Source organism: Cladophialophora carrionii (assembly GCF_000365165.1).
Source record: "Cladophialophora carrionii CBS 160.54 unplaced genomic scaffold supercont1.1, whole genome shotgun sequence".
Lineage (NCBI taxonomy): Eukaryota > Fungi > Ascomycota > Eurotiomycetes > Chaetothyriales > Herpotrichiellaceae > Cladophialophora > Cladophialophora carrionii.
This window is the reverse complement of record NW_008481816.1, coordinates 3,887,931-3,954,831: the sequence shown is the minus strand read 5'-3', so window position 1 is coordinate 3,954,831 and position 66,901 is coordinate 3,887,931. Positions and strand designations below refer to the sequence as shown.

General features: G+C 54.8%; 21 protein-coding genes across 21 annotated transcripts in view; 9 read left to right on the top strand and 12 right to left on the bottom strand.

The window, feature by feature from the left end:
- Positions 1–2,036, top strand: part of G647_01407 (uncharacterized protein) — a gene marked incomplete at both ends in the record, with an annotated part of 3,078 nt that extends 1,042 nt beyond the window's left edge. The window contains one exon of the mRNA XM_008724807.1: positions 1–2,036. This exon is cut by the window's left edge and continues 1,042 nt beyond it. Within this exon, the coding sequence (XP_008723029.1) occupies positions 1–2,036 (2,036 nt within the window).
- Positions 2,037–8,341: 6,305 nt separating this feature from the next.
- Positions 8,342–9,938, bottom strand: G647_01406 (uncharacterized protein; the record flags this gene model as incomplete). The annotated part of the gene is made up of 4 exons (XM_008724806.1): positions 8,342–8,457; positions 8,512–9,558; positions 9,604–9,718; positions 9,765–9,938. The coding sequence occupies 4 exons, from the start codon at positions 9,936–9,938 to the stop codon at positions 8,342–8,344; spliced, it is 1,452 nt and encodes a 483-aa protein (XP_008723028.1).
- Positions 9,939–12,188: 2,250 nt separating this feature from the next.
- G647_01405 (uncharacterized protein) lies at positions 12,189–12,971 on the bottom strand (the record flags this gene model as incomplete). Its single annotated transcript, XM_008724805.1, has 3 exons — positions 12,189–12,626; positions 12,674–12,769; positions 12,825–12,971. The coding sequence occupies 3 exons, from the start codon at positions 12,969–12,971 to the stop codon at positions 12,189–12,191; spliced, it is 681 nt and encodes a 226-aa protein (XP_008723027.1).
- Positions 12,972–13,539: 568 nt separating this feature from the next.
- Positions 13,540–14,204, bottom strand: G647_01404 (uncharacterized protein; the record flags this gene model as incomplete). The annotated part of the gene is made up of 4 exons (XM_008724804.1): positions 13,540–13,883; positions 13,929–14,034; positions 14,085–14,139; positions 14,191–14,204. The coding sequence occupies 4 exons, from the start codon at positions 14,202–14,204 to the stop codon at positions 13,540–13,542; spliced, it is 519 nt and encodes a 172-aa protein (XP_008723026.1).
- A 399-nt stretch (positions 14,205–14,603) lies between these two features.
- On the top strand, positions 14,604–15,469 carry G647_01403 (40S ribosomal protein S2; the record flags this gene model as incomplete). The annotated part of the gene is made up of 2 exons (XM_008724803.1): positions 14,604–14,873; positions 14,954–15,469. 2 exons carry the CDS (start codon positions 14,604–14,606, stop codon positions 15,467–15,469), a joined length of 786 nt encoding a protein of 261 aa, XP_008723025.1.
- A 433-nt stretch (positions 15,470–15,902) lies between these two features.
- G647_01402 (uncharacterized protein) lies at positions 15,903–16,166 on the bottom strand (the record flags this gene model as incomplete). Its single annotated transcript, XM_008724802.1, has 1 exon — positions 15,903–16,166. The coding sequence occupies one exon, from the start codon at positions 16,164–16,166 to the stop codon at positions 15,903–15,905; it is 264 nt and encodes an 87-aa protein (XP_008723024.1).
- Positions 16,167–17,704: 1,538 nt separating this feature from the next.
- G647_01401 (uncharacterized protein) lies at positions 17,705–18,928 on the top strand (the record flags this gene model as incomplete). The annotated part of the gene is made up of 1 exon (XM_008724801.1): positions 17,705–18,928. One exon carries the CDS (start codon positions 17,705–17,707, stop codon positions 18,926–18,928), a length of 1,224 nt encoding a protein of 407 aa, XP_008723023.1.
- A 445-nt stretch (positions 18,929–19,373) lies between these two features.
- Positions 19,374–20,435, top strand: G647_01400 (uncharacterized protein; the record flags this gene model as incomplete). The annotated part of the gene is made up of 1 exon (XM_008724800.1): positions 19,374–20,435. The coding sequence occupies one exon, from the start codon at positions 19,374–19,376 to the stop codon at positions 20,433–20,435; it is 1,062 nt and encodes a 353-aa protein (XP_008723022.1).
- Positions 20,436–23,127: 2,692 nt separating this feature from the next.
- G647_01399 (uncharacterized protein) lies at positions 23,128–25,318 on the top strand (the record flags this gene model as incomplete). The annotated part of the gene is made up of 2 exons (XM_008724799.1): positions 23,128–23,176; positions 23,226–25,318. The coding sequence occupies 2 exons, from the start codon at positions 23,128–23,130 to the stop codon at positions 25,316–25,318; spliced, it is 2,142 nt and encodes a 713-aa protein (XP_008723021.1).
- A 2,247-nt stretch (positions 25,319–27,565) lies between these two features.
- On the top strand, positions 27,566–29,317 carry G647_01398 (uncharacterized protein; the record flags this gene model as incomplete). Its single annotated transcript, XM_008724798.1, has 3 exons — positions 27,566–28,284; positions 28,343–29,105; positions 29,183–29,317. The coding sequence occupies 3 exons, from the start codon at positions 27,566–27,568 to the stop codon at positions 29,315–29,317; spliced, it is 1,617 nt and encodes a 538-aa protein (XP_008723020.1).
- Positions 29,318–30,341: 1,024 nt separating this feature from the next.
- Positions 30,342–31,265, bottom strand: G647_01397 (uncharacterized protein; the record flags this gene model as incomplete). Its single annotated transcript, XM_008724797.1, has 1 exon — positions 30,342–31,265. One exon carries the CDS (start codon positions 31,263–31,265, stop codon positions 30,342–30,344), a length of 924 nt encoding a protein of 307 aa, XP_008723019.1.
- A 1,459-nt stretch (positions 31,266–32,724) lies between these two features.
- Positions 32,725–32,931, bottom strand: G647_01396 (uncharacterized protein; the record flags this gene model as incomplete). Its single annotated transcript, XM_008724796.1, has 1 exon — positions 32,725–32,931. A coding segment is annotated over one exon (207 nt), but the record flags the coding sequence as incomplete, so codon positions are not given.
- A 1,538-nt stretch (positions 32,932–34,469) lies between these two features.
- G647_01395 (uncharacterized protein) lies at positions 34,470–36,247 on the bottom strand (the record flags this gene model as incomplete). Its single annotated transcript, XM_008724795.1, has 7 exons — positions 34,470–34,634; positions 34,694–34,781; positions 34,839–35,396; positions 35,444–35,523; positions 35,572–35,772; positions 35,887–35,914; positions 35,970–36,247. 7 exons carry the CDS (start codon positions 36,245–36,247, stop codon positions 34,470–34,472), a joined length of 1,398 nt encoding a protein of 465 aa, XP_008723017.1.
- A 1,253-nt stretch (positions 36,248–37,500) lies between these two features.
- On the bottom strand, positions 37,501–38,825 carry G647_01394 (uncharacterized protein; the record flags this gene model as incomplete). The annotated part of the gene is made up of 2 exons (XM_008724794.1): positions 37,501–38,657; positions 38,708–38,825. 2 exons carry the CDS (start codon positions 38,823–38,825, stop codon positions 37,501–37,503), a joined length of 1,275 nt encoding a protein of 424 aa, XP_008723016.1.
- Positions 38,826–39,383: 558 nt separating this feature from the next.
- Positions 39,384–40,976, bottom strand: G647_01393 (uncharacterized protein; the record flags this gene model as incomplete). Its single annotated transcript, XM_008724793.1, has 2 exons — positions 39,384–40,864; positions 40,913–40,976. 2 exons carry the CDS (start codon positions 40,974–40,976, stop codon positions 39,384–39,386), a joined length of 1,545 nt encoding a protein of 514 aa, XP_008723015.1.
- A 396-nt stretch (positions 40,977–41,372) lies between these two features.
- G647_01392 (uncharacterized protein) lies at positions 41,373–45,033 on the top strand (the record flags this gene model as incomplete). The annotated part of the gene is made up of 2 exons (XM_008724792.1): positions 41,373–43,949; positions 44,002–45,033. The coding sequence occupies 2 exons, from the start codon at positions 41,373–41,375 to the stop codon at positions 45,031–45,033; spliced, it is 3,609 nt and encodes a 1,202-aa protein (XP_008723014.1).
- A 1,027-nt stretch (positions 45,034–46,060) lies between these two features.
- G647_01391 (uncharacterized protein) lies at positions 46,061–49,780 on the top strand (the record flags this gene model as incomplete). Its single annotated transcript, XM_008724791.1, has 5 exons — positions 46,061–46,165; positions 46,218–46,445; positions 46,501–46,628; positions 46,686–47,053; positions 47,112–49,780. 5 exons carry the CDS (start codon positions 46,061–46,063, stop codon positions 49,778–49,780), a joined length of 3,498 nt encoding a protein of 1,165 aa, XP_008723013.1.
- Positions 49,781–51,133: 1,353 nt separating this feature from the next.
- G647_01390 (uncharacterized protein) lies at positions 51,134–53,848 on the bottom strand (the record flags this gene model as incomplete). The annotated part of the gene is made up of 2 exons (XM_008724790.1): positions 51,134–52,900; positions 52,958–53,848. The coding sequence occupies 2 exons, from the start codon at positions 53,846–53,848 to the stop codon at positions 51,134–51,136; spliced, it is 2,658 nt and encodes an 885-aa protein (XP_008723012.1).
- Positions 53,849–54,547: 699 nt separating this feature from the next.
- G647_01389 (uncharacterized protein) lies at positions 54,548–55,438 on the bottom strand (the record flags this gene model as incomplete). The annotated part of the gene is made up of 1 exon (XM_008724789.1): positions 54,548–55,438. The coding sequence occupies one exon, from the start codon at positions 55,436–55,438 to the stop codon at positions 54,548–54,550; it is 891 nt and encodes a 296-aa protein (XP_008723011.1).
- Positions 55,439–56,499: 1,061 nt separating this feature from the next.
- Positions 56,500–58,395, bottom strand: G647_01388 (uncharacterized protein; the record flags this gene model as incomplete). Its single annotated transcript, XM_008724788.1, has 7 exons — positions 56,500–56,846; positions 56,912–57,428; positions 57,483–57,605; positions 57,669–57,781; positions 57,840–58,028; positions 58,084–58,117; positions 58,192–58,395. The coding sequence occupies 7 exons, from the start codon at positions 58,393–58,395 to the stop codon at positions 56,500–56,502; spliced, it is 1,527 nt and encodes a 508-aa protein (XP_008723010.1).
- An 803-nt stretch (positions 58,396–59,198) lies between these two features.
- Positions 59,199–60,647, top strand: G647_01387 (uncharacterized protein; the record flags this gene model as incomplete). Its single annotated transcript, XM_008724787.1, has 2 exons — positions 59,199–60,508; positions 60,575–60,647. The coding sequence occupies 2 exons, from the start codon at positions 59,199–59,201 to the stop codon at positions 60,645–60,647; spliced, it is 1,383 nt and encodes a 460-aa protein (XP_008723009.1).
- Positions 60,648–66,901: the final 6,254 nt, after the last annotated feature.

Genomic DNA, 66,901 nt, shown 5'->3' with positions numbered 1-66,901 from the left:
TCAAAATGCAGGCATTGGAGCTGGTGTCAGGCATGGTCAACAGCGACAACATTCAAGCTGTCGTTAATCGACTTATGAAACAACTTGCAGGGTCGGCAACAGCCACTGGTTCCGCTAATGGCCACGCGGAGGAAGAGCAGACAGACATGGAGCAAAGGCTTGTGCCAGATAAACGAGGATCCGAAAACATTCCCTTGCCGGACGAATATCGCCATGAAATCATCAGCAGGATTCTCGACATGTGTTCTCACAATACCTACGCCAACATCACCGACTTTGAGTGGTATATTGAGATTCTAGTGCATCTTGTCAGACATCTTCCGGCCCACCAAGACTCGGCTTCGACACGGTCTCCGCTTGATGACGAGACCTCGGTCGGAGCTCGTGTTGGAGGTCAACTTCGCGATATTGCGGTCAGAGTCAAAGAACTACGGCCCGAGACAACCAAGGCAGCCGAGACGCTGGTTCTATTGTCCAACCGAACCATTGCTTATCCGAAACACGGCACGGGACAAGGTCCAGTCATCAAGTCCGCAGCCTGGATATGCGGAGAGTTTGCTATGTACCTGTCTAATCCTTACGAGGTTCTCAACTCACTGATACACGAGTCTTCAACGAACTTTGTGTGGTCAACTTTGGCGATAGTCGTGCAAGCAATCCCCAAAATCATCGCACAAATTGCCACAGCGGCCGGTCAGGAATGGAATCTTTCCAGGGGCAGCACCATGTCGCTCCTACTTGCAAGGACCACGGAGTTCTTGGAGAAGTTGTCGTCACACCCCAACCTCGAGGTGCAGGAAAGAAGCGTCGAGTTCCTCGAACTGCTCCGACTTGCTTCGGAGGCGCTGTCTGCACAAGCTGGGGACAGCAGCCAAGCGCCACTGCTCCTCACCTCAGCGATCCCCAATCTCTTCGCAAACATGGACTTGAACCCGGTGGCAGCAGCGGCGCAGAGGAAGGTTCCTCCACCCGAAGATCTCGACCTCGATGAACCCATCAACCCCGATCTATCGTCTATTTTGCAAGCTTCTCAGATCGCGGATGACGAGGATGACGATGACGACGCCTTCTATTCATTCTACCACGAGCGTGAACCCGTGCAGGCCATCACATCACTACAACCTCAAACAGCCGCCTCGTACATTGACACGGCGGCTGCCGAGAAAGAACCGCTCTCGTACCAATCTGCTCCTGAGTCACCTGCAACCAAAGCGCGACGTCGAGCAGAACGAATGGCGCGCAACAAGGACGACCCCTTCTATATCGCTCCTCCGGACGACGCAGACTCCCATTTCCACGACGTCATCAGCAAATCTAATGCGGGTGACGAACTCGACGTCGATTCCATTCCCATCATCGACCTCCGAATCGACCCCTCCCAAACCACAGCTGCCCTCCCTGGAGCTGAGACGGAAGACCGCAAACCGCGCAAAAAGAAGCCGGTCCGACGCTTCGTCGTCGCTGCGGATGAGACCCTCGACACCAGCACACCCACGTCCCAGTCCTTCTCAAACACACCCACCCTATCCGTGCTCAATCAAACGCAACGGCCTCGCTCTCTCAGCCCATCTACCCATCTTCGCGACCAAACCCAAAGCCAATCTCGGTCGACAAGCCGTCCCACTCGCTCCCTTCTCACTGTCGACTCTTCCACGCTCGAGAATCTAAGTCTCGAAGCCGGCGGGACAGCCGACACTGAGAGTGAGATCCTCCGTCGAGAAGCGGAAGAACTGGAAATGCAAATGGCCTTGAGGGAAGTGGAGAAGAAACGGCTCGAGATGCAGCGCGAGCAGGAACGGCAGCGGACGGTGATGGGTGAGGGCGTGGATATGGAAGGCACGGTAGTCAAACGGAAGAAAAAGAGAACGAAAGCCAAGGCAGAGGTCGAGGCCGGTGTCGAGGCCGAGGTCGGGAATGAAGAGCGTGCCGGCGGAGATGAAGAGGCCGTGAAGAAGAAGAAAAAGAAGAGGAAGAAGAGAAGTGTGCAGCCCGTAGAAGAGTTGCCTGGCCCTGAAGCTGGTGAGGCAGCCGCTTAGGTCGAGTGGCTATTGGTAGAAATGTGCTGAAAGTCACCGTGGGCGAGCGAGGGAGGAAGACAAGCCAGAACCCACTTGCGGCAGCTTGCATATATACTGTAGCGATTCAGAGCCTGAGATCCAGCGACCCTTTTGGAACCGCGCAACCCTGCTCGCCTGAAAGAGAGTACAGAGCATGAGAGCCCAGCCAAAATAACGCTGAAGCACGCTTGTCGTGGGTAGATAGGCCCTCGTGAGATATCGTCGCCTCGCCCAGGGCGGTCGATGGGTGTCTATATTTGTCCAGACAGTGTATATGTCCTGGAGCGCTGTTCCAGGCAATCCTATACGTCAGTAGGCTCACTTTTCGAGTCTCATAGAGCAGAGCAGAGCAGAGCAGAGCAGAGCAGAGCAGAGCAGAGCAGAGCAGAGCAGAGCAGAGCAGAGCAGAGCAGAATACAGTCCTTGCCTCCGCGCGTGGCTGGTCGGAGTCTACGGCTAAAATAAAAGGAGGTTTCGTTTATAGTACTGTGCACATGTGTGTAGCCACAGGACAATACGACGGTTTGGAATCGAATAATTGTCCGAGTGAGTAATGGACTGTTTGAGACCCTGATACAGCACTCACAGCACTCACAGCACTCACAGCAAGTCGCTCCGGGGCGTACCTACGTCTCTGTGAGGAAGTGCTGATGTACCCCGCGAGCCGGTCAGTCTGCTGTCAGTCTTCAGTCCATCCGAGTTCCTCGTATTGACTACGAGGGTGAGGTCAAGGATGTATTGGGGTAGGTTTCTGTGCTTCACTTTCAGTGTGGCGGATGAGGCCAAGGTAGGAGGAGACAGGCAAGACGAGTCAGAGGCCATTTGTCCATTTGTCCATCCATCGATGAACCCACCAGATTCTGTACTGTATCCATCCGTCCTTGGAGATACGGAATACGAGGCGGACAGAATTTGACAGATTCCCCCTGTGTTCATGCTCGTATCTAGGGATGGTAAGCAGGGCAGCAGGCGTGGGCGGCAGGGAGCGAGCCAGAAGAGCGGGGATGTATTGTATCAGCAGAGCAGTCGTAGGGCCCCGATGTCCATCTCTGCGCCTCGTTGGGCTTCCTTGCCTGGACCGTGTACAGTAGTTCTCGTATGCTCCGGGTACGAATGCAGCGGTGCTCACGACTACGTATTCCAGCCTCTGCAGTGTACTCGGGCGTCACAGCATCGTGACCATTCCTGGAGATCTAGTCCCGGCGTCCAACACATGACCCATGACCTCAGACCGGAGCGAGCCTCAAAGCCACGAGCCCCGCAGTCTGATTGCTGGGTGCAAGGAACACCATCCAAGAAGTCTAAGCGGGGAGGCTCTGCTCTTCAGGCTCCCAGGCATGGGCGCATCTGAGGTACATTCATGCAGTCCAAGTGCCCTGGATCTTTTCTCCCGGGGAACGACTGTCCCAAAGTAAGTTCCAGGAGCCTCTCGCCGCCATTTGTTGATTGATCGCTTCACTTCAAACGTCCGGGCGTTATCGGCTGGTGGTGGTGGACCGCTGCTGGTAATCCCTGCTACAGAGTTCCGCATTGCGTCCGCAGCACCTCTGACTAGTCTGGCCTCCTATTCTACCAGTCCGCATCCTGTAGGACACAGCAAGGTTGTGTGGCTGATGTTGGTGCCCTTTGAAACGCTGAGCCGTTGGACCCCGTTCGTTTCACACACTCCTTTCTCACTTGGGCAGGGTTCTGGAAGCCGGGGTGGAATCATGCTGGGCGATTGTCACACACTGCCACGGCTGCATACATGGCACTGCGGACCCATGATCCAGGACCCAGGACGGGCGCCGAATCCACAATCTCATACCCTCGTGATATGTACGGAGTACACTCACGATATCGCATCGGCAACATTCACACGGATCCCTCGGCTTCTCTTCAGCAAGTCCAGCCGAAGGTGGAGAAGGAGAAGACGGCGCTGCGTACGCACCTCATAGCACGAGCTACAGGGCTGATAGTTACCGACTCCTCTCACTTAGCTTGCACGAACCCCAACCGCCCAAGCCTAAACACCCTGGCAGCGTTCAAGGATACCTATAGTATTATTGCGCGTGACAACGTGAGGAACCCGAGATCGTCTACCCAGAGCTGGCCTATGTACTTCAACCCGTTCCTCTGCGTGCTCCCTGCATGGCTAACGATCGTAGTCCTTCACGGTTTACCACTCTCCGTTCATCCTCGTCTCATTGTTCGCGCCATTATCACCACGACTCGTCCCCGCAGTAGCGTAACTACTGGCTACCACAAGTATTTCGTACTTCGTAGTCGCGACCGACGAGACGATCACTCCTCTTGTCGGTTTAAAGGCAGATCAAAAGCTCAACCACGTGGTCCATTGAGTCATCGCATCGACCATCTATCTGGTGCCATCCATCTATCGATCGTCATACTGCACGTCTTCATCTCCCACCGTCACCCCCTTCGCCGGGCAACACTTTCGAATGCCGTCTGGTGCCGTCTTTCCACAACGTACCGCCCATCTAACCTACTTACTGTACGCACGAGTCCCTGCCTAGGTAATTATCTCGTCGCCTTTCGTCATGTCGTGTAGCCGTTGTACCTCGGCTGCGATCTGACTCTCCAGCGGGCCCTCGTCCCTGCACCCGATAGCCCTACGTATGTTATGCGGCCGACGACGCCCTGCTGGTTCGATCCTGCGTGTTCCCTCAGTCTCTACGCGCACGAGTGGCACATTAAGTCCCGTGCATATGAGCGAGCTACATACACACCATGGTCATCTGACGACTGACGACCGACTACTCGTACCGATCGACCCCTTTGAGCACCCAGCCGGTCCTTCTTGGCTACATCCAGTACTTGTAATTATTGTGCCGTCTCGCTGTGTACTGTAGGTAGCAACCCCGACTAAAATTAGCTGCATACCGTACAGTAGCTGCGTGTTCAACGTTGTCCCACCCATTACCCCCCGTACGGAGTACTCGTACGCTCCTCGGGCTTTGCAACGGCAACACACACAACCTGCACACCCACACCGACACCCACTCCCGGCACACCCATGACAGATCTGTGACGCACCCTCCATTTCGCACACGCGCACGAGATCAAGGTAATCGTAAATAATAATCAATGCGTTTCTCTGATCCAGGCACGAGAGTCTCATTCGCCAGCCCCTGCTTGCTACCACGTCACGTCACACTGCGCCGCTGAGCCGTGAACTCGGACGCTGTCGCCCATGCAGATGGGTGGGCAGAGACGCAGAGAGACAGTAGTTCGTTAAGTCTTGTTTACGCAGTACAGTAGTTGCATTGGTGCCTCCCCCCCTGCCCACCACCCACAACACACAACCCCCCTGCCCCTGCTGCTGTGTCCATTACTTACAGCCCGAACCGCCATTCAGTGGGAGAATCTTTTGCTCTGCGCCCTTCTAGAAGGTTGCCCAATCTCGCTTAGCCACTGTGGACGCAGCATCACTACTCACTACTCCCGCAAGGTCACCACAAATGAGAGACACGGAAAGGCTGTACTAGGTATTCATCACTATCTGAATCAGCCCCCAAGCCGGTGACCCGTTCCCGTCTGGCACCCACCCAAGCCACCCCATCCCGTCACTCTCGGCGCCCACACATCGTGCAAGGACATCTCGAGAGTTCACGCTACTGTTAGCAGAGGTTACGGCTTTCCTGGAGGCATGCTTCCGGGAGAAACAGCCCCAGGATTGCCCTCGTCATTGCGTCGCCTCGCTTCGCTGTCAACAATCTTTCTGGAACCTTTAGCGCCCTTCTAGTGGATTTCCACAAAAGGTCACCTGAAAGTCTGACCTCACCGACCAGTTCGCGAACCACACTTAGGATCCTGATCAGCCTGATGACAGCCTAACAGGCACTCACTCGTCGGCCGTTGCCTTGAGTAGGCTTTCCTCCTCACCCATTGTCATGCTCGTGGCACTGGACGCGGGCTGTGCATTGTACCCGTCTGAGTGGCCGTGAGTCATGGCGAAAACAATGTTTCGTGTCGCTGTCGCTGGACCTCCATTCCCCAGCCTTGTCGCTCCAAGGTACTGTACCAATCAACGGTCCATTTTGACCGGCTGCATGGCGCAGTGCTCGCTGCGGTCGAGAGCCTTACCATTGTTTCCAATGCTCTGATACGTCCCAGGTCACTCGCCCCCTCCCTGTGTTTTGACCTGACATTGATTATCTCGAGTCTAGGCCACAACTTTGGAGCCTTGGAGCCTTGGAGCCTGGCGCTTAACCGCCTTCTGTCGTTGTTTGACAGCTTGAGCCTTCCTTTGACGGTATCCCTGTGGGTAGCGGCGCCCTCTTAGCCTCCGAGGCAATAGTTCCTGTCGCAACATTCCCCGGTCTGACGTCTGATCTTTCTGAGCCCACGCACTTTCATGCCTGACAATGTCGACTGCTTCACCTCGCCTTCCGTTCATGTTCAGTCTGATACCCAGCCTTGCCAATCCCGCACAAGCTAATCAAGCCCTATGTGTCGTCAAAGCCCCGATCAAATCTGCCCGGGTGCAATTGACACCATTTTCCTCCCGAGACTCAGGTCAACTTTTGCTTCAAATCTCTCTTTTTGCCCACAACCAACAATCCCTTCGCCATGTTTGCTGAATGCAATATTCCCCCCACCATTGACATTGTCAGACGCTTCCGCCATTGCCTACTGCTGCCTTCGGCGGGCTCGTCTTGCCTCTCAGATCACATGTGACGGTTCCGACTTGCTTACTTACCTGTTGGCGCCATCGTTGTCCAAGTTTCGCCACCGCGGGTTTGCCTGCCGCTGCCTTCGTCCCCGCTCTGTCATCCGGATTCTCAATGCTTGAACGGCTCTGCGATTGCGTAGACACAGGTCTCGGGTGGACCGAGATTTCGTCGTGCGCTGATGGCGGCACTGCCCCTGCTCCTTGCTCATGCCTCACTTCTGGCACAAGGTGGAATGCACTGGGTCATTGCCTCAGCACCGCGGCGCTCCTGACCCACCCTCATTGATGGACTGTCGATAAAATCTCCGCCTGCTTCCTCATCGGGTTTCGTCTCTTCGTCCTCGTCACCCGGCCCTTGCCCTTACGCATTTATATATCGTCTCGTCGCCACTCCCTTCAGGCCAACCCAGACATCACCTGCCGATAGCAAGACTTCGAACAATCACAACCACAAGCTCGACACCGACGCCACCACCGACCATATCCCAACGTACAAAGTTCAAGCAGCAACAACTCATCCAACATGTCGTCGCACACAAAGCCACCTCGGGACCCAAAGCCCGGAAAACCTACCGGCGGTATGTCCGCTCCGGGATCTTGTTGTCCACTGTCTAGCTAACATGTCGCAGGATGGAACGCGGTCAACGACAACTCACAAAAGAGACTTCCACCGGCTGGCAGACCAACACGCCCGAAGCCAAGCCCCGAGCAGCCCGGGAAACCCCATGGTACGGAGTAGATCCCCCGGCAATCTTCATGCCGATGGCAAGAGACTGACAAAATTGCAGGCTGGCATTGACATCGATCTGTGGCACGGAACAGTCGTGACAACAGGAGAAGTGGAAGCGGCGGAAGAGGTACAGGTCTCTTCTCTTATCAGTGACGAGCAAACCTACTAACGTCGACAATAGTGCTGCGGTTCCATCATCACTTGGTGTGACAACGTCGATCTCAATCGAGTTCACGCTCGCACATACCTTCTTTCACATCTGGCGACGGCGTTCGGGAGAGAACAGGGAGTTATTGGGGATACGGGTTACCAGCATGCTATGTATCGATAGACTTTGCAATAGACGGAAGGAACCATTGAGCCATGGATTGGTGTTTTGAAGAACGAGTGTAATGTCGGCATTCGAATTTGAGGGAGGCTGGTCCGGACAGTTCCTCACTGACGTCAGAGATTTGTAACACCAACACCAGGCATGAAGGCGGGGATCGGGAACACCTGGCTTTGATGCATTGGCGGCGTTCAATTGAGTACCTGAATTCATCCCATAGACCGAAGCGGAGCAATTGCCATGTTCGACAGTCAGTCCTTAATATGTAGAAGTCCCAACCAGGAAACAAGAATTATTGCTAAAGTGTGACATAGTCAAGGTGAAGTCCTGATGATAGGGAAGTGAAAGTTGTGGTGTGTTAAGGCCTGTGAGGCAAAGAGCATGCCCCAGAAAAGACGGGACCGCGGCTGCTGGAGCTGCGGGATTGGCGTCTCGCTAGGCGCCCAGAGGGGAAAGAGGGGCAACTAAGGACCCGAATGAGCACCGATGAGTTATGCTTGAAAGGCATTTGAACTTTGAGTCATCTGTCATGGCCTCTACCATCATATATGCTAACACGCATCCTCGACGTTCTTGAACACCAACCAACATAATCGACGCACATTCATGTATCGGAACGTATCAACGTGGAACCCACTAACCTTCAGACTAGCAGGCCGTTCGCACTCTGCGACTTGGTCAGACCAGAGTCGTGGGTTCGAGGAGCAAGCATCAAGCTTACCATAGTCCGCTTCTATCTCCTTGTGCAGTCGTTCGATCAGCCTGAATTCCCTCGCATGCCTCTCGAAGGCTGAATTGGCGTCGGTCGAGTTCATGGTTGACTTGGACGACTTTCTGTTCAATGTGTACTTGTGAAAGTCGACAAAGTAGTCGCTGACCTTGTCTTCCATGTCGCGGATTTTGGCTTCCATATCTGCCGCGGTGTAGAGCTCACCAAGCTCGGCGGCAGGGATCTGCGTGAGAAGGCGCAGAGCATTCTGAGTCCGTCCAAGGAAGATCATCAAGCTGAAGAGCATGCAGAGCGCTAGGTCGGCGTTCGCTGTCGATACTTTCTGACTCACAGCCATCTTGAACAGCAAGTCGTGGAGGCCCTTGGTCAGCTGCTCCGCGGCCTTTTCGGCCATGGGTAGGATGATGGCTTTCAGGAAGCGGTTGATGGTCTCCGGGATGACTTGGATATCTTTACGAGCTCCAACAGGTCGCGTGGATTCAAGATTAGCCTCAAGATGGCCCACGGCTTCGGGAGGAACGATGAACTTATTCAGGAGGAGATACTCGAACCACAGCAATTTCAGCGCCGTCTTGAGGATCGCGTGTTCTTTGATGTCCTTTCTGTAGTAGGCTCCAAGGAAGCCAAGGATGGTTGTCTGAAAGTCTTCTTCCTCCTCCTCGAAGTACTCTATCGTCCAAGCTTTGTACTTCACTGGATCATCCAGCACTTTGTCAAATATGTCGCAGATGTTCTTTTGCACGCGGATGCTCATCCCATCCGACTTGCCCCACCCAAGGAGCATGATGATAGGCGGATTCCAGTACCATTGCCGTCCGTAAGACCTTGTGCCGTTTGCGCTGGGCATAGTTTGGAACGCATGTCGCACCTCCAGAGCCGACTCAAGTGGGTAGAATTCTTTGACCAAAACTTTCATCGGTATCCCGATATGCAAATCCAGGGGAATCGTAAAATGGGGCCGATGCGAGAGCATGAACGAACAGCTAGCCAAGTGCTTGAGCAGCTTGTCGTTCCGTAAACGACACGCCAACTCGTCTTCTTTGTTAGCCGCATTCAAGCTGCTCAGCGTGGTGGTATACATACCCGGGAACAGACTAGTCCTGCGTGCACCCCAGTCGAAATCTTTGGGAATACAATTCCTCGGGCATTTTCGTCGTTCCTTAGTCTTGCACGTTGTACACGGGTAGTTGCAGTCACACTTGGAAAAAGTCAGCCATTGGCAGAGGGAACGGTGGACAATGTACCTTCTCCCTCATTATTGTACAGCGCAGGCAAGCTCCGCGCTTCCGGACATCACTGGCTTGTTGCCTCTGGACCAGACTCAGGGGTCCTATCCTTCCACCTCCCTTTTCGCGCCCTTGTGGTGAACGGGAAGACTCTTGAATGAATTCCATGGAAATGTGCGGGCCTTCTTCCATATTGATGTATTGATCCTCGCACCGCAAAGGATAGGTACTCCATGGTCCGGGCGTACCAGGATATCTCTGATATGCGGTCGGCGACGGATCCTGCGACGTGATGAATTGAGGATTCTGGTAGAGATGATGCGATGTTTCCTGCAATAGTGCACGGCTCTCGATGCCCAACAGGCCCTCTGTAGATTGAGTCAGTCTAGAGGCCAGCAGAACATTTGAAAGGGGAGGTGCCACCTGTCATCGGGTACTCAGGGGCCGATGAATCGTCGAGTCTGTAGCCTGCTGCGTACAAGAACTGGTCATTGGCGTGATCTGAACGGTGAGGACGTTGGTGCCGTGATACACTTGTTGTCGAGCTCGTGGGGGTAGCTGCCTCAGGTGACATATGACGGACATGTTCCAATGCTACGGTATAGCTCGAATTAGCCGAGGTCGAGCCCGGTGAAAGCGTTGCTCGGCTAGTCACGGGGCTGAGAGCCTCTGTCGTTGACGGAGTGTAGGTCGGCTCGACAACTGGGAACGCCCCGTCCTGAGAGGAAACCTGCGAAATCGGCTGACGAATGGGAATGGTAAACTGCGGTAATGGCGATTGTTGCTGTCTGGGCTGTGACGAGGACACACCACGTTGAACTTGATGCTGGTTGGGTATAATGGCAGGGGGTCGGAAAGTGCCAGCGAGGTAACCAGTCCGCCGACGAGGACGCCCCATCTGCGGTCAGGCGAAATATCGACTGCTGAATCTCGATTTCGAGCAGACTGCTTCGTCTCCTGGGCTGTCGAACTTGCACAGACCAAGAGGCAGAAGTATGCCTGGGAAGCCGCAAGTGAGGCAAGCTTGCAAGGTGATTTGGGCAGCTTTGCGGAGGCAGGAGGGAAAGGATGGAAGAGAACTAGGCAACTAGGCGATCTGAGGCAGGGTATATGAACAAACTCGAGAAAGATGCGACTCTTGACACTGACTGGCTCTACATGCATGCGATCCAGAAAGCAGCGTCCGTCTTGCTGCATGAACGGCACGAGCGTGCTATATCTCGCATTGGAGCGTTGGGTCGTTGACGGATTTCCTGGGTTTGCCGGGTAGGAAACAGGCGCGGTCGCATGATTTGTGCCAGCGCAGCAACCCTTGGGAGGAGGTGTGTGTTAGACACAGCCGATGGACACACCGTGTGCATTGAGATTGCACCATGGTTCGGGAATCTCGAACGCAGCTCATCGTCTGGGGAGCTTTCTAATGGAAAGAGAGGAAGGGAAGCGGGCTGTGCTCCAATCAGCTGAAATGGACGTCGGAAACCTGCCAGCAAGAGCAAGCAACACCATCCTGGTCACCGGTTGCGCTTTGGGCATGGTGGTTTCCATATCATCCAACCGTATTGCGCGCCTCGAGCCTCAAGCCACGCTAGAATCAAGCGTGCTTAAGGAAGATCCATGTCATGTGCTGCCCGAAGCTGGCCGAGATGTTGCTGTGTGTCAGCCCGGCAGGAGCCCTTTGGTAAACTTTTGTCCTTCGCTAACAAACAGGAACTTTTGGGCCTTCAGAACGCCCTGCGCGCTCAGTGCGACGTTTTCGGTGTTGTTTGATAAGGGACGAAGCCACCTGATCATTGGGAGAATGAATTCTTCGGAGGCATTGTCCCACTTGTCGGAACCCCATTACACGAGACACACTCGAGGACGGAAAGTGGAACCCGACGACGTGCATTGTGTGAAAGTGAAGCCAGGTGGCAGTGGACGTAGCTCTCCACGTAGTTTAGAGAGGGAAAAAACTTAGATAGAAGCGCGGAAGTCTGGGGAAAGGCAGGCTTAAGTACATAGAGTCGATCTGTTCGCCACCTGTACGTCGCAATCAGGAAGGCTGGGACTTGTCAAAGAGATAATTGGCTTAAGCATGAAATCAAGAATCAGAACAGGCTGCAGTAGGCTGTTGGAGCACGACTGAGTCTGGGTTTCAAGTATCATGGCTCTCTTTCTGTATTTTACAAGAGTGAATGACCGGATTGGTCCAGCCGTCACGAGTTATGGACCAGTAAAACTGTTGTTGAAGTATCGAAGCATGCTTGTATGTTCGAATACCTTCAGCGCCTGCTCCTCCGCAATGCACATGTCATCAATAAACATGCAGGGTATACTGTCTCGTATGATGACCGTTTTGCCTCCCGTGAAAAACGCCGTTGAGACCTCGTCTCTGATCAACCAGGCTTAAGGGATATGTCGTAACCACAAAGCTTCTTGACGCAACAGCGCAATATTCACTGCTTAGACAGTGTACTTCGTTTTGGCACGTGTGCTGCCTGCATGCGCTGCGTCGCTGTGGCCGCTGAACTCGACCTGGTCGTTGTCAGGAATCTGGAGAACTTGCTTGAATCTGGCACCAATCTTCTTAAGAACGTCCTGTGACTGAGCCCCCTTCCCTGTGGTGCGGGTCCATAGACCAATTCGGTAGAAGCTCTTTCTCACATTGACGACCACCCCCATAATCTCGTTGTCTCCCTCATCTTCAAGCGTCTCGCCTATCGCAGCCAACTGTGTATGCAGCCACAGCTCGTCGATGTTGACAGACTTCTTGTCCTTGAACGTGTATGACCACTTGCCACCATGCTTGTTCTGCGGATCTTCCCACTCGGGTCGTACGTTTCGCTTGAAAAGGTGGTAATCGGACTTGACTGCAAGATCAGAGGTCGCGGTAATGTTGTTCTGCGCGCCAATTAGACGTAGGAATGACAGTGGTACTGTGGACATACGTAGACACCCCAGAATTCTTCCACAGTGTCGAACGTGATGACTTCCTTCAGCAGGTCGTTCCAGTTGTCGCCTTTGGATGAGGGTGGCTTGGTGAACTGTAGCATCCTCAAGTCAGCGGGAGTCGATCTTGTAACGGTGTCATCCACTCACCCACAGACTCCAACTGTTCAGAAGAGGATGTTTGACATTAAAGTTGTTCACATCATGAAAGACCGTCTTGATCTCGTCAGAGGATGGTGCGGCGTTTTCATTTGAAACTGGACCGGGCACGGGCTGAGGGTTTTCGACTTCAGCCATTGTAGAGGTAATGCGGTGGGATTCTTGCTACTTCGCTTGACTTTGACCAGCGAAGGTAAAATGTGCTTGCGGTGGAGCAGAAAGGCGGGCTTGTTGGTGAGCAAGGGTAGAAGTCGAGATCGGTTTGTGAGAAGCCAGGTGTGGCAACCAAGGTCAAGCAGGCGCTTCCGACGGCGACGATGCTCTCGCGCTATTGCCCGAATTAAAATCTGCTGGGTAAAGTCCTAGTGGGATCAGGTCCTTGAGAGCCGGAAAGAAGACGAGCATAAAGTACAAACTTGAGATGATTTCCAGTTAATCGTTGTTTCTGGAGTTCGCTTTCCCGCAGTGAACAAAAATCCGGGGACCAAATCCGGTTAGCCTGGTATGGGATGTTCACTTTCGGTTCCCTTCGGCTCGACTCTACCTCTTGTTTGGTAGTTTCTCCTTCATTCACACATCGGGTGAAATGGACGTGTCTGCCTCGAGAACGCTTCGGCTCTGGTATCATGCTCTATCCTGGCCCAATCAAACATAACGAGTTGGCTGCAAATACTAGTGTTGAGCAATTCCCGTGCGCGCTCCCCAGTTACGAACTATTCAAGTAACTCAAAAAACAGTTCCAGCCCAAACTGACGATGTTGACGACCAGTACCCGATGTTCCAAGGGTACTAACTTGAAATTCACTGCCTGAACTGCGGGCCAGATCGCCCAGTTTGCTTTGAGCCCGGGGAGGTAACTCTTCGCAAGCTTCTCTCTGGGATCGGTCCCTTCCAATACCGACATTGTCGAAAGGAAAAATGCCAGATTGCACGTTGCAAACACCGTCTGGTCTGCCAGTACTCGCGCCGCGATTGTTGCATTATGTGACTTCAGATTGATGTTTTTCTGCAAGAAGCCGTACCACTTAGTCGCTGCTGGTCCAAACACCACTGCGACGGTCAACGTATATCTACAGCATCGATTCCATAACTTACAGCCACCATATGTGCACATGCGAGCTGTTCGGGCAAGGTCATGCTTTTCGAATCCTTTCTTCTCCACAGCCTGTTGGGCAAGCGTGTCGCCAGCGCCGAAAAGGACCTTCCCCAGTCAGTCAATACTCGTGAAGTTCCCGAGTTGCATCAAGTTACAGCGGTGGTGACAGCCTGAGTCAATAGAGGCCGCTTGGCCAGCTTCGCTTGGTACCTAATTGACAATCAGTTCGAGGGCCCAACACAAGAGCATGAAGTGGCATACCAGCGCAAAGCCATTTTCCCTTCCTCTTCCAAGATTAGTCTAGAGATCTTGATGTGATTAGGGAGCGAGCATAACAACCCAATGCTGAATCTGAACAACGGTTTAAAGTTATCTCGGTGTCGACAGAGATATCAATAACGTTGAAAACCAAGGGGACCCTTCCTCATCTACCTCGAGATTGACCACTGCGTCATTGGCTTGAGCCTTGTGCTGGTGGAGCGGAGAGGCTGCCACTTTCGAACCTAGACCGCATCTTCCGAATGAGGTATAGCCCACAAAATCCCCAAAATCCTTGGCAGTACCTCGCCCAAACTTTTGGCTGCGATTGACCGAACTTGTCAAATTAAGCAGACGTTCAACGAGCAGCTTGCGCACCACAACCTGACAATCCCTCATCCGCGCATCTACTCAAAATGGCTGACGCTCCTCGTGGACGCGGCGGCTTCGGCGACCGAGGTCGTGGAGACAGAGGACGAGGTGACCGTGGTCGAGGACGACGAGGACCCCGCCGTGGTGGCCCGAAATCAGACGAGAAGGAATGGCAACCCGTCACCAAGCTCGGCCGTCTCGTCAAGGCGGGCAAGATCCAGAGCATGGAACAGATCTACCTCCACTCTCTGCCCATCAAGGAATACCAGATCGTCGATTGGTTCTTGCCCAAGCTCAAGGACGAAGTCATGAAGGTGAGCTGAAATTATCTCCAGGATTCGCATAACAACGACCCTTGCATAGTTTATGTGGTCTAACAGAGATTTTTCTACAGATCAAACCTGTCCAGAAGCAGACTCGAGCCGGTCAACGCACCCGCTTCAAGGCTATCGTGGTCATCGGCGACAGCGAGGGACACGTCGGGCTCGGCATCAAGACCTCCAAGGAAGTCGCGACCGCAATTCGCGCGGCTATCATCATCGCCAAACTCTCCGTCCTTCCTATCCGACGAGGGTACTGGGGTACCAACCTTGGTGAACCACACTCGCTCCCGACCAAGGAATCTGGCAAGTGCGGCTCAGTCACAGTCCGCCTGATTCCTGCGCCTCGAGGCACTGGTCTCGTCGCCTCCCCTGCTGTCAAGAGATTGTTGCAATTGGCTGGCGTGCAGGATGCGTACACTTCATCAGCAGGAAGTACCAAGACCCTCGAGAACACACTGAAGGCGACGTTCGTGGCGGTCAGCAATTCCTACGGCTTCTTGACCCCGAATCTGTGGAAGGAGACGAAGCTCATCAGAAGTCCCCTCGAGGAGTACGGTGACGTTCTACGGGAGGGCAAGAGGTACTAAGCTGTCGAAGGCATGAAGTCGAAGATGACCTGGTGGTGATGGTTTGAAGATTGCATGGGCAAGCAAATGAAAAGCTTTGCATGGCGTACGGACAACCCGATGTGTCTGTACCAGATCGAGAGAATACCATTGACCCAAGAATTCTTCTCCGTGCCCGGCATCGGGCTGGTTTGAATGCTTCACTTTCTTTCGTACTCGTGTGCCGTGTGAACGCTTTCTACATGCCGGCAATGCGTGTTGCTTCTCTGTCACTTATCCCCAGCTTTTTTCGCCCCGTCAAGCCCAATCTCTCGAGGCTTTGTATCTCTTGAGCAGTACTCGTCTTCGATAGTCTAACGTGCATCACCCTAAAACCAGATGTATCCTGCTCATCACATTCGTGGTGCAAGTCCTCCAGCGCGACATGGTGGAACATTCTGCACCTTCCCTCCTCTCAATCCTCCATCGCCATCTCCTCCATCGCCTTGACCGCGTTCTCTAACTCCCGTATTCTTGACCCAACCCTGGTCTGGATCTCCTTTCCTACCTCGGGACTTGTCTCCTTCAACGCCTTCGCAAACGCCTCTTTCAGCATATTCAAGGCATCGGCCGCCGCTTCGCGATCATCGGCCGCGTAGACTGTTTTCTTCTCGGTTTCTTCGGCCGCGATCTCGAACTCGTCGCGCGCTGTGGAGTATAGCTCGTTGAGGTTTTCCATTAGTGCGTCGGCCGTGGGGGACTGAGCCGGACGGTTGGGAGACGTGTGGAAGGGCGATGATTGTAAAGATGCGACGGATCGGAGCCTAGTCGTTCTCCTTGAGCGAGATAGGCAAGCTATTGTTCTGCATGATGGGGAGGCCAGAGTGGGTCGGATGCGAGGCGTTGCCCTCTGAAGAGATCGCATGCAAGCTCTGGGAATCATGCTTGCGTTTGTACACAGAGAGACGCGCATGATTGTGAAAAATGGAAGTCAGGTCGCAAGTACGGAGTACTAGATAAATTGAGGCCCTGACGGCTCTACCTAGCGAGCCCAGTACAAACGGTAGCCTCATGTCACGTAACGGGGCGGTTTGGGGACAATGACGTCTTGCTGGTGTGCTCTAGGCACAGTAGGTGCTTGGCTCTTAGATGAGGAAAATTCCTCCAGTGGCCATTAATTCATTTTCATAAGGCTCCTGCTACGAATGTTTGTTGCATTGATAGAGCGCTTGAGAGGATGCAAGGATATGTCTGTTCTTGAGAGCCGGACTTCATCACGGCCACAATGTGCCAATGGAAGCTCCGTCCTTCTCGGCGGAGTCTGCTGTGCCATCCCGTGCAGCCTCAGGGACCCTTGCAGCTGTGGAGGTGAAAACTAGACAATAAGAAGGACGGGCCAGAGATCACCGACCTACAGTACAGCCAGTGGCCGAACGACCCCCTGGAGCTCAGTAACGGCCGGACGACGGTGCGCAATAACGGGGTACTCTTCTAGTCACAATGGAGTGGTGGCACGTACTGTGTCGACAGTTTTCCTGGCAGTCAGAGGCAGCAGTGAGGTGAGTTTCGAGCTGACTACTCCGTACAGTCCATAGCAATTCTCTTCGTATCAAAGATGGTTGATAACACTCTAATTCGACAGTGAGATTAGCCTGAGTCCGAGAAACCTTGAAGTTTGGTGAAGTTGCTTTTCGGGGAAGATAGGCGTCTCCAGGTCGACCACTCAGAGCCCCTCGCTTGTCCACGTAATCTGGGGAAGGGAAAGGTTGTCACGGTTGTCTGGTGGTGCCTGGTTCCTTGCATAAGTAGATAACTGACTTGCCATCGACTGACACCTTCTCTGCCTCCAGTAGCTAGTGCCCTGAAAACAACTGCGAAGAGACCTCGATTCGAAGTACGGAGTACTCGTGGGGCACTCCCACTGCGCGCCAAAAAAGGACTTAGGATCGGTGCTGCCGTTGCGAAACGCCGCCGTGACGTCCTTTTGTTTGAGGATGACGTCTTGTTTTCCTCTTCCCCAGGACCTGACGTCCCACCAATGGAATTCACGCGAGGAATATTTCTGGGAAGGATACGGGTGCTGCGTCATGTTGCCCCGGTTCACTTGAAGAGCTCCTCAGACGAAAGTGAAGGTTCCCAGCTGTTTATTTATTTTGCACTCACATTCACCTCAACGATCACCTTTACAAGTGGCTCTACAAACAATTGTGAGCTGCCTTGATACTTTGCCTATCCGCCCATCTGCCTTTGATTGCTTTTCCCGAGAACCTTGACATGATGCTCGCGAGAACACCCAGAGCAGCTCTACGCTCGACTCGGGTGGTGAAACCCTGTCAACCTTCCAGAGCCCTGCAACCTCGCAACGTCAGATTCCAGTCTACCGCTCCGGCCAACTCTAGCACAAACGCATCCTCTGGCTCAAGTCACGCCCTAGTAGGTGGACTGGCTGGCGGCGCCTTTGCCTTCCTGCTAGGTTACACCTGGTACTCCTTCTCGGGCGTAAAAACTGCCGTCAACAGCGTGCACTCGACAAAATCCTACGTCGAGAACGCATTCAAGAAGACTACGGAAAATGCACCAGAACCTAGTCAAGCGGTCCAATGGCTGAAAGAGACGGTGCAAAGCTACACAAGGCTGATCCCGGGAGCCAGCAAGTACGTCGATTCAGCTTTCCAGGATATCGAAAAGATCCAGGAGAACCATGGAGACGAGGTCAATCAGATCATCAACGACACCTACGGGAAACTCAAAGATACCACCAACAAAGGATTCAGCATGGAAGCAGCAGCGCAAGCTTGGGACATTCTACAAGATGCCTTCAAGCGCATCGGCAAGCTCGCAGGCAGTGCTGGGCAGGAAATCATTGACAACCATCCCCAGTTGAAAGAGCAGTTCGGCGGACGGTTCCAGCAGCTACAACAGATGGGCGAGCAGTACGGTCCTGAAGCCAAAAAGGTGGTTGACGACACGTGGAACCAAGCCCGTGACATTCTCGCCGGCGGTGTCAGCTTCTCGACAGCCCAAAAGCTTCAACAGTTGATACAAGAGAAGACTCAACAAGTGCAACAGTTTGGCGACCAGGCATGGCAGAAAGGTATGGAACAGGCCAAGCCATTGCTGGACAAGCAACCAGAGTTGAAGAAGCTATTTGAAGAGAACAAGGGGAAATTACTTCGAGGTGATCTGGGCCAGTTGTGGCAGAAGGTGCAAGAGGCGACACAATCAGGCAATTCGGAAGACCTTCAGAAATTCGTTCGAGACCAAGCACAGAAAGCTTCAGACGGCGCTGGCGGTGGCATCGAGCAGTTCTTGCAGATGATTCCCGGTGGGACGGAGATTGGACCCAAGTTGCAACAGCTGCAGGAACTCAGCGAGAAGCATGGTCAGGAAGCGGAGAGGCTCATCAAGAGTGCGATTGAGGATGTCAAGAAGGTTCTGTCCCAAAAGGTTGAGGAGGGACAGAAACTGAAGGAGAAGGCCAAGTCAGATGCTAAGTCATAGTAGTCGTCTTCAGCTCGCCCGGGAGCATGTGAGGCGTGGAGCCTTGAGAGCAGCGTGGGTTGAGGCCGGGGCTTGAGACAAAATTATGATCAACACCGAGCACGAGCAAGAGCAAGAGAAGCTCTTCTGTATCAGAGTGACTGACTACAGGTCAAGTTCAATGCCAGCGATCAATTGCAGTTCCAATTGAAAAGCGTCCGATACTCCACGCATCACAAATGGTGCAAGCGTAAACAAATTGACGTCATAAGTGAGGACTGCACCGGAATTCTGGCGCGCTCCATTTTGTCATCCACGAGTCGAATACTGACAATGTTGGTATATCCTCGCCGTCGCCTGGTATGTGTCCACCGATGGATGTACATTCATGAAACGCCTACAGTCGCTAGCGAAGAAGATCATCCCATCATCCAAACAGAAAATTCCACGGCAGATGTCGGTGACAATGGCCTCGACGAGTGCAATCGCCGCAGGTCGACCATCTCCAAGCACAGTAGCCGAGCATCTTGTCGGCTCTGCACAAGCGTGGCACGGCCAAATAACGCCGGACGGACCATTTCCTCCGCAAAGAGGCAGATATCATTTGTACATTGGGTTATTCTGCCCGTTTGCGCATCGGGCTAATCTGGTCCGACACCTGAAAGGTCTGACAGACATCATTGACATTTCCATCGTGAAACCCTACCCCAAGGGTGATGAGCATGGCTGGCCAGGCTGGCAGTTTCCGAGCTCGGATGACGAGTATCCTCACGCAACTGTCGACCACTTGTTCGGGAGCAAGTACCTCCACGACGTGTATTTCAAAGCCGACCCGGAGTACAAAGGACGATATTCCGTACCTGTACTCTGGGACCGCGAAGCCGGCACGATCGTCAACAACGAGAGCCCAGAACTGATGCGAAATCTGCAGGTCGCCTTCAACACGCTCTTACCGGAGGAATACGCTGCGGTAACGCTATATCCGGAGCATCTGAGGAACAAAATCGACGAGGTCAGCGAATGGATGCAAAGAGACCTCAACACTGGGGTGTACAAGGCCGGCTTTGCCCCCGACCAGGAAACATATGATCAAAATGTGCCTCGGGTCTTTGCCGCACTCAACAGAGTGGAGAAGATGCTGGCCAGCAACAGAGGGCCGTACATCCTCGGCAAGGAGCTGACGGAGGTGGACATCCGCGCATACGCGACGGTCGTCCGCTTCGATACCGTCTATGTGCAGCATTTTAAGTGCAACTTGGGGACCATCCGGCATGATTACCCCCAGCTGAACAACTGGTTGAAGAATCTGTACTGGAACGTCAAGGGGTTCAAAGAGACGACAGATTTTAGACACATCAAGGAGAATTATACCAAGAGTCATGGGGATATCAACCCCAAGGCTATCACACCGATGGGCCCTTATCCTGATGTCGAGGAGGAGCCATACGAGCCTGATCTCAGCATGGTCAGGATTGGGGGCGTGAGGATGCCGAAGGTGATGGAATTGGAAAGGCAGTTGCCGGGATGAGCAGTCGCCCATTTGGCATGCTGGTGCCGAAGTGGATTAAAGTCCGAAAGCAGGGCCCGAGCCCAGCAACGTTACATGAGCACAAAAGATGGCATGCAGCTTTCGCGGGAAGACTTGGCCGTGATGCCTCCGCAAGGACAGAATCCCAGACTGCAGGGTTGCAGCGGGAGTGAACTGCTGTCTGTTTGGTGATGGGAGACGTTGTTTCTTGCATGAATCGATTCTGGCAGACCGACGATCCCGTCACCGTCGATATTGCGGAGACAAACTAAATACTCCGTACGGACTAGTTAGTCCTGGTCAAGGAGGCCGAATAAAACCTATGCTGTTGTGAAAATGTGCGTTGGTTTCCACGAAGTACGACTCGATTGAACTGAGACCCTGCCGTACCGCGTACGTCCTTGTAAACTATGTCTCATTACCTCGTACCACTGGTACCTCGTATGCGGCGAGACTTCGCTAGACACCGTTGGCTCGGAAAATTGCAGATGGCGATGGGCCACTGCTGCTGTTCTCTACCCCAGTAATAGAAAGGTACGGAGTACGGAGTACGTATGCCAAATACAGGTCGGATGATACCATGCTCGATTCCGCAAGAATCGGCGTGGATGGTCGTGGATCTTACCATTTTCGATTGCGCCCAGAACGAATATGGAGGCCGTTGTTGTTATCACACAGTGGGAGATGAGCATGGATCTGTCGTTCGTGCACGGATGGAAGAAGATCAGCGGTGGAAGATGTCGACCACCGCGACGACCCCGGCCATCGAGTTGATTTCTACTGTAGCTCGATAGCGCTAGGCATCGTTATCTCCTTCAAACGTCTGGCTATGTCCCTCTTACAGTCTAGCGTTGTGCTTGGATGTTGGTTGGCTTGGTCGTGGCGAGAGGTCTAATGTCGTTGTCCGCAACGACTAGACCATGAGAAGTTCAAATTAGCCGCTGTGCCGCGAGACTTCCTGCAGATTTCTCGAAGTCGTGTCCAAGCAGAATGGTGAATCTGAAAGTTTGAAGGAAACGAGCAGCGGGTTGATACGTGGTATATCGCCCAGGCGCTGCTATTGGGCCTTTTCCCATCAAAGGAGACGAAGGCGAGATCAGGGGAAGCCAAGCTTGAGGAGCTCGGCAGGCGCCTCTGCGCGTTCGGTGTGGGCTTCATAGCGCGTTTAGCTCGGCGTTTAGGGGCTAGCCTAACACTCCGGGACGCCGAGCCAGTCGCGCCAGTTATCACTCGCATGCCAATCTTCACCGAGAACCTCATTTCCATGTCAATCTCGTCTGCAAACCACTCATTGTTGTCAGTCCTCGTGTACCGAGTAATGTACCTAGGTACCTACCTTTGTCCTGATATACCACGGTTGCACGGAGCATCTCATCTGGCTTCGATTCTTGGTGCGTTCCCAGCTCCAGGAGCCGGTGCGCTTGCAGTCGGTCGTGCCCAGTACTCAGCACTGGCAGACCGCTTTCGATTAGCATGTGCAATGTCTTTTCTTCTCGGAGAATTTTCATGCTGCGTCTCAAGACGCGGCTTGCGACCTTACTCAATACGTCCACGTCCTCGACGTTGCAGTGCTCATTCGCCCCTGGAACCCCTGTGAAAGTGGCTATCGCTTAGTCCTCATTTGGCAAAGTATGTGGCCCGTTGATGACGAGCGCTCAAATATGGGTCAGCACACACTATCCAATTTCGGTCCTGAGATCGGACCTCTTCGAATTGTGCACGACAAAGTGAGATTGCCCGTGCTGTCGTGGGTGCCGCGTTGGCATGTCTCTCACGTAAAGGTCTCCGATTGCTTGGTGGTCCATCAACGCGTGAGTACCTTGTTCGTACGTACGGCAAAGGCGTCGCCGAGCATGCTTTCGAGCTTGAGCGGTGTGAGCGTGTGCTCAAGTCTCTGCCAGTGCCATGGCCTGCAGCTCCCCTGGCCAGATATCAGTGGTAAACTGCGTTCGATAAGCCAACCGCGAGCCAAGTGGGTTCGACTGCTGTCTTTGATCGACGCCGTGGCTGCATCTCCACTGTTCAATCACTTTAGTCTCAAACTCTGCCAAAGCCTCATCTCCTACCCCAGCCAAACAGTGCCCCAGTCTGCTAGTTCACGGCGTCTTGCACAAAAATGGCCGGGCGGTTAGAGACATCCACGGTGCTCCTTCGCCGCCGGTCATCTCGTCTGCTCGAGCACTTTAACATACCCTGGCTCTCGCCTGCCCGCGGCTTGGATGTTCTGGCCCTGGGCCTGTCGTTTTATCATCGCCATATTTCCTGCAACCCATGTCCCAAAAACTCTAGATAACTGAATACGAGAGACTTGTCCAGCCACTGACCCAACTCTGCATCTCGGCCTCGACAGCACCAACAGTCACGCAGGTGTCTAGCACTTGTCATGTGCTGCTGATACCTGTCCGGACGAGGATTTTGAAAAGGAAGGAAATCTGATTAAGCAGGAGCAAAGGATTGCGAGGGAAGAATGGAAATCCCGATGAAGGATCCAAGGACCTTACCGGTCATCAAATGCTCGAGCTGCGGGAAGGACGTCCAGATGTCAGGCCTGGCCGTGCATCAGTGCGCATCAACACCTCCACCAGGTAAATTCCATTGTTGTGGACCCAGATTTCTTGGATCGACTAACGACTCAGCTTCTATCATGCCTCCGCCTCCTCCACGAACAGATTCGTCTAACAGCTTGCGAAGCATGCGATCGCAGCGACCGCTCCTGCCGAAGATCGATCCTTCTGTTGGCTGTAAGTCGCTGATGCTCTTCGCTGGGAAGAGAGACTGATATATGCCCAGTTCGAGCTCCGGTATATCAAGGCGAATTCACCCCTGCGAGCAGCGGTCATAACTCCATGATCTCCCCTGTGAGCGCCGGCTCCGGCCCGAAATCCCCATGGCCTGCAGTGCGCAAAGGATCACTCCCAGGACCTCGAAGACCGCCTTCCCCAGAGCTCACAAATCTAGATTGCGCCTTCCCTCCGTTCCCACTGCCTGCCAGAGCCGCGACAACGAAAAGAAGAGACAGATCTGCGACGGAGCGTAGCGAGACAAAGAGATCCCGGTCTCGGGAAGGCCGCAAAGGCGCTGCACACAGCAGCAGGCGTCCGGGGCTCATAAGAGAAGGATCCTCCAATACTTCTGGCACAAAGTCGAGTGATGCGGTGCCGACGTTGAAGCAGTCCCGACCCACAAGCCCTTTGAGCAATGAGGTCAAGCTGGAAGGTCATCAAGCGGATCCTCAGAAGCCGCCGAACGTCCCATTACCTGTATCGATCTCGGTTGCGACCACGGAGTCCTTGCCAGGCGTCAGCCTAGCCCTTCAGTCGTCGACCGAGAACACGCAGCCGAAGCCTCCTGATGATGCCAGGTCAGATCCCAGTCTCAGTCAAATGGACGTTGGTGGTACCATGTCCAGCAAATCTGAATCACGCCCGGTCGAGCTGTGGCTGAATGAGCGTGCTCGAGCCGAAACTGAACCAGCCTACAAATCAAGGAGACCTGCTCCGATCGTGAGCAACCACGAGATTACCCCCTTGGTCAAGTCCCCTACCGCACCACAACCTTCGCCAAGCGGTAGCTTCGGACGAAGCTTAGGTAGACTGTTCAGTCGACGTCGGTCCCAATCTGCCACTTCTCGGCGAGACGTTGTACGACTGGCTCTCAGCGACGAATCAGACTCCTTTGATAAGAGTTTTGCAGGCCAAAATATGTTCAGCCCGGGTAGCGAGCGGTCGTTCTTCACAGCAGAACCCTCTCCCCTGGCTACTTCACCATTAAAGGCACCTGAGCCATCGCCTAGCCATGAAGAGTCTTTGAAGGCACTCGAAGGGCTGGCGCTCGAATCTGCCGCCGAGCCACTCAAGAGGTCCGGGCAGGTACTACCATCCGATCTCGACGTAACAACATCGCCGGAGCCCTTTGAAACGTCCGAGAATACCTCTGCACCTGAAGGATCGGAGCTGATTGAGGCTCTCCGACGTGTCTCTATCGACTCGGCCTCCTCTTATGGTTCGATTGGGTTTACTGAGCGTACGACAAGTTCAAGGTCGACTGCACCTCAGATGGATCCAATGCCGATCGACCCGTACAGCTCACCAGACTCTGCACTGCTCAAATCTGGCATTGTCGATATACCTGCACCACTAAGACCAAAGCTACCAGAGGTGTCACCCGACTCGCCCACCGATCCTCTATTTCAAGAAGGGCGCCTGTCTCCAATCCCAGATTCAGCGTACCACCCACAAGATTCCCTCGATGCCTTACCCTCGATCCACGTGGAGCCAGAAACGAACCCAGAACCAGCTCAGACTCCAGAGCCTCGGCCAGTAGTGCGCAACAAAGCCAAATTGTCGGTACCAAACAAGGGAGTATGCCGTGGCTGTGCTCAGCTCATCTTGGTCGGACAGAAGTCGGTGTCAAGTGCAGACGGACGACTTACGGGTCGTTACCACAAAGACTGCTTCGTCTGTCAGACTTGCAAATCTGCGTTCCCGACTGCCGAGTTTTACGTTCACAACGATCACCCTTACTGTGCACATCACTATCACGAGCTTGAGAATTCCCTGTGTGCTACGTGTGGGAAAGGGATTGAAGGACTATACATGGAAACAGCCAATGTGGCAGGCCGAGGAAAAGAGAAACACCACCCGGAGTGCTTGAAATGCACGACTTGCAAAATTCGACTGGATCACGATTACTTCGAGCTTTCTGGCAAGGTGTACTGTGAACGAGACGCGTTCAGACTTGCAAGCTCGCCCAAGTCACAGTTTAACGCACCCAGTCGTCCGAGTCCCTTGGTCCGAGAATACATCTCCAGCGGAGATCCTGGACTCGTGAAGGGCAGGAACTTCCCCGAGCGAAGAACGACCAGACTTATGACGATGGATTAATTAACGACAAGCATAGATAATATGATTTGACGCGCCGCGACAGGGCGTGGGGACGTTACAGGAGTCTCAGATTTCGCGGGCGAACGGCGGGATTGGCTACCAACTCTTTGGATGTGTACAGACATCATCCGACTTCGTTTACAGCACGAATTGATCGGCTGCATTTCGCTCGAGTGACACAGCTTTGTGGGCCGATTCGAGCTGAAGATTTGATACCCTCTTGCCGATTTATCCATCCTGTGGACCGCAGGAGGATCAACAGGATATGACCAGATACATAATGTGTATGCTACTGTATGTTGCAAACCCATTGAACCATACGTGTCCATCGTGCGTTCTTATTACCGCGCCGGTATGCACAGTCTTTACCGATTGCAGACGAGCTCCTGTCTATCTGGCCGCCGTCGAGTGCATGACGGTTACACGGCATACACATGGAGGGCCAGGGTGGCTAATGGTGGATCCTTTAATGAGCAATCAGGGCAGTGCACGAGACCCGAGACAGGCAAAAGATTGTCAACGCTGAAATGACAGGCACCGGAAACGGATCAGGTAGCCCGAAGCTTGCTTTGACGACGAAGTTGTGGTTCCTAGAACGGTGTAACACGGAATCATCTTCCGTGAAGACTTGAGATGAAGACGAGATTTCAGAGAAGGGAAATGCGAATCTCTTTGGGCCAGATGCCTCGGGCAAAGAAAAAGCGCAGCAGTCACGCTTCAACCCGTGGCTACGGGAAATGGTTGAAAACTGGGCTGAAAGCGCGCGTGACCCTTGGACCGATATCGCGGGTCTGGTTCGTGAAGCCCGCGAGAGTCTGGATCACGACTCCCGAGCGGGTGCTGGACTGGATTCAGCCGGATATCGCAACTCGATTCGGAGGAAAGCGGATAGAGTGAGGTGAGACTCTACCGATTGATTGGAGGTGGAGCAAACGTCCAAGATACAAACAGTGGCCCCGGACCACAATTGTGACGGCGGCCTCTGCACGTCTCATGCGGTCGAAATGCACATGCTCCTGCTGCGCAGTTGATTGATCGCTTCGGACATCAAGCTGACGCTGACATGGCAGGACACGCGGACGAGAGTTGTGCTTGGAAGCGGTGCGCCGAAGGAGAAAGAGACACTTGATCCAGCGACACAGCAGATGCTCAGGCAGCAGTTCTTCGTAGCACTGTGAAACGTCGATCAGCACGCGAGCGATCATTCTCCGGTGGCATCGATGCGGCCAAGAGCGACACTGCTCGTGGGCAATCCACACACAATAATAACCATGACCAAATTGACACGAGTCGTTATCGTGGTGGAAGAATGACCAGTGTCGAGTGACGAATGTCGAGGGCGGTGAAGCCCGGCAAGGCTAAGGCGAGGCTAAGGCTAGGCTGTCCAGGCTGCAGGCAGGCTGTCTAGGGCTGTCTAGGCTGCCTCGGCTGGCCTCTAGGATCCCTGGGCCTCGCCTAAGCGCCTGGGTTCGGATGGGGGCACCACCACCGGCGAGGGTTCTCATTAGTCACCCACTCCACCGCACAAATATCACAATCCCGGCCGCATGAGTACAAAGAGACTTCCATCTCGCCCGTGTGTTATCAGGCTTTCTCTGTCCGTCTCAACCACAAACAACATCCGAGAGATCTGTTCGAATCCGAGCCCGACCACCGCCCGGCCGTGGTCGTTACGCATCCCTCTTTCCTACAGCAGAGGATCACTTCCGAGTGATCCGTCAAACCGCCAAGACGTTTTCCAATCTGTTGCCCTCGTAAGTCTCCTCCCGCATCTGAGATCTCGTCCTGCATTGCATTGCACCCGATCGCCAGTGTGCGTGAGGTTCTCATTGGGCCTGGCTTTGCAGCCCTGGTACCTGCATCTCGACCCTGCTCTTGCATTGAAATCTTCACCTTCTTGTACCTGGCGACTTTCAAACATCATGATTAGTTGTGTTGCCATGCAGCCGACCGTGGGCGGCCATCGTCTCGATGGTCCTGCTTCCTTCGAGATGGCCTGTTCAGTCGAGGCCTGTACCACTGGCTTCTTTGAGATCTGATTTCCATCCCCTTCATGGTCTCCTGCAGACCGCCACGGAACCCGTAACTGACGTCTCATGCCTTTAAAGGTCCCATCACCCGTTCAACGGTAGCCGACGCTCTTCCCCTCCCGGAGGAGCATCGGATTCATACAAGACCCGGTAAACGCCTACTCTCAGAATCCGCTCAGTCTTCCAACCTTCAATCGGCCACATCTCTGCAGTCAAGATGGCACCACACGCGGAAATAGGCGTCGGCTCCATGAACGGGTATAGCGCTCACCCCACGTCGGACTCGGCTCAGTCACCAAAGGAACTCTTCACGGTCAACTCGCCCAACGTGGTCTACACCGACGACCATATCAAGAGCAAGTATGTCTACCGGACCACGGCCGTCACCAAGACAGCCGACGGAAAACTCACGGCGACCCCAAAAGAAACCACCTATGACTTCCAGGTGGACCGGAAAGTGCCCAAGGTCGGTATGATGTTGGTCGGGTGGGGCGGCAACAATGGCTCCACCGTCACGGCGGGAATCATTGCCAATCGACGTGGGCTTGTTTGGGACACCAAGGAAGGTCGGCAGGCTGCCAACTACTACGGCTCTGTGATTATGGGGTCGACCATCAAGCTGGGAACTGATGCAGAGACCAACGAAGAGATCAACATTCCATTCCATGATGTCTTGCCCATGGTCCACCCCAACGACATTGTTGTCGGAGGTTGGGACATCAGCAGCATGAACATTGCGGCTGCTATGGATCGTGCCCAGGTTCTGGAACCAACGTTGAAAGCGCTGGTCTACAAGGAAATGTCTCTGATGAAGCCCCTGCCAAGCATCTACTATCCCGACTTCATTGCGGCCAACCAGGAAGATCGGGCAGACAATGTCATTCCCGGCAGCAAGGCATCCATGGCCCATGTGGAGCAGATTCGAGCCGACATCAGGTATCCAATCCGCCCTGGCGCTGTCAAATGTTCCGTTCTTCTTACTAACCGTGCGCAGGAACTTCAAAGCCGAGAACAACCTCGACAAGGTGATTGTTCTCTGGACGGCCAATACGGAGCGGTACGCGGACATCATTCCCGGGGTCAACGACACGGCCGACAACCTGATGAAGGCCATCGAGGAAGGGCACGAAGAAGTGTCCCCCTCGACGGTCTTCTCCGTGGCCTGCATTCTGGAAAAGACGGCCTTCATCAACGGGTCGCCTCAGAACACCTTCGTCCCCGGCGCGATCCAACTGGCGGAGAAGCACGACTCCTTCATCGGCGGCGACGACTTCAAGTCGGGCCAAACCAAGATGAAGTCTGCACTCGTCGACTTCTTGATCAACGCCGGTATCAAGTTGACCTCCATTGCAAGCTACAACCACCTGGGCAACAACGACGGCAAGAACCTGAGCTCTCAGAAGCAGTTCCGTTCCAAGGAGATTTCCAAGTCCAACGTCGTAGATGACATGGTCGCCGCCAATAGTGTCCTGTACGCCAAGGACGAGCACCCAGACCATACCGTCGTCATCAAGTACATGCCCGCCGTGGGGGACAACAAGCGCGCCCTGGACGAGTACTACGCCCAGATCTTCATGGGGGGCCATCAGACCATCAGCATCTTCAACGTCTGCGAGGACTCGCTTTTGGCTTCACCGTTGATCATTGACCTCGTGCTCGTCGCCGAGATGATGACCCGCATCCAGTGGAAGACCGAGAGTGCCGGCGAGTACAAGGGCTTCCACAGCGTGCTCAGCATTCTCAGCTACATGTTGAAGGTACGTTCGAGCGTTGTTTTGTCCTTACTCTTCTCTCTGTCCACGGTCAAGACTGATTCTAACTTTTTGGGTGCTAGGCTCCGCTCACGCCGCCCGGCACCCCCGTCGTCAACGCCCTCGCGAAGCAGCGCAGCGCCCTGACCAACATCTTCCGTGCCTGCGTCGGATTACAGCCCGAGTCTGACATGACGCTCGAGCACAAGCTCTTCTGACCGACCTGGAACCGGAACCGGAACCCAGACCCGAACGGCGGCATCAACTCAACATCCACCGAACGACCCGACAGAGCAGTGCAGATGATGTGATGGCGACGGCGACGGCGATGGCGGACGTGCAAGAAAACAGCAGGACTCAGTTGCCTTTCGGGCTTTTCGTGCGATGGGTGGCTAGACTGCCTTTTTCTTGCATTGCGGCGGCGAAACGGGGGTCCTTGGGCTTGTTGTCTCCCTGAGCGGTGCGGTGCGGTACCGGGTGGCAGTCCTGCTCCTCGTCCTCAACTTGACCGACCGTTGACTGCATGGCTTGTTGTTTTTTCTCAGTTTGACTTTGTGATTTGTCCAACTCGTGTCGCTCGTTGATGCAGATAGTACCTACCTAGCTGAGTAAAGTTACCAAGGTAGCAATACATGACCGTGTTGCTCTCCAAACGTGGGACGGTTCTGTTGCGTAAAGTAAAGTACACAGTACTTGCGTGCTTTCCTGGCGGACCACATCTCTCCGTCTAGTTTCTGCACCGATGTGATTTCCTGACCAAGGTGTGGATTTGAGCCCGGGCGCGTAGAACACGATCGGTAGAGTCGCAGGGGGTGCCGGTCTGGTGCTGGTGTGTTGGTGCTGGAGCCGCTCGTCTCCGGGATGCGATACTGTAGAAGATTCCCGCCCTGCCACGCTGGTCCTGCTTGTTCAGCCAGCTGATGTTCCGCCAGGCCGCCTTTTCCTCACCGTGGCGCTTACGTCCAACCGACCAGTTAGTCACGGTACAGCCGCTTTCCCTGTCTTCTCGGTGCTGCTTTTTTCAGGCTGCGCAATGCTGCCTCCATTCCTACCATCATTACCTTGTTGTCAAGCCGGTGGTATAAAGTGTTCTGCCCTTGAATCCCGACCATAGCCGGGGCCAGAGCCAGAGCCAGAGCCAGAGCCAGGCCCTCTAGACCACGACACTCTCCAGCTTACAGTGCTTACTCTTCGAGTCAGGTAGAAATACCTCCCCTTCCAGCAGCCGATAGTGTAAAACCGTCAGAATCCCCCCCTAGCGAGACCATACAACAGCCCCACCCCAGCCTTGACCCCATCAACAATGTATACGGCCTTAGCCGCCTCGTCGCCCAACTCCTCTACACACGCCGTCCTCACCGCGTCGTCCAGCCCGACCATGCCCGCACAGCCCAGACAAATGGCCTGAACTCTGGAGATGGAGCCGTCGCCACCATCACTCTTCTTGCCCGCCCTGCGCAAAAGCCGCTTCGTCGCGTCCATCATTTTGGCCCGCACCTCCGCCCCGTCGAGATCGTGCAACTCGCTGGCGTTGAGGCCGGTTGTCTCGCAGCCTACGAAGCGTCGCGGCCGTGGCGGCTGCCCGTCTACGCCGACGCCGATGAACTCCTCCACCGCGCTCTGTAGCGCGGTTTCCCAGATCTTGCCTGTCGAGACGATCCCGAACGCTGCTGTCGCTGATGAGGCCTCGTCGCCCGAATCAATCAACCCCAACGAAGCAAGCACGCTGGCCTCGAAGATGCCGGTGACGTATTTTCTGGGCCGTCGGTCGTGGGCGTGGGCGTGCGCGTGTAGCTCTTTGCGCGTCCTCTCCAACTTCGCACATTCGCTCTTTAACTGCGCCACGAGCGGGTGTTGGCTGTAGCACGCGACTAGGACGCAGTCGTGCCGGTCCAACAAGGGGATCACGTGCGGGAGACAGATCCGGGCCGACTCGGCCGCGTCGGCGGGGGAGTTGATGCTCGGGATCCCTGGCGCGGGGCACGTGAAGAAGGTGTATTGCGCCGAGGGGAGGCGGAGGGAGTCCACGACCGGGCGGAGGGCGGACGTCATGTGCTGTGAGGTGTTGGGGTTTATGATGAGGATGCGGAGGGGTGGCGCTGTCCCCGTCGCTGTCCCCGTCGCTGTTGCGTGTTCGGGTTCTGGTTCTGGTTCGAGGGTCGTCATCGTGGTCCGGGAGCGATGTGTACTCTCTCTACTGAGTCCCGTGTGTGTCGGTACGTAGTTGGCGTGAGGCAGGGAGGGTAAGGTGCTGGATCGAGGACGGAGGGACTCGCGAGTGACTGTTGTAGTTATAGGCGGGCTGTGTGTGGGTAACGGGCAGTCCGGGCAAAGCAAGCTGGAAAATGGATGCAGTCAAGGGAGGAGTGTATGCGACTGTCAGAGGTCAGTCGGTGTACCGTATTGCGTGTGAACGGGGTTTTGTTTATGGATTGTAAGTAATTACCTACGCATGCCGTGACACCTCACGCGAGGGGCATCGGGCATCAGGCATCAGGGCATCAGGGCATCTTCCCAAGCGCGGGGTCAGAAACAGGGGCATCGGGCGAGGTGCGCCATGACTCTTACAGTAAGTTACCTAACGTAAACTACCGGCTCTCACCAGTCACGGTTGGGCATGATACTTTGCGTGGAGGCTCATTGTACGAGCACAGCACACGGGACGTACTTGCTCCCTTCTAGAAACTCCACTGACACTTCGCTTCCGCCTGCACGGATGGACCTTATCTTGGTCAATTCACATCTCCGCCCACCTCCCGGTGGTGAATTGGTTCGTTCTCGGCGCCACGGTCTGGACTCGAAGCCAGTTCTTAGATAAGGAAGCACCCAGCACCGACCGGCCGTTCCCAATGCTGCCTTCATTCAACACGTTGGCCAAAGCTCCCCAGCACCCGAACCGCGATGATATGCCGCCTGAGACTGGAGAGATGTGCCTTTGTCGAGATAACGTGCCCCAGCGGTGGTCAGGGATGAAGAGAGCCAGGGCACTCTCACACACAAGCCACCCATGAACGTGAATGACTGTCCAGCCGATTCCTATGGCGTCGACCAAGTCCTGCAAGAACGACACCACGATCGCTGCGGGCGCGCGCACCGAATGATGTTGCTGGAAGCCTGAGCTGCCACTGGCGAGTGGTAGTTCTTATCCCTCAGGAGACCGTTATAGATCTTTTGCACTGATTCATCGTCATCCCACAAGAACACAAGCACCACCCCCGAAGCAATAGCGAGTGAAGAGCCAGAAGATCGAGGCCCAGTCAGCAGCATAAGTCAGAAATCCGCCCAATATGGGCCCTTATGCTCGGGGCGCATGTGGTCCCTGAATGGTGTAAGTCAGATGGTCAGCCCCAGCGCCGGTCGTTCTGTGGGCTTCGCTCTGCTCGGCAACCTACACGAACGACACTGCACTCACAAAGGAACCCCTTTCCGCGCGAGGTGCCATATCCGTGAGCACTCCGTATGCGATCGAGAACGTCCCTTAGATGGTCGGGTCAGAATGCGAAACTTGCACCCGGACCGGCGTCCATGCCATTGATTGCCGCTGCCTGCAAAACTCGCAGACCAAGGAGCGCAGAATTGTCCTTTTGACAGAGCGATAGCTACGTCAGCAGCGAGAGAGAGGGGGGGAGAGAGAGAGAGTCAACGCGATCAAGTAGACGGGTCTTCGACAGACGACGTCGGTTGTATCTCTCACCAAGGTCGGTGCTATGGTTGCGACAGCCAAGTAGGACGTCACAGCCAGATTAACCTCGTCAATGGGACGGCCAACGGCCAAAATTGGAGATATTGAGTGCAGAGCACGATAGTCCATGAAGCTGCCCAGAGCCGACATCCTTCAGGCAGCGTACGACACCATGGCGATGATGCGCCATTTCTCCGCTGTTGTGAACACCGAACATCGCTCGACTGTTTCCACATCCTGGCCATCGGACTGCTTTTCCGACACCATGATCCGGCCGTATGGTGCGATGGCGTCCGCATACCAAAATCAAGCTTCCGCAAGTTCGAGCTGAGTCGTCTATTCCAAGTCGAGTTGTGCAAACCAATTGCGCACGGCGACTGTTATGGTTCCGCCAACGTGAGGTGTCGGTCCCTTCGACATTTCTCGTCGTTTCCGCTGACACGAGCTCCCACAAGCACGGGCCAACGAACGCAAATGTTCGAATACTGGACAGCTCACCTCGCAGCTTCTTGCGGCCACGATGCAGGGCAAATCCTGTTCGGTGCGGGACCTCGCCTGTCAAATCCTCCTGGCCCAAGGCCTGGGGGGGACCTTCCGGCGAAAGGCTGCCCCCAGTATCTGATCTTGTCGAGTCATTCTGCCAGACGGGCGTCCCAAAAGATACTTTCTGAAGGTAAGCGAGCTTTTCTCGGGCGGACAATGTGTTAACTGACCCGATACTGATTGTCGACTTCTTTCACTGTGCATCCCGCAAAGGTGCACGAGCGTTGGTTGTGGGCGAGTTTCCATTCAGCTGCAGCCATTAATGCCGCGGTGTCAGACCTCATTCCCAAGCCAGTCGGTTGGGGTATTATCATGTCGATGGATAGAATGTGTATTTCTTCCTGGGCGACTTCCATGATATTCATCTCTCAACGGCACCGGATGCACGTACGCCCACAACGAAATGGAGTTCGGAAGTTGGACGTGTTCTTGCGCCGTCCACTTTAAATCTCTGGTCTACATGCGAGCTGATCGACGCCACATCGAACGGTCGGAGCCAGTCGAGGAATGGGACGACCCTAATCCGCTTTGCAGCATATATCCATACCTGACTGACTTGGCAGCATACCCGGGAAGTCCGTCGTGGCAGACGTGCGAGTCTCCGCCGCAGGGGCTCAGTCAGAGGATGCTCACCATGCTTGCAGAGCATATGACGACATCCTATACCTCTGTGAGAAGTATGGGTCGTTGGGTTCTCTCGAGACATATGATCCGGAGAAGGACCTTGCGGTCACAGGTACGCACATTCCGTTTTGTTATCAACCAGCTACAGTGAACGGCCATAGAGACTCCCGGAGATTGAAGTCCAGGCACATAAATGCCTGACGCGAGTCCTTGTTTGGGTGGTTGTGGCTAGATGTGTTCTCCGTCTTCTGTCCACACTTGCCTGGCATCAAGGGCTGTGAACTGGGCAGGCTCCAAACGAAATATTGAGTGGGTATGTTGCAGTCTTTGCCTTGCCGTGGCCTGACGCGTCCGTATCCTTTGTGAAAAGCGCGGTGGAGCAGCTGTGCCCCACGGATGCTATTTGCGAGCCAGTGAGCGAGTTTCTGATCGTGGACAGTGAGGAATGTAATAGGCGAGTCTGTAACCTGTCCTGCCAGCCGCGAGTCCTGACGGATGCCCACACCTCCTATTGCATTCCGTCAAACGAGCTTTTCTCCATCCCCGAACTTATCAGGTGCTTTGTCGTTGATTTTGCTGGCCTGTCGAGTAGGCGCCTTGAATAACCTTTTGCCGCCGGTGATGACATCTCGCAGGGTCGCATATGCGACGAGAAGCCACAGCAGGAAGACCGAAACAGACACCATCTGAAAAGAGAGTCAGCTGCGCGCACGCGAGACACTTCAGAAGGTCTTAGCATTCTTACTGAGCCAATGACTCGAAAGAACTCGGAGGGTATGTCGTTCGCCAGCGTATTGCATGCTAAGGCGAATGTGCCGATCGGAAAAGTGAACCTCGTGAAACGTAAGCCGCGATCTACTATAACGAGGGCTTCGCGACTTCTTCCTTACCCCCACCATCCCATGTTAAATGGAAAGCTTTTGGCGTGATAGATCGTGGCAACTGCTAGAAATAGCCACAACAGTGTGAAGCCCCACATGATCAATGAGAAGAGCACCCCGAAATTGTAAGCCAAGTCGCCAGCCAGAGGATGTATGCTCTTCGTTTGAGGAAACACCTTCATCGCTACTGACCCAAGTTTCATGATGGAAAAGCTGCCCATGCCGAAGGGACCGAGAGGCACGAAGCAGGACACAATAACCTCGCGAGGCGGTAGCTTGTGAATTGTTAGACGTTGCCAGTACATGATCAGGATGAATATAGCTGTGGGGAGGCCGACGCCGAGTAGGATATAGCCGGCCAGTACGGTCGCAAGTGCCTGTTGATTGTTCGGTAGCACATTGGCGACGAGGGCTGCTGTTGCCGATGCGACGACTGTCCCGATGACGGGGAACATCTGTAACGCTGTTATTGTCGAGAGCGGCGTTTCTTCTTGTCGGCCAATGACGAGGAGGAAGGGGAGAAACAAGGCGCAGATCAGACACAGCGCCGCGTCTGCCATCCACAGTCTGCATCGGTTAGACTTCGATGAATTCTGCTCTGCATAGATGCTCACCCCCATGATAGATAGATTACCCATTCTCCCCATGCAGGCACGCAAACAAACACCATCATATTGACAATGGTCCCTAGACTCTGATGTTGCTGATCAGCACAGGACCGTGAACAGCCGAGTGGTCCTACCATTGGTATAGCGCTCAAGAAAAATGCTTGGTTTGGTCTTTCAGGCAAGGTAATCCACATCTGCGGAAACAGGACGAACTGTAGGACGGACACGAGGAGGAAGAAGACATAGAGTCCGATGTTCAAGCAGAAGACGATGACTGAGAGCCAGTAGAGCCATCTCGCGCCGTAGGGGAACTGATTCAGCAGACTCGCGACAATCTAGCATGTCCTGGATTAGCGCTCTGGGTCGAGACAAATCAAAGAGTGAGCTCGTGGGTTTATAGCCTCGCTCATCCAGATGTTGGCACTGGGTCCTTGTGGTAGGGCACTTACACCTGTTCCCATCGTCACGGTGAACCATCTTCAGCCGCAAGTCAGGCGATTTATCTCTCGTGTAGCAAGGGATGGCCACGTACGATGGTGTGAAGTACTTGACATATTTCCTCCAACCAATTTCGCCATTCTTATTAGGGTCCAATGCCATTTGCGCGCCATTCCGTTCGGATGAGGAAGCAGGAGTTCGTGTCAGGATGGTGACATCTTGAAGAGCTTCTCCCAAGGCGGGATTCCAGGTTGAAATGTCGCCATGGTCGTCCGTGCCTCCGGTTAATGTCTTCTGCAGACTGACAGCGGCGTTAGTGATCCTCCGAGTCAAGGCCCTTGGTCGAGTTGGTCGAGGCTGAGGATCGGACATTACCCTTTCGTGGGCAAAGTGCGACTACGGGAGTAAATATGTGTCACAAATTGGCCTTTGTGACGTCGGGGTCGGGTATGTGGGATTCTTGAACGAGGCCGATATAATCTTTCTCCGCGGTGTAAGAGGAATCTGATATTTCTTCAGATGAGGCCACTTCTTCAACTTCGGGTGTCTGCGAAACGCAAAAGACTGCGTGGAAGGGCAATGACGGCCCCTGGCGAGCTCTACGGTAGACTTATACGGGTAGATAGCTGATGGACCTTCGACAACAGGCTTTCCATGGAGCAGAAGGCCCTGGCTGAGCTAATATTCGATGGGAACGAAGACGGCAACGACGGCGGGCTGGAACGCCCTGCATGACAGGGGAGCGAGTGAGATGCTCGGGGAGATCAAGATGAGTAACTAGGGCCGCTGCAAGGCCGAATGATGCTCAGCCATTGGAACAGGAAGAGGCCAAAATGAGAGAAAGCTCATCATGGACAGGTACCGTGAGCGTTGTCCAAGCGTCTGATTTGGTGCAGGGAAACCTTCCGTAAGTGGGCAAAGTTAGCGGCCACTCGTACGGTGGCGTGGGTGGCTCGCTCGCGCTAGTTGCGTGCGACACAGAATCCGGAATTCCAGCTAGCCAATAAGAATCAATGCCGCTAGTCTGTAAAAGAATGGACTTGACATGTAGCTGTTTCCCAAGAATGGATATGATGCTAAGCGCATGGATATCCTGTAGCATGACCTGTCGCTACCAGGCCTGAAAAGAGCGTCTCGTGTTTCCCATGTCTTCCTCGAACAATTTGATCCCTGAAACCCGCTGGTGTCGATGCGAGCCGTTGCCCATCAAGCGAACCAGCTGGAACCAGAGCAATGCCGTCTGTTCTAATCTTAACCCACCATAGGGATAGAAATGAGAGCATTTCTGCACCCTCCTCTCACGTCTCCTGCTCCCCGAGGCCGCTAGTTGGCACGCGGTCCTCATCATGCACTTCCCAGCCAGACAAGGCGGTTGCTTGAAAATTGCCGAATGATCGACCGAGCTGCAAGTGTAGAGACCTGACGCCTGTACCAAAAGTCCTGTGCCGGATACCTCGTATGTGGTAGTTGACGGTGGCGGATTGCGGGTGGTCAAACTGATGCAGCCTCTCGCGATGGGCGAACCTACTTTGGTGTTGACGAACAGTTGCGGCTGTTGTCGATAGGTGAGGTAAGGTGTTCCTACTGCTGCAAGCCCTGAGGCATGCAACAGCTGCCACGGTCGTCTAAGGCACGAACAGCCGACCTCTACCGCGGGTCGCTCCCCGTTCGAATCCATTGCCGTAACCTCGATTGAAGTTGGCTCCTCGTCCTCCCCGGAAGTAGTTGCCACGATATGCGCCACGACCGCTGTTGAACTGGTTGGGAACGTGGTTGCTTGTATTCACAAGCGGAGTGCTGCCTCGCGCGAAGCTGCCACGGTCGAAGGAATCTGGGTCTATCTCTTCGACAGGGATTTGAGGCTTACTGGCTGGAGTTTGGCTGGGAGTACTGAACGAGGTTCGGGGAGATCGAGTATTTCCTCCTCTTCCACGCACACTGCCCGGCCCAGGCACAGGCCCAGCTCCGGTGACTCGTGACAGCTGTGCGCCTCGGGTTGACCCGCGACCTCTTGGCTTAAAAACGACCTCCTCTTCGTCACTGTCTACATCATTGTAGCTGAAAAGAGTCTTCGGCTCGGAGGCCAGGACTGTCTTGGCTGCGTCTTTCTTGGAACTCTCCTGTGTCTGAGGCTCATTTTCGTCCATGCCGAGAGCACTTCGCAGTTGGTGGATATTCTTCGTAGGAATGCCAAAGTCGCGGGCAAGATGCATGGTGTCGGCCGAGTTGGTCAGGAAGATGAGGCTCTCGTCTGGTAGTGATTTCTTTTCGTTTACGTACCAGACCACCGGATTAAGCAAGGGTTTCAGCGACGGTGGCACAGGGGTTTGGTCTTGATTCAGCATCGTGGCGGACTTGACCTCAGGACTGGTCTTCGAACTCTGTGGCCCAGAGGAAGATGGTGACAGTGGTGGGGTCGAACTGGGCGATGTAGTGCCAGGGTCCTTTGCAAAGTTGAGCTTGTCGAGCAACAGCTGCGAAAGGGCATTTCCAGCGCCAGCGTTGCCCTTCAGCGGCATCTCTGCCTCCTTTTCCGGGATGGGAGGTATTGCTGGAAGCGCAGGCTCCACGTTTATGCCCGCGTTCTTTAGGCTTTCGTTCAAGTAATGCTCCTCCACAGCAGCCCAGGTCGGATACTGGTCGTCGGGACCTTGCAGGATGACAGGGTCGTGTGGGAGATCACCACGAGAGGAGGTGCTGCGGTCGAGGAACTTGACAGCTTTGCGCGCGCTGATGCCGATAGGCGACGAGTCTTTCTTCAGGATGTGAAGCCGGGAGAGCGCTGTCCAAGTCAGCAAAGGCGAGTAGCTGTCGTGGAAAGGGCAACCCTACTGTACAGAGGCACCACGAGAATAATGAGGCCTTGTGAGACCCAGGCCTCGATCTCGTCAAGGTTTCTGGTCAAGGCAGTGTCGTCCACAAGACAACGAATGGGATTTTGTTTCGACATGGTGTGTCGCTTGGAAAAGCGGTTCGATGGATGGAGGAGAGATTCGCGAACTCAACAACGCATCAGCGCACCTTCTGAAGGGCGCGGTAGCTTGGCGCTACGACTGCATTTCTCAGTAACAGATTAGTGTTTGTTAAGGTCCTCAGGAAGACAGTGATAGGGAAGTGAAGCCAACGCATTCAAGGCGCAGTACCGGGTATGTGTGTGGCGCAGAAGTAGTGGAGGCTGCAGATGCTCATCTTCGCTAGGAATAGGTGAAGGCCGTGCTGCGGCAGTAGGCGGGCTTCATGGGATAAATCATTTACAGCGAAAGGTCGTGAAGTGAGCGGCCTCAAGTCGCACTTCTACAGACGATGAGCAATAAGTCGGCACTGTTGCGTGGGAGGGAAAGAATCGGAGGTTGGAAGCGGGACAGGCGCAGGGAGAACAAGCACCGATCGCATTTGCGGGTGGGCGAATCACACCGTCCTCCATCATCTCCGCCGTCTGGTCGCCCAACTGGCGGGGCCTGCGTCTTGCAGCCTGGGTGGCAGCACTGAGCGACAGCAACTCTATTGTCTAAAACACTGTCAAGCAGCTAACAGCGTCGTTCTTGAGCACTTCAAACAACATGCCCGGGAAGCCGAACAGCTCCGTGTTGCTCATTACGCCGACAGCATCTCCCGGACCATGTTCATCGGCCTTCTCTCTGGTTGGGCTTTCCTCGAGATCCCCCAGCAGCTCGATGGAGCTCTCGGGGCTCTCCCCCCATCCTCTGTTCAGCACCATGCCGCGCTGCATCTGCTTCTCCTCGTTCTCGTCCTTGTACGTGTCGTGCCAGACTTCCTTGAGTGCTGCAGATACCTCAGAGAAGGGCATCTCGGACGTCAATCCTGGCTCTCTGCTCTCTGCATCTAGTCGTATCACCCACCGGCTTCTCCGATGCCGATTGAATGGAAATGACCCTGGTACATTGCCATGCAATAAGATCTTGGTGGCAACCAGCTGCGCGCTCGTCGATGCTGAGACCTCACTGGGCTCCGAGCCGGGGAAAGGCGGCGATCTTGCTGCAGGAAACGATATCAATATGTCAAATCCATGGTTGAAGTAGTTGTAGAAGCACTCATCGGTCGACGGATCAGTGCGATCTTCATCGACTTCCGCATCAAAGTCTGAGTCTTCTGTATAACTGTGCATGGAGGACTGATCGGTATCCAATGCTTGAGGGTCGAGTCCCGGAGACACGCTTGACCGCCGTCGGTTGGAAGGCTTGCCTTTCGCATGGATGGAAATCCGTCGGTCGTGCTTACGGTAGATGGCATCGGGTGGACCTAACTCGGCCACAAGATCTTGCGGAGTGGTCTCACTCAAGATGATCGCTAAAGGCAAGGAGCTCCTTCGGACCAATTCCAGCCTACCGCCCCCAAGCACTCTTACCTCCTCAATCTCATCAGGGACAGTCTCCACGGCTTTGCCAATAAGTGCCGGTGACCGTGGGTAGACTGGCGGTTTAGTATACAGGGTTGACCTCACTTCAGCCCACGAGGACCCTGAGAAGATAGCCATCGCCTTTGCCGGACCTGTCGCGTTCGAGGACAGTATTGACACAAAGTCGACCTTTTCTGACCACGCTTTATGCTTCACTGGGAAAGTGAAGGCCAACCCTGGATAGGAAAGGACGTACGTCCCTTCGGAGAGGCCGGCCTCTGGGGCGGTGTATTCTCCCGCGTAAGTTGGTCCGAACAGACGACTATAAACATGGCGAAAGGTTGGCCCGCTTGGACTGACCTCATCTTGGTTAACGTCATCCGAACTCTTAGCTCGGCGCACCAGCGTGGTGTTCTTATAGACAAATGTGCTTAGCGAGAAGTCGAGTACTTCGATCAGTCGTAGCCTCTGATCGGGACCGTCAAAGCGAAGTCTCAGACCATTATATGGTAGGCTCAGAATAATCGGCTGGGTAAGAGGTTCCCCAGCAGAACACGATAGGTCAAGAGTGGGATAGACCAAGGGGGACGCCTTCAGCCTCGTTATCACACTGTAGATGGAGGAACCGAGGGCTGTCCGCATTAGTTAGGTAAAGCGGTGAGAGAACCGGCGATGCATACTTATCCAGCTGATGCCTCTGTCTGGTTGAATTTGAAAAGCAGCCTCAGAGGGAGCTTCGGTCATGATGATGGTTGCATGTCCCGAGAAAAGATATTGAGGCACGGCGGTCTCGAGGAGCGCTGTCCTTTTATCGTGATCAACGGAAATAGAAAGCAGGTCACAAGGAGTCAAGAGGGATGATGAGGTTCAAGGCCGCGTGCGTCCAGCCAATAGAGTTTCGCCCTTGAAGTAGCCTGACCTCGTCACGTGGAAGGCTCAGCTCTTGCCGAACAGCTGCCGCCCCTCCACTCGTGCGCTAGTGTCTTGGCATTGTTTACTTTCAGCCTTTTTCGTGTTGGTGCGTTGGTGATGCAGTATCGCCCTACCAAACTCCCGTTCCCGTTACACCCTGGCCCTTGTCCTCCAAATCATGTTCCCTCAATAAATCCTGACATCCGCACGGTCATGCCTGCAAGAAGCATGGCGGCACCACCGCGTCCTACGAACCCATCCACGAGGACATCAATGCGTCCACCACTGCGACCAAATGCAACACATTATGCCTCTATGACTGGCCGAGCCCCTTCCCCGGCAGAATCACTCTCCTCAAGCAGTGCCTCTAATGCGGGAACCAAGAGGAAGGAAAGGGATTTTGACCATGACCATGGCGAAGAGACGAATATCAATGTGGTGGTACGCTGCCGTGGCCGCAGTGACCGAGAAGTGAGAGAAAACAGCGGGGTGGTGGTATCAACAAGCGGAGTAAAGGGCAAGACGGTGGAATTGTCCATGGGACCAAATGCTATCAGCAACAAGGCCTACCACTTCGACAAGGTCTTTTCCCCGGCGGCCGACCAGGCGATCATTTTTGACGATGTTGTGGCACCTGTTCTTAACGAAGTCCTGGCCGGCTACAACTGCACGATCTTCGCATATGGGCAGACGGGGACCGGAAAGACGTACACCATGTCAGGGGACATGACAGACAGTTTCGGGCTGTTATCCGATGCTGCAGGAATCATTCCTCGAGTGCTGTATTCACTCTTCCAGAAGCTCGATGCAGATGAGGTGGAGTGCTCGGTGAAATGCTCATTCATCGAGCTCTACAATGAGGAGCTGAGGGATTTGCTGTCCTCGGATGACTCTGTCAAGCTTAAGATTTTTGATGACGCGAACAGGAAGAGCCATTCGGCCACGGTGGTTCAGGGCATGGAGGAGTCACACATCAACACTGCAGCCGCAGGGATAAAACTACTCCGAGAGGGCAGCCACAGGCGGCAGGTTGCGGCCACGAAATGCAACGACCTCAGCTCCCGAAGCCACACAGTCTTTACCATCACGACCTATATCAAGAAGGCCAGCGAAGCTGGCGATGAGTATATCTGCTCTGGAAAACTGAATCTTGTCGATCTGGCTGGCAGTGAGAACATCCAAAGAAGTGGAGCCGAGAACAAGAGAGCCGCCGAAGCTGGTTTGATCAACAAAAGCCTACTGACCTTGGGCAGAGTGATTAATGCTCTCGTGGACAAGAGTTCTCATATCCCTTATCGAGAGTCGAAGCTCACCAGATTACTGCAAGACTCGCTGGGCGGAAGAACGAAAACGTGCATCATTGCGACGGTCTCACCGGCGAAAAGCAATCTGGAAGAGACGATCTCCACCCTGGACTACGCTTTTCGCGCCAAGAACATCCGCAATAAGCCTCAGGTCAACTCAATGATCTCCAAGAAGACGTTGTTGAAAGAGTTCACCGCTGAAATCGAGAAGCTGAAGAGCGAGCTGATTGCCACAAGGCAACGAAATGGAGTATATCTCACCAACGATCAGTACGAAGAAATCACGGTGGAGAGTGAGTCCAGGAGGATCCTCAGCGAGGAGCAGAAGGCGCGAATAGAAACAATGGAGGTCAGCCTCCGTAACAAAGTCCAGGAGCTGTTCAGCTTGACCAACAACTTCACCCTGCTGAAACGCGACAATGAGGCGACCAGGATCATTCTCGAAAGCACCAAGGGTGTGCTCGAAAAGACTGAAGCGGTACTTGAGGACACCAAGAGGCTACTTATGGAGGAGACCGTTATCCGCGAAGCACATGAAGCAACAGAGGAGCGGTTGTTCGGCATCGGTGCCGAGTTGGTTTCAACCGTTGGTGCATCACTGAAGGACATCGACGGTCTGCATGCGAAACTGAGACGGCGTTCTGACCTCCAGACTCGAAACCGAGAATCTTGGAAATCTCACGTCGATCGAATTGCCCATCTTTCGGGGGTTGTTGATCGCTGCATCGACCATTTCCAGGCAGCACATTCGGAGATGGTGGCTACAAGCTCTGCTCGGATCGAGGCATTTATCGGTGCGGAGACGGCGCGTTTAGAGAGTTCCACAAGGCGTATTCTTGAGGCGTCATCTGAGCTGGCGGAAGATTGCACTGGTGTTGAGAATCAGTCGGCACAAGCCAGGGATTCCATGAACAATGTGCTGGAAGAGATCAAGGATCTACGAGAAGAGGTCAGGGACAAGGTCAGCGAGGGCCTTCAGGGTCTGTCTCAAGCAGCCGCAAAGATCTCAGCGGAGGTAATATCGGAGATGGAGCAGTTCCATACTCAGCTGAACTCGTCTTACAGTGGCCTTGGCAAGGACTTCAAGGCCATGTTCGACGATCTCACCAAACAAATGTCATCACAGCAGGATGAAATCCTCTCCCTGAGGTCGGCTCTACAACAAGCAAGTCACGCGAACATTGCTGCGTCACTGGCAGCGTCGACTCAGCTCGAGGCTATACGAGACGAGGAAAGACAGGTTGCGCAGGACGAAAAGGACAAAATGAAAGAGCAGATCTTTGCACTGATCGAGTCGTCCCATCACCAGCAACAGGAAAGGCTGTCGAGCAGGTTGAATAACGTTCAAGCCAATCTGGTCGACGCGACAGAGCAGTTTGAAACTGCTAATGGGGCCCACCACCATGGCATGGAGAAGTGGACTTGTCAATACAATGAGCTGATGACGAAGGTGGTGAAGTCAAAGGATGATTTGAAGGGCAGGATGAAGGGAGACTGGACGGTGAGTGGACTGCAGCACATTGCAATCTTTATTGTCACTAATGATGGAACAGTCAATCAATGCTCGAAATACAGCTATCCAAAAGTCCACCAAAGCGGTACACGAGGAGACGGTCAAGATTGTCGAAGCCCAAGTCGCCCAAGTCGCCACCTCAATGGCAGCACTCGACGAATTTGTGACAAGAGCACGAACACAGAACGATAGTCACCATGCCGACCGCCTGCAAAAGCTGAGCACTGTCGTGTCTCGAGCCCAAGATGGGTACACCTCTCTTGAAAAGGATTCGCACGAGTCCAAAGCCGCGCTTGAAAGTTTTGTAGAAGGCCAGAAGCAACAAAAAATGGATCTTGACATACTGATTGGCTCCTTGAGCGAAGAAACACGGGAATCACTGCTGGAGCTGAAGCGTGAGCTTTCGGACAGCAGCTTGGCCGAGTACACGTCGACGGGGCAAACACCACAGAAGAGAGACTGGAACTATCCTACCGAGCTGCCACGGACTGAGAACCACGACACAATCATAGCTAGGGTAAGAGGCCTACCTGAGCCGGGGCTTGTTAACAAGACACCTTCATCAGCACGGACTCCTGCCAAATCGCCTCGCAAACAAGCGTCGCCACGGAAAGGCCCAGCGTCACCATCCAAAATTCCCAGTCCGAGCAAAACAAAGGTGTTTACCGACGTGGAAATGCCCATGATCCAGCGAGCGACGGCAGCGTCCCAAACACAGGCCTTGACGACGATCTCTACCGTGGCCTCCAGCGAACCAAAATCGGGAGGGCTCAAGGAAATCGACATCAACGTCGCTAACAGCAACAGGCCTCTCTCCGCATCATCCTCTATCTCGCAGAATGAAGAGAAGCCTGTGCTGCTGGATTTTAGTAAAAGCGTCGGTAGCGGGCATCAACAGCCCCCACTGAAACGGCATGCCACTGCCAATGCGGTCGTGGAGAGCAGGTTGCCCACCGTGAAGCAGGGCAGGGCGACGAGGAGTACAGCCGCAGGGTTCGGATTAGAGAACTTCAGTCAGAGCATTGGCCCACTCGGGGGTGGGAGGAGGTTGAGAAGCAGTCCGCCAGGGTGACCGTGTTTTGACGACCTGCTTGGATTTTGAGAGGTGGTGGTGTAGGGGTGGAGGTCGTGGGCATTTTGGTGTGATCTTTGTATATCGATAGATACCCCTTTGTGTTGGTTAGGCTCATTACTCCAGGACGGACGGTCTCAGCGATAGCTTCATCTATGCCGTCGCACTTTCCTGACAAGATGATAGAATGATGCTGGCAATGCGTCCTTTCCTTTCCTCGACTTGCGTCATATCTCAGTTGCATCTCTCGCAAATCTGAGCCACTCTATCACTTCGCCCATCGTATTTGGCCCCCGACTGCGCCGCCACAGAGCACACAAGGTTGGCTACCGGCGAGCCGCAGTTGGACCAAACGCAAGCGACTCCTGCGGCCAAGAGACGCGGCTTGCATGAACTCGTAAACTCTCGAGCTTTCACTTTTGTCTAGGGGCGTGCAAAGCCCCGCACCAGTTGTCGAAGCCTCTCTTCGCTCTTCGGGTGAGACAAACATTCGCGGGTTCTCAGGCCCTGGCTGCATCTGATGATCTGAACAGCTACTGCAAGACTGACCAGATGAGCAGAAATGAGCGAGGGGGGCTGGGTTGTTGCACGCCCCAGAACTCCCATCGTCTCCCATGGATGCGATTGCCAGCGGCTTCTGTAGCTCGAGGCCCTTGAACCTCTCCGCCACTCATGTTGCACGCCGCAGCGGTTGCGATGAAGCTTCCTGCAGCCACCCCTGGCCTCGTCCTTACCATGGCACTTTCGACTGCTGGCCAGATGCAGCGCGCTGCCCGCCTGCGTTCCCATGCATCTACACTAGCCCAGGGTCCTGAGAGATAATACGAGGTCCTCTGCTGTATATTATTCACAATGTTCAGCCTCACTGGGTGCGGTGCGCCCCATTCTCCCATTGCTCTGATGCCTCAGGCATGTGAATCCTACGTTACAGGTTCAAACGCTCAGTCGGGCGCAGACCCTCTTAAATCGAGCACTTGTTGCCATTGGGTGAGGAATACTACGAGAAAGGCTTCAGCCGCGGCCTCAGATGGATCCAGGTTCGATCCTGGGCTTGCTGGGCTCTGCGGGCGCCATCACCGCCTGCATCGTCGGCACTCTTAAAGACCTCACTGACCTGAGAGCTAAATTCGCCGTGAGCATGCTCTTTTTGCGACGGCGCCAAGCAAGATAACTGACATGCGCAGGTCGCCGACACAAACATTAAACTGCTCAAGTCCGAACTCACGGCCATCAAAAGCGCCCTAGACCGGATACATGACTGGGCAAAGTACAATCTGGAAGAAGATCAGACCCAAGCGCCAAAGCTGGGTGAGGGTCTGGGGGCCATACTCGAGGGATGTAGGGTTGCAATGGAGGTTTTGGCTGAAGATGTGGCCGATCTCCTCAACCCGAACACACTCGAACAGGGCCAGGTGGGTACAACCCATGCAAGAGGAACACGTCCCTAACCGCGCCATGGCTCAATAGTCGCACTTGCGTCTTGGGTTTCGAGATAAAACGAGACTTATCTGGCATGAAGGCGCTCTCAGAGATCACCAGGAGAGACTCTCTCGTCAGACGGGGGCGCTCCATTTGCTCCTTACTGCTATACAGTGGTATGTCAGCGTCTTTGATGGAATCTCTTCACTATCGCTAACGGCTGGGGCTCCAAGCACCAACATCTCTGAGCAGACCAGGCTTCTTCGTGCGCCAGAAAATCGACAGAAAATCCAGGATGTCGTCGACGATACCTCGACTATCCGTGCGGCACGGAGTCAGCGTGCTTCAATCGCGTCGCCTTCGATCAAGAGCGGTACATCGGCTATACCGAGCAGGGCTTTTCCGTTCGACGAAGAGCTTCTGATGACCGATGCCTACCAACATGCTACTCAACACCGAAGATCCAAGTCCGACTCTCGTCGTGATCCCATCCCTCGGCGACCTGATTTGAACATACAGATTCAGGACCACCTCCCAATTGATGAGGGTTACGATACTATGAGCAAGACCACGTCGGATTCGACGCCGTCGGCCAGTCACTGTATGTATCAACCTGTTAGGTGCTCCTCGTCTACGTAGCTTGAGTTAACTTTGCCCAGTGTCCCCTACGTGGTCTCGCGGGTCCACCTCGAGACCCCTCAGACCCTACGAAACGAACCCCATGCGAGCATCTGATCCCGGCAATGTCTATAAGATTCAAACGACCAACCTCAGCGGACGTTTCGATTCGAGCTCGCGGCCGCCATACTCACCGCTGCAGTCACCCACCGTGAAGACGGTCGACAGGAAGAAGTCTTTTTGGCACAGTTTGCGCCGGAAGAGCGATTCGGCAATTGACGAGCACACCCGGCAACAAGATATCAAGAGCCCCATCCCCGGCTCTCAGCGCGGCAAGAAGGGATTCGAGAATAAATTCCACACCAGCGTCGACTTGTCGACCCCGGCTTCAAAGAAATGCCCACCGATTGTGCGTGCGGCTCAAACGGGCTCAATCGACGACATTGAATCTTTGCTGGAGGCCCACGCGGACATAGAAGAATGTTACTGGCCGATTGGGCGGAATGCAATGGCAGTGGCAGCACACTGTGGCAATGAAGAGGTTGTGGAGCTCCTCCTTCGCTATGGTGCCAAAATGTCTCGGAAGGACAGCCTGCATTATACGCCACTGCATCTCGCTGCCAGCAGGGGTCATGTAGGTGTGTTACAGCTCCTCGTCTCTGAGGACGTGCCGCTCGAGGAAAAGGGCCCGAACGACAAGACTGCCTTACGTCTCAGCTGCGACAGTGGGCACCTCGAGGCCGCAGAATTCCTACTTGCTCATGGCGCCAAAGTGAATGCGCGCGATAAGAGCAACCTGACGTCGCTGCACGCGGCAGCCCAGCGCGGAGACCTTCACACGGTTGCCCTTCTGATTAAGTACGGTGCACATGTCCAAGCAAAAGATGCCAAATTTATGGACGCCCTGCATTACGCCTGCGATGGAGGCTTCAACAGTGTTGTTGAGCTTCTCCTCAGCAAGAAGATTGACATTGAGACACCAGGCAACGAGGGCAAAACTCCACTCATGACTGCGGCTTCGGCAGGTCATGCACACACAGTGGGGTTTCTTCTGAAGCGGAAAGCCTCGTTGAAAAGCAAGGGCTTGGGGGATATGACCGCTCTACACTGGGCAGCGTTTAATGGTCACGTCGAGGTCGTCGACCTTCTTGCGCAAAAGAAGGCGCAAATCAACGCGGTTAATGTCGACGGCAGAACTCCACTTCACCTTGCAGTTATGGCAGAGCATTTCGCCGTTGTCGAGTTGTTGTTGCGCAAGAATGCTGCTCTCGAAGCTCAATGCAAGGATTCATTCAGGCCGCTGCACTACGCCTGCGGTTTTGACAATACCGACATTGCACTTCTCCTCCTCCGCTCGGGAGCCGATGTCGAAGCGAGTGCCAGTGCCCAGAACCGACCTCTGCACCTTGCGATAACCCACGGCAACATATCCAACGTTACAATGCTTCTTGAACACGGCGCGAATATCGATGCACGCAATGCACACGGCGATCGTGCTCTGCTCCTTGCAAGCAGTCACGGCCACACGGAGATCGTCAAGGTCTTGCTGGATCGGGGCGCTCCTCTGCGTTCCAAGTTCGCGGTCGGCCCGTCTCACGAGGACTCTCCTCTTTGCATTGCGGCCAAGAATGGGCATTCTGACGTGGTCGACCTCCTTATTGGTCGTGGTGCCTCCGTAAGAGAAAAGGACGAGCATGCCTGGCAACCGTTGCGCTACGGCGCATACTATGGTCATCCAGAGGTGGTGGAGAGGCTTCTTGCCGCTGGTGCCTCGATCTCAGGTATTCAGACGTGGGGCTTCAACCTTACCGCAGACAGGATTGGCTTCGCACAGAACGTGAACATCCCCGAGGATCGAAAGGAGCATGTGATGATTCTGCTCCAAAACGCAGAAGAACGGGAGCGTCTGATACAGGAGAGCGAGCTTGCGCGGCCTCCCCGACGTCCCGTGGATGATGGTGGCTTCCCTGAGCTCGACCAGGCAACTCAACCCACACATGTCGAGTTGAGGTCGTCCACCACTCGAGCGGGACCAGGCAAGCTATCTCGGCGGTTCTCCTACGAGGCACCATCGCAATCACGATCGGAATCGCAATACTCGGATAGTGATCAGCCTCAAGAGCCGTCGTATAGTGTGTCTCCGCTGCCACCGGGGCAACCTGAGCTCGATGGTCGCCGGAACAGATCAGAACCAGATGCAGTCTCGCCGTTGCCCCACCACATGAGAGCCCAATCAGAAGTACAAATACCTGCTTCTGCGTCCTCGGCGAACATGGACACCCCTCCCGCCAGAACAAATTCTGAGCACATCTCGTCCCGGTACAGAGACGTCACAAGACGATGGCGAGAAGCCGTGGCCGACAGGCCCAACCGCTCCGCAACAGTAGCCAGTAATGTCTACAACCTCAGAAGGTCGGAAGTATCTCAACCCAGCGCATTCTCACCCGGGCCTTCCGCCATGTCATACCAGACCGTGTCTGACATGGACAGGCCTAGTCCTGGTCCTGCATACCAGAGCGTCGGTACTTCGTTTAATACGTCCTCGATGCCGTGGAGTCCAGATTCGATCACTCAGCCTCCTGTCGAGAGTGTAGCCAGTCCTCCTCCTCCGCCGCCGCCGACGAGAACCCCGCCTCCACCGCCAATAGGGGCTGAGAGTGAAGTTCGTCCATGGCAGGTGATGCCGGTGGGGCGGGTCGAGATGGGATAGACAGTAAGGAGCAAGACTGCTCAGGTCAGTTAATTTAGGCGAGAAGGCGGATGAGTTGTTCGCCGTCTCACTCTCAAGGACTTAGGCGTAGTGTGTAAGGTCACGTAGATGTAGCGGGTAATTGTGTAGTTATGTTATGTTGTACGCGACATATGCTATATGCCCTGTAGGAGAAGCGATATAGCCTATCCATATATAGAGATGAATTATGTGGTATCATGTATAGCATGCGACTTAAGTGAATCCTCGGAGCTGTAAGATACACACAGAGAGACATACATATACACATGAAGTGAGAGAGCGGGGAGGGAGGGAGGGAGGGAGGGAGAGTCGGTCCGCTCTCTTTCTGTTGTTCAATCCGCGCTCACTCGGAGGGAGAATATTTTATATTGTACAGAGTATATGCAGTACCTAGTGTGGCAAGTCGTCGACGGCGTTCTTCAAGGCATCCAGTTCAAGATAACCTTATAGGTGAAGGTACAGTAAGGTGAAGTCAGGTGGCTATAGAAAGCTCTTCTCTTTCCTTACTCATTTACTCCCTCACTCGCTCAGTCACTCGCTCACTCATTTACTCCCTCACTTATATACTTGCTTATATACAGCCCTTTACATCTTACTCTCCCTTGTGCAGGTAATGTTTATATATCGTAATAGGGCTGATGAATCTGTAATTTAGCAAGGCTGCCGTGTCCCTGTACATGTAGTACAGAGAAGCAATCTGGCGTTCTGATTGGTTGGCGGAGCTTTAGCGCAAGGCTGCGCTTCTTTCCTACTGTTCGGCCTTTTTCGCTTTTTGCTTTTCGATAGTTCATACTTCATAGAGAGGACACAGACAAATACACACCAATTAGCTTGCAGACATCGCACCGTTCCTTCTGAAATGTAATGCAGTTGAGTGTCAGAAGAGGCTGTGCCTGCTGCCACAGAGACGCATACCCAGGGGTTGGCCATGAAGCCTCAGCCCGGTTCAATATGATATAATGTAATGTGCACGGCCCTTCACAGCTTCCTCTCCCTTGTGCGGTTATGTTTGTACATATAATATATAATGTGCCCGGCCGTTTTAGTAATCCGTATTACGATTCTCATGTTCTTATCATCATCATCATCATCACCATCATCCTCATTCTTGGTACCACGCGCTTTCTCGTTTTTATCTCTAACCAGTGATTCACCCCCAAGCCGGCGTAGAGAGACCGATACCTACTGTAGGTACTGTAAGTACTGTAGATACGTATGTGATTCCCCCCCGAGCCGGCGTAGAGACACCGCTACGTAGGTACGTATGCGAGCTCACATCTACCTACTTACAGTTAAAACTACCCCGATATATCACGCATGACCCAACGCTCATCATATCGACTGCGAGGATCGGAACGTCTCCATATACTGGCTTGCGACGGCGGGATTCCAGCTCTGGCCCGCCATGGACGACACGGACGACACGGACGGCCGTTGGTGCTGGTGCTGGTGCTGGTGCTGCTGGCCCGGTGCGTGTGGTGCATGTACCTGTGCTTGTCCTTGTGCTTGTGTCTGTGAAGGATACGAGGCCAACATGGCGTCGACGTGGCCTCCTCCTCCTCCACCACCGCCACCACCACCGGCGTGCTCGTTGTTCGGCGACGGCTCAAAGTTGAAGCCAAACGTGCCGTTCTCGAAATACGCAAACACGTCGGCGTCCGGCATGGCGAGATCCATGTTCAGGGCGTGCGCTTCGATCATGGAACCGTAGTCGCCCTCGAAATCCTCCTCGGTCCACATATACGGGAGGGCGAAGTTTTCTTGGGCCAACGCAGCGGCTGCTGCTGCTGATGATGACGATGACGATGATATCGGTGCCGTCATGCCCGGCTGCACCATTCCGGGATCCCTGGATGCCTGGAAGGGAGGTTGATCGAGGGCCGACGACGTGAATGCGACCGCCGTGGCACCATCCAAGTCTCCGTATGGCAGCGGCGCGGGAGTCTGTGTTGGGTGGTTCGGGCGCGGGGTGTCGGGATTTCGCCACACGTTTGTCGGCGCGTCGCTTGCGTCCATGGGCGTGGGCTGGATGCCTGGCGTCGAGATCTTGCCGACTTGGTGTTTGGTGATCATTTGGCCGATGAGGAAGCAGGCCGCGTCGGCGATGGGCCAGATCTCGCGAAGCCGCAGCATGGCTCGCACGCAGACGTGGAATTGTTGGCCGGGCAGCGCCCCCACGGTCTGTCCCTTGGCTTTGATGTCCACCAGGAAGGAAGCAAGCGCGAGGAGCATGAAGCTCACGGAGAGCGGAGGCAGGAATCGGATGAGATCCTTCTCCTGCATCGACTCGACCATCTCGGCGATCTTCTCGGCGGCCTCCTTGACTTTGGAGGTCGGACTGTTGCCCGAGCCGCCGGAAGGTTTCGACAGGGACTGCGGTCGGTTGAGCGCTTCGGTCGCCATCAGGTAGAGCATTCTCAAGACTGATCTGTGAACCAAGAGTGCGTCGGCGGTCGACGTGTCGGGGTCGACGTTGCTGGTGCCTGTCACTAACCAGCAACTGGGTGGCAGGTTGCGGTACCATTGGTCCAGCGCGTGTTGCAGGTCGAGATACTGCTTCGAGTTGACTTCGGACCGTCTCGGGGTGTAGAGCATGGTCGACTCCGCGGTCGAGCCGCCGAAGCCACGCAAATGGTAGAAATCTCGCAGGATTTGTCCGACGAACACCAGCAGCTTGATCTTCTCCATGCACATCTCGGCCAACATGGTCCTAGTATACGCGTCGGTGAGAAAGTCGCAGTCTCTCAGGCACGGAATGGCCGACGTGACGGACTTGGTTTCGAAGTCGTTGAGACCGAGCAGCGAGAGCCGGATGTCTTCGTTCTTGATCCGCATGGGCCGCCGCATACTGATCGCGATGACCCGGTCGCGGTATAGACAACACCACCAGATGCGTCGCCACAGAGCGGCCGTCTTGGCGTCCTTTTGCGTGTAGGTAAAGGGCTGGTTCAAGCCGATGCTCGTGGCGAGCGAGACGCATATCCCGAGCCAGTGCCAGGGATCTTTCTGGTCGTTCTCCGAAACGTACCAGTAATTCTTCATGAGCAGTGATTGGATGAGAGCTATGCGGTCCACGTCCCAGTCGAAGTCGTACAGGAGCTAATGATGCGTGTCAATTTGATGCAGCCAACTGAGTTGCAGGTCCGGCTGACTCACCTTGACCTTCTGATAATAGTCGGCCCTCGCGGCCCTCCGGTTTTCGTAGCCTGCTTCCTGGAGAAGCGGCAAGTCGACGTAGGCCGTGGCGGAAAACAGCACCGCCTGAAACACAATCAAGCTAATCTTTGGCGAGGCGTCGTTGCCGTCGAGGGCGCCCATGAAATCCTCGAGGTCGACAATGGGCATGAAGGGATAGACGTAGAGCACAAAACAGTGGAGGAGTTGATCGCGGAGCTCGCCCACCGGGGTGCTCAACGCGCCGCGCCGACACAGAAACTCCAAGTCATCCTGCCGGATATCTGGTCGCGAAGGACGGATATACGCTGGAAGCTCGAACGCCGGCTGTTGTCGGTTGGAGACGGTCGAAGTCGCGCCTACCTGGCTCTGTGCCCCGACGCTGGTGTTGGGGGTGATGGCGGTAGGGCTCTGGAAGCTGTTGGGTATGAAGGAGGGAATGATCGGGGTGGTGTGGACTGAGCGAACGTCCGTCCTCAAGCCTTCCGTGGCCAGCGCACCGGCATCCTGGTTCGCCGGGGCAGTCGTGCCGTCAAAGGTGTCGATGTCGTTTGGTCCATGATTCGGCCGGTATGAAGATGTGGAATCCGACGTCGATCTCGGTTGTGCCTGGGAGATCGGGGGCAGTGACACCAGGCTGCTCAACTGGCGTTTCTGAAGACGGTACTTCCTGCTCCGCTTCGACTCGAGGATGACGCATTCGATGCCGTCGGAGGAGCAGTTGTGGCAGGGAATGCCGGATTTGACGAGATCACACTTGACCTTCCGCGTCCTGCAGTGGTGGCATGCCTGGGACGCTCGCTTCTTCACCACGCGCTCCGTGGCATTCAGACCGCTCGAGGTCGACGTGTAGGGATTTTCCAGGCTGCCCATTGGTAATCTGTGTGCGAGGCGACGAGGGCAACTGTCAAGCTACCATTGTGTTAGATAATGTGACCGAGAAGTTGATGGCAGTTTGTGTCCGAGACTTTTCAGGCCAGTTCGGGGAGTAAGACGGTGCAGCAGAACACGAGGAGCTCGTCTCAAAGCGGGGGTGTTTCGCCTTGGCCAAGCTGGCAAGCTGATTCATGTGCTGTGCTCCGTACTGCTCACGGGGTGCAGGGGGGAAGCATGGCCTTGTCGTGCAAACAAGAGGTGATGTATGGTCTGCTGGTGAGCGAGCGAGGTCCCCCTGTGGTCAATGTTCTGTTCCCCGCGAATCCAGGCCAAGATGGGGATGATGGAGCGTCTTTGCTAATGGGATCAGAGATCGAGAGTCACCTAAGAGTCGATTTAGTGTGTACGGAGGACCGGGGTGCGTGGTGCGCATTACGGAGCAGGCGTGGGAGATGTCCGGGGTCGGCGAGTAGCTCCCGGTACACAGTACACAGTAGGCCGGGGGGTGGGAGGGTCACACCCCGGCAGACCGTGATCAATGGCGGTGGCGGTGGTAGCGAGGACAAAGACACTGGATGATTCACCACAGGACGGATATATAGAAGTGTAGTCTTCTCACCTATCGGCACACACTGTAGCGGATAGCACACACTGTAGCATCGCACAGCACAGCACATCGAACCGACTGTTACCTCGCTACTCCACCGGCCAATTACACACCATACACCAAGTCGGTATGCCGCCGTCGACACCGTCACGCCCAGCAGCACTCACACCCTCGTCGGTGCCACCCGGATACGACCACACGACGTCGACGACCCTGAAACCAAAATACGCATAAACATCCCTCGCCCGTTCATTCCCGGCGACCAACCACAAGGGCACCCTCTCGGCCTTTGCCCTCGTCACGAACGGCTCAATGACAGCGCGCACCGCGCCCTTGTCCCTGCGCAGCGGATCGCGCGCCATCAAGGACAACTTCCAGCGCGGCTGCGGGTCCGAACCAAAACACGCCGTCTCGGCGTCCTGGACCTGGCGCAAGAACCGCGCAAAGATAGGCCTTTGCCGATCCTGCTCCTGCTCCTGCTCCTGCGTCAGTTGCGCGGCGGTGGCTATCGCCGCAGGCGGCTCCCAACACGCCACGGCCGCGAAGTTGCCGGCCTCGACGACGACCGCCCCAGCCGCGAGTTTGGCGTCCACGCGCCGCTTGGCGCCAATGTACAGCAGCTGGCTTGTCACGGGGGTTGAGGCGCCCGCGGTTTCTTGCTGGAAGACGACGTTCAGCGGGTCCGTCAGCGTGGCGCGCGATGTGATCTCGGCGAGCCGGTGGGCGTATTCGGGCGATCGGGATAGCGTGAAGGATATAGACGTCGTGGTGCTGGACGTGGGGGGAGAGAGATGAGGGATGCGCACTTCTGTCGATAGGGCGGGGGCGAGGGTGTGCCCATGGTCGTGGCCGTGGCCGTGGCCGTGGCCGTGGCCGTGGTCGTGGTCGTCGGTGATGGAGCACGACGCTACACTTGTGTCTGCGTCTGTGGCCGTGTCTGTCCCTGCGTTTGTGCCCGTGCCTACTGGCACTTCTTCCATTTTGAAACTCAATCTATCTTGCGCCGCCGCCGCAGTTGACCGGGGAGACTTCCTTCACGATACGACTGACTGTATCGATCGGGTATTAGTTGTCACGACGCACGACCCGTCGTCCTTTGTCAAATGGATGATGATGCCATGGCAAGCAGGGCGCGATCACATAGGAATAAACGGCACAGGAGGACTCGCGTAGAACATACAGAGGAGCGGGAGTTAAGGTATGCATATGAGTCATCGGGTGGTGAAAGCATGGTGTTGCATGCCGTGGGTGCGTCTCTGTCTGCGTCTCTGTCTGCGTCTATATCTGCGTCTATGTCTGCGTCTATGTCTGCGTCTATGTCTGCGTCTGGGGTAATTATGGCGTCGAGGGCTTTTATCCCAAGTTCAAGCCGACCGAAAGATGCAGGCGCCACGACTTGAGCAAGAGACATTCAGGTTCATCAATGCGACATCCGACGCTTGACTGTCTTGTATCGTCTTGGACGGATTCACCTCCGCAGGTTCAAATGAAGCGAAGCCATAGAAGAGGTTGACTCTAGCAAGCGGAGGGGCCTAGCATACCTAGGTAGGTACTTATGTACTGGGTACTCCGTACTCTCCTCGGCCCTAGAGGCCACGCAAGACATGTCGGGGGTGGCCCTCTGAGAGCTGGCTCGTATACACTCTAATTAGCGAGACTGGCATGGATAATATACTGTACTCCGGAGGATACTCGTACCTAGGTATTTATTTCGGCTACCACGGTCTACCGTTGAAGTCGTCTAATGAAACACACCCTGAATCCAATGCAAGTTGCAAGTGGCGGGACTCCCTTTCACATCCAACAGAGGACTTACTAACCCGTCCGAAACGCATCTGCATATTGAATAACAGTAGCTGGTGGTATGACTATGTTGGCCGAGTAAGTGGCGAGGAACCACATAGGCATGTTTTAATAGTCGATTTCAAGGGTAGACCGTGGTATCTACCGTACCACGGAACGAGCCACTGGTAAAGACAGGGCATCACACATCTACGCTTCCCGTCTCTCGCTCGACACGTCGCCGTATCCGCTGGTGGCATTACAACGCATACCGAAACTCCGGGTTTTGCTTGTCCGTCAGGTCCATAAACTCGGTGTCTGGCACGTGGACATGTCCTTCCGCCGTCGCAGCAGCCACGCGGTCCCGACGCCGGTTCTCCCAGAAATACCAGTACCGGAGCACCAACGCCGTCACGATGGCCAAGGACAGACAGGCCATGATGGCCACCTTGGCGGGGATGTAGTCTGGCGCCGTGTACCCCGTGAATGTCAGCGGTCCGATGATGTTGGACGCCCCATACGCGAACAGGATGGTGGCGTTGACGCTGATCTTCTTGGTGTGGCCCGCATAGTTGGCCGCGGCCCACGAGTACATCATCGACAGGTCTGCCCGATACGGTTCATATTAGCATGGACATGGGCGCAGACGTAGGGAGGAGGGGCTTGCTCACTGGGCCCAAACACTTGGGTGAGATAGATCCCGGCCAGTTTGCCGGCCTTGTCGCTCTTGGGCAGGAATGCCATGAGACCGCCTCCGAGGACGCCAGGCACCAAAAGCGCCACGATCCCGTACCCGCGGTTGTTGAACTCGCCGGCGTACCAGGACGCTGACAGCACCGCAATCATCGAGATGGCGCCACTCGGGATGTTCAGCAAGGCCGACTGCTTCGAGGTGTATCCGAATCCCTTGATCAGGGTTGACGAATAAGTCCCGCACGCCCCGGTGGGCACGTTGCCGGCGATGACGATCACGATGATGAGCCATGTCCGCGGGTCCAGCATGGTTTCGGCGAATTGCTCCCGCTTGAACGTCTTGTTCTCAATCCCGGTTCGGTTCTCCCGAAGCCTCTCGATGGCCAAGACCTTTTCGTTGTGATGGAAGCGCGATGCCATGGGAGAATCAGGCAGGATCAGAAAGACGACGATTCCCCAGGCGACGGTCACGATCCCAAACACCAGAAACATGATCTTCGTCGACGTGTTAGTCGTCTGTCCCAGTCAGAGTCTCCGGACGCCACGTACCTGCCACGACTTGAACGACTTGTCCGTATAGTGCTGGAAGCCAAAGGACGCGAGAGCCCCGACGATCGTCCCTGCGCCGACCCCGAGGTACCATATCGCCACTCTCAGAGGTTGTTCTTCACGCTGCAGGGAGTGATGCGGATTAGCTGGAAGGCGGCAGAGACCGGGCAACGGGGCAACTCGCACCTTGTACCACATTCCCGTGATCAGAATCAGACACGGAGCACTGGATGCCTCGAACACGCCCAAGAGCAGGCGTACGACAATGAGACCGCCGAAGTTGTGACAGGAGCTGTGGACTTCGTGCGCGGGTGTCAGCAAGTGGCGAGGTTTTCCGGTCTGCGATATCCAACTGACCGGCCAACATCACACCCCATAGAACGACATTCACCGCCAGGTATTTTGCTGTCGGGAACTTCTGCATCAGGTAGGCATGTACCGGCTGGAACACGGCAAAGGTGACGTAGAAGAAGGTCGCAAGGTAGGAGAAGTCGGCCGCGCTCATGTTCGTGTCCTTGCTCAAACCCATGACATTGGCATAGTTGACTTGTCGAGCAGATTAGCCCGACCACGCTCACGCAAGGGGCCCCGTGGGACATACTCAGGCTCTTGTCAATGTACTGCAGGACGTACACCTGTGGATCTGCATTAGCAGGTGCCCGTCTGGACGAACACGACCCTCAGAACAGGCTCGGTACAGACAACTCACTCCGAACAACAGGGGCATGATGCGATAGTCGATCCGGCGGAGCAGTTCCTTCTCGTCCAACTCGGCAATCGACGCGTCGGCCTCATGTCGAAGGAAGGCAAGAGCTCCGTCTACCTCGTGGATCGCGAGCTTCTCGTTGGTCTCGAGAATAGGCTGCTCAACAGGCCTTGTGGCGTGCGCGATAGTCTCGACGTCTTTCGACATGGCTGTGAGTGTGCTCAAGTCCTCCGGCAAAACCGTCTGGAGTCGACAGCTTGAAAATCAACCCTGATGGAGGTTGCGAAAGTCAGTGGTCCCCCACTGGAGCCACGGTCATCGTCCCGACCCATATATAGATGCCTCTTGAGGGCAAATGCTTGCAAACACGGCCAACCTGAGCTCCAATAGTGGCACCGAACCCAGATTCAACCCGTGGGAAAGATTAGAGATATCGGCCAGCATGTCTCCCCCTGCCGTTGTAAGCTGCGGGTGGCTCAAGATACAGTCCCGACGCTACTGAGACCACGATACAGTCCCGAAGGAGACTGGACGAATGGTAAGGTTCGCCCATCAAGTAGTCGAGGACAAAGATACAGTCCCGCACCGGAGTATGAGCGATGGGGATGGAAGCTATCTTCACCCGCCTCGTCTCCTTCCTGAAATGGACGCATATGCAGGTCCTTCGCGCGCATCTCGTGTGGCGGACATTCCCGACCATGTACTCCGTACGAGTACACGTTGTTGGATGCTTGTCGCGGATATCCCGATAGACACGTTTTCTAGGTCCATTGTAGCTGCCGCCGACATCCTTCCGCAGAGGCAGAGGCTACTACACCCAGTGGCGGATATAGGAAGGGAGGCGGCTGCTCAGCCCGTTGCTCAATCCACGGGGCAAAGGTGAAAAGGAAATGCCAGTGTGACAAGACGTCGCTCCCTGCTCGCTGATCGATCCACTGCCACGACGGACCGTGTGTCCAGCAAGGATTTGGCAAGTCCCTTCCATCATGATGACGCTTTGCAAATCGCGTATGCTTCGCCCCGGTTCCATCCCGGCGAGGTCGAGCCTCTTTTCTTTTTCGAACAGGACATCTTCGCTCGCGCTGAGATCTGTGCGTCCGTTTGCCGCCGTGGCCGAGGGGACCATTCCCCCCTTCAGAGTCAACGAGAAGCGCCTCTGGGATGCAATCCACCACACTGCACAATGGGGTGCCACGCCAGACGGGGGCATTCGGCGTCTCGCGCTGACAGACCTGGACAAAGCCGTGCGAGAGTGGTTCATCTCGTCGGTCAAATCACTTGGCTGCAGCGTCAAAGTCGACGAGATGGGCAGCATCTTCGCCACGCGCCCGGGAACATCCTCGTCGCTCCCTCCGATCGGCATTGGCAGTCATCTCGACACGCAGCCGGCCGGCGGGCGCTACGACGGCATCCTCGGTGTGCTCGCCGGCATCGAGGTACTGCGAGTCCTCGAGGAAAACGGGCACAAGTCGTATGCGCCGATTGCAGTCATTGACTGGACGAACGAGGAAGGGGCGCGGTTCAACACAGGCATGGTGTCTTCGGGGGTCTGGTCAGGTCGATACACGCTGGACTTTGCTCATGCGCTCCCTGCCGCCGAGGACAAGACGAATGCAATGACCTTCAAGAGCGAGCTGGAGCGGATCGGGTTTCTGGGCACGGTGCCTGCATCGTACCAGGCCAATCCACTGAGTTCACATTTCGAGCTGCATATCGAGCAGGGTCCGATCTTGGAAGACGAGGCGAAGAAAGTCGGGGTTGTAACCGGTGTCCAGAGTATGGGATGGCTCATCGTGACAGTCCACGGAGAGAATCAGCATTCGGGCACCTGCCCGATGGCCCGCAGGGCGTGTGCTCTGACGTCTGCTGCTCGGATGATATCCCGCGTCGAGGAGATAGCCCTCGCGGCTCGGGGTCTATCGACCGTGGGGGTCATCAACTCGTGGCCTCAGTCTCCAGCCACGGTGCCTCATAAAGTCGTCTTCAGTGTCGACTTGAGCCACCATTCCACCGAAGTTCGAGAAGCCATGATAGCTGATACAACTTCGGAGTTCGCGCGGATTGCCCACGCCAACAAGTGTTCTGTCGAAATCCAAGACATCTGGAACAGCCCTGCTGTCCAGTTCCACCCGGACTGCATCAGCTGTGTAAGGGAAGCAGCCATAAACGTAGCGGGCGAGGACGGCGTCAAGGAAATGGTGGCTGGTGCCGGACATGACAGCGTCCACACAAGCGATAGAGTCCCGACGAGCATGATTTTCGTGCCATCCAAGGGCGGTATCTCGCATCATCCTGATGAATTCACGTCGTCGGAACAGTGGTCAGTCTCCCTAAGGATTTCGACCTGGTCTGTCAACTTATGAAAACTGACATACTGCTCTGCTAGTGCTCGTGGCGCCCAAGTCTTGCTCGAAAGTGTACTGCGGTACGATGAGCAATTGCGGGGGGCCACATCTTGACATGCGTAGAATGGGAAAACCTGCTGGCTTGCGGTGGCTTCGCGGAGGACGGCCACCGACGATGCATTTGTCAAAGGAAGGGGCTGGGCCGCTGCAACGAGCGTGGAGCCCTCGGTCCAGCTCTGCGAACCCGTAGCCGAGAAATCCACAACGGTCTGAAAGTCATCTCGATTTGGCGCGTTGAGCGGTTGCCATGCTCCGGGTCCATCGAACGAGGGTTCATGTAGGTGTCTCGAGATATTCGAGCATGGCTGTGGCGGGGAGGTTGAGGGAGTTGTACCCATATAATATAAGCCTTCTATCCCAGGTGATGGGTTCGGGTGGGATGATCGTTCGGCTGTGAAAGCAGCGAGCCCAGGAACGTTGTCTTGCAGAGATCCTGGCCATGTCATCGAATAGTCATGGATGGGGTTGTCTAGAGAAGCATCTGCCGTCTGTAATTCCAACGGCTGGCCAGGGCGATGGCTGCATCCATTGTTTTGCTCTGTAGACACCACGTCCTTGACATGACCTGCCATGATTAGGGATACATCCTAAAGCTGACAGAGATGGGACTACCGATGAGCTTCTGCACTTGCAAGATATTCTCAGGCGTGCCTTCCTCTCCCAGGGCATCGAGCGCTTCCATGACCTCCACTTTTACCACGACACACGGGTAGCCCAAGCGGACGCAATTAGCACACCTGCGCAGAGGGTCTCCGCGCGAGGGCATGCACCTCGCCTTTCGCTTTCGGCACCGGTCTATCATATGAGCCCCTGTACAGGTGTTGGGTGACGGATTCCGGGGATCTCAATGCTTACCGCACGCGACAGATGCACGATAGTAGCCCAGCTTGCTACCTTTCGACCGAGCCCTGGAAAAGTACCCTGAGTGAGACATCCTCGAAGTGAGCCACGGGTAGGTAGCAGTCGAGATCATCCGAAGTGATACAACGGGAAAATGCCGGTGTTGGGGTCTTTCTCGACATCATGTCCTTTATCAGTGCGGAGAATCGCCCGGGACACGAGGCGACCGCAGCTCGAAGCTGATGGCAGAAAGCGGACAGCTCCGTATGGACGTGTAACGTGTCTCGTTGCTGGCATGAGGGCAGCTGCAGCTATGTAAGCCTGATCAATGAGCTCTGTCGAGGTATGCATGTCGTTGATCAAAATGTGAAAAGAAAAGAAAACAGATGCGCAGGGAGAAGTCGGCAAGGCAGAATACACCCATCGCATGCTGAGCACCAGGATACAAAGACGGTGACAAGGCCTCGCCACGGGATGGAAGGTTCTCTGGGCCGCGCATTGGGTCAAAGACCACGCCGGACGCCCAGCTGCACAGCTGGAGGAGTGTCTCTGGGTGCAGCAAGGGCTGTCACAAGAATGTAGTTGTGTTCGCAGGAGTCGAACCGACAATCGCTCATGTTGGCTCGGAAATTGGAAGTCGGAATGTATATATATATATATATATATATACCGGTAGCAAAATCTCTTCACTTTTCGATATTCAGGTCTGCTCCACCAGGTTTCATTGTTATGTCCTTGAAGTGCCAGTAATATCCACTGGAGAAGGTTGACACACTGCACACACTCGGTTCGATCGAGGTTGCGAGACGGAACGAAGGCCCTTCCGCCATAAGGATGATAGTGAAAACCGAGTCCCCAGCGTCTCAATCGCAATACGTAGGGTCGTGGTTATTTCAATGTCAAGCAGGGTAGCATCGGAATCGAGATGAGGCCCTGGCGGCTCGACATAACAACGCCCGCCAGCTGAGACTTCCAGGCATAGTGTCAGCTAACCAGTATGTACCAGCAGATGAAGAGCAAGATCAATAGATAGTAGAGACAGACGAGCATCAACTTGCACGTCAAAAAGCTGCCATTCCGCGACTGTCAAATGTGTTCCACTGTTCGGCCCATGATACTCCATTGCCATTTTCCGTTCGTCAATGGCTCGGACAAGTCTTCATTCTCAGATGATGCTAGGCTCGGTGGCATCGCTGGGGGGTGGACCCAGTTACTTGGTACCGGCGATGTAGAGACCGCAGCCCTGTTGAGCGAGGGTAACACCTTTGAGGTCGCCCACGGCCAGTCCAGCTTGTGGTGTGTTATCAATCGCTGTTGCTGGCGTATATCAAAGCGCGGGCTTGGATGTCGCCTGACTGGTGGTAAAAACCATTGATGCCGTTCTGAACCGTTTCCTGCGAACCTGGAGGAGCAACCAGGTTGGAGTCATCAAATCCGTCACGAGGGCAGTGTGAAGCTCGCCAACACGGTTGACGGCCGCGAATCGAAGCTGCGCACAACCCTAGGAGCCTTCCGACTTCATAGTTGGAAGGCGATAGCCTGTCGTCGATCCTAGTGGTCAGCAATTCAAATGCAAGGAATGGATCCTACGTTTCTCCTACTGCAGCACTCCCGAAGCATTCAGCAAGGTGGTAGCCGGAATGACAACAGTGCTTGAGGCTGGCGCGATTGACAAATGTTCCGCTGCACTCCCCGATGTGCTGGCCGCACCAGCAGACATAATAACACGAAGCTCATAGGACGGGAAGGTTCAGATCTCCGACAGTGTCTTCGGATAGTATGATCGGCGTATTTGTGGGACTGATAGCCCGCCGTCTCTGCGTTAGGCAGAGTCAAGCCGAGCTTTGTTGGCATCTGATAACTCGCGCATTGCATTGCATTGCATTGCATTTGAGTTCCAATGGCGATGTGCAGTTTGCAGGACAGTCTAGGACCGGTTCCCTCCACAGCATGCCGCATGACAATCTGTCCGAGTAGGCAAATGGAAAGATGCACCCAACCAGAATCTCTTAACGGGCGATTGCCTTAAGGGTGCAGTACGTGATGGGCTGGAGCGCCGTCACTGCAGGCGAACCTTCCCAACTCCGCCAATCTTGGTGTCGCTGAGGCAATTACTTGACTCGACACGCAGTGATCCCCTCCGCGCTTAGACTGAGAATCGCATAAAGATGCGGGTAAGGAGTTCAAGCAGGTGAAGTATGTATTCGTAATGGGCCGCTCCTTGCCATTGATCACATTTGGCGAACCCCCGAGGTCTGCCAGGCCTGAACTCCTGATACAAGCGCACTAATGGTTCGTCGCATCAATTCATTTGCATTCCGTGTTATGTACGGGATACGTGAACCGCTGGGAGAATAATGCACGTCGGTTAGCCAGAAGGCATACTCCGTATGCACGGGCTTAGCATCACCTAGTGAGTCTTGTGACAGTCGATCTGATCGTATTAGTTCCTGTTTCAGTATCAGTGCTTTAAGTTTTGTCAGAGGCTGAGACTTGGACATGGATAGCTGTGCCGATCAGAGCCCCAAGTCACTGCTAGCTCGCAGCTGACCGCTTGCGTTCGAGTGAGCACAATTGCGAAAGACTTGGACACTCTGTACAGATTAGCCATGTCAGCCAGGGGAAGTAAGTTGCTCCGCTGCAGCTTTAGCGGACGTCGCTTGGTACCATAAGCGGCTTCGCTTCCTTAACCAAGCAAGAAGTGAGCAAGCCTGGCAACGACAGCCATGACCGGTAGGCTCGCCGTCAGGGCTGAGAGCCAACGTTCGCAATGGATGTATGAGGGTGCCAGTATTTTCGTGAGTGGTAAATACTGGTGAAATAGCGCTCTGTCCCATTTCGAGCAACGGCGTGCCTTGGTCCACACGAGGTCCATCCGATGCGGCTTCGGCATGAGCCTCCCAGTCAAGACTACGTATTATTGTTGCTGCCGACAAGGTCGGAAACCCAGTCCATGGTTCACAACCTCGACTTGGAACGCTCGTCGGCTCGGCTGAGCTCTGGTCGTGAGTGAGGCTGCTGCCAATAATTAGCCCTTCCTGACAAATTGATCGAACTGATCGTTCATTGGCCCGGCAGCTGCAATGATGACGCCGTGGCCGGGTATTCTTGATTCTTGCGAGATGCACGGCTCTGAAATCGGACATGTCTGAGGAGAGGGTAGTGGAGTCTCTGGACTGATTGGCCGTCTGGGGGTGGTGTTATCATGTTTTCGGTATAGGGTCGGGGTTGATCGATTCGTGGACTACGCTTAATGGAGTCGACTCGTTGACAGTTGTGGAAGATTTCCGTATCTCGTCGAGCAGGACGGAGTAACTCGCATGGCCCGGAAGAGATCCCGTCACCAGACCCAAGCGATGCTGGAGAGACAGGACCGTCGAGAGCGCAGAAGTTGCCATACCGCCGTGTGTGTGGCGCATAGCGCGCATCGTTGAAGGCGACGTGGGGACGCGTCTATTCTTGGGGCACATCGACGGCTTCATTTAAGGCCACCGACGATTGTTGGTCCTCTTCGAGATGTTCACATCTCGCTTCGAATGGACCTCATCTCGGGTAAAACGCCACAGGGCGCGGGCAGCAAGTCCAATCGAAGAGCCAACTTGATGAGGTCGATCCTCGATCACGCTTAGCCAGAAACGAGCATTCGCGACAGGTATTTTGTGGGTACGGCTGAGAGCACGAAAGGCGGGTATTCAGCGGAACTGTAGGTCTCCGACCACGGTGTCCTGTGTACTGAGTCGAGACGCCTGCTCCAAGGCACACTCCCGAACACTAGGCCTTCGACGTTCGAGATCCGCAGCCAAGTTGCTGACGGGCTCCGTTTGTGCCGTATTGTACGGAGTACACTGTATGCACTGTTCAACCGCAAGAAGTAAACCGGATTAACAGTCAAGTGACAAGGCGAAGCGCGACGCTAGTTGCCTGGACCAAAGAAAGCCAGGTCCCGGATGTGGTGCCGTAGGAGGTCTTGTCAATCTTGCCTGCGCAGCCCAGGTACTAGCGTGGTGAAGCGGCAGTTTACGGTTTGGCTCTTGCTCTTAGAGAAGGATGGACGTAGTACACAGCAATAGGATTCCGGGAGTTGGAGGGGACCCTTCACACACTCGACTCGTACTTGGGGAATAGGGAAACCACACTGCAGAGGCGCATGAGAGAGACAGCTGTTCTCAACCCCCTTGGATATTGCGGCTCCGATATGGGTTCGGTGACTTGGAACCAACCGCCATCGTTGGAACGGGCTGCATCTGCGGAATCGTAAACTCAAAGAGCCAGCAGCAGATGCGACAGGGGCCGCTTAAGATGGAGATCAACCGTTGCGACCTAACCCCCTGAGCCTGGTTGTGGTTGGCCGAGGACGGCGATGGAGGGAGGAGTGGGGAGAGGGAGATGGGGGCTGGTAAGAGTTTGGTTTTGGTCGCGTCTGGAAGGAATCCATCGATCGGTCCAGGCCACGCCACAAACCGCCTCTGGTGCCTCCTGACGCTCGAATGACGAAGGTGTGCATGACTGGGTATTGCGGCAACGACGGGAACAGGGCGCCCAACACCTAACGGTCTTACAGCTGCCCGCCACCAATTAGCGGCCAGAACTGTGCTGAGCCCAAGGTGGATGCAAGTCTGACGGGTCCGGCAATCTCGCAGTGAGTATCAGATCTCCGATAGAGCTCTGATTCAGCCAGCGTCAGAGGGTTGAAGGTGAAGTCTCGACCGCAGGCGGTGGACGAGAGAGTGAGCAAAAGAGCGACAGACAGAGAAATGGTGGGATGAATGACCCCGAACAAGATTACGCTCGCTGCAGGCAATTGTAGAAGCTTGCACTGGCCAGGGCGGCCGGGCTGCTTTTCCACAACCCCGGCCAACTGTGCACGGTGGACGCCCTTCCAACCACTCTGACGTAATATGCCGGTGGGGCGGATGAGGAGAAAGTGCAGACGAGCTAGAGTGTATTGCAGACTGTGCAAAGCTCGTGCCCTCGAGGTGGGGGGTCTTGTGTTTCAGTCCTGACCTTTCCTTCGAAGGCGAAGTCATCACTGAGTCAATAACGGAGTAGTGATCGTGAGATCGGTGCGCTTCGGGACATTGACACAGTACGAATACGCAGACAGGACTCGCAGAGTCGTGCTGAGTACACCAGGACGCAACATGACCCTCAGTCCACAGACACTTCAGCCTGAGTTCGACGACGTATCGGCATGTCTTAGTCCTGCCTGGGGTGCTACCCATGGTCCTGATTTGTGCTGCCCCATCTCTGCATCTTGGATCTCGCCGGGCAGATGCAGATGGCGGCCTGCGCCGGGGAGATCGTAAAACCGTGCTCCGTACGAGTAGCTGCCGCTCAGATTGTCAGCGCCCACTGTGCACCGACTCACGGACACCGCAAGAGACTAGGCTGGCGTCCAGATGGAGCTCAGCTCAGCTCAGATCACCAGACGTTCGGGTACGGAACACTTCCTTGGTGCCCTGGCAATA